Source organism: Theropithecus gelada, chromosome 13 (genome assembly GCF_003255815.1).
Source record: "Theropithecus gelada isolate Dixy chromosome 13, Tgel_1.0, whole genome shotgun sequence".
In the NCBI taxonomy this organism is placed as follows: Eukaryota; Metazoa; Chordata; class Mammalia; order Primates; family Cercopithecidae; genus Theropithecus; species Theropithecus gelada.
Genome location: NC_037681.1, coordinates 5187415 through 5255665, shown reverse-complemented (window position 1 = coordinate 5255665; position 68251 = coordinate 5187415). Strand labels below are relative to the sequence as shown.

General features: G+C 47.4%; 1 protein-coding gene across 2 annotated transcripts; it reads left to right on the top strand.

Annotated features, from left to right (window-relative positions):
- Positions 1 to 13430: 13430 nt before the first annotated feature.
- Positions 13431 to 61815, top strand: FBLN7 (fibulin 7). Of its 2 annotated transcripts, XM_025405645.1 has the most exons (8): positions 13431 to 13778; positions 33629 to 33788; positions 38744 to 38914; positions 49392 to 49517; positions 55525 to 55662; positions 56590 to 56727; positions 58791 to 58929; positions 60729 to 61813. In XM_025405645.1, exons 1-8 carry the CDS (start codon positions 13704 to 13706, stop codon positions 61099 to 61101), a joined length of 1320 nt encoding a protein of 439 aa, XP_025261430.1. In that variant the 5' UTR covers positions 13431 to 13703; the 3' UTR covers positions 61102 to 61813. The 2 variants fall into 2 exon arrangements, with proteins under 2 accessions (XP_025261430.1, XP_025261431.1); XM_025405646.1 differs by lacking the exon at positions 55525 to 55662 and having other exon boundaries at positions 60729 to 61815.
- The last annotated feature ends 6436 nt before the right edge of the window (positions 61816 to 68251 follow it).

The following is a 68251-nucleotide window of genomic DNA, read 5'->3' as shown; positions in this document are numbered from 1 at the left end:
TTTTTTTTTTTTTTTTTTTTTTAAATTTATTTATTATTATTATACTGTAAGTTGTAGGGTACATGTGCATAACGTGCAGGTTTGTTACATATGTATACTTGTGCCTTGTTGGTGTGCTGCACCCATCAACTCGTCATTTACATCAGGTATAACTCCCAATGCAATCCCTCCCCCCGCCCCCCTCCCCATGATAGGCCCCGGTGTGTGATGTTCCCCTTCCCGAGTCCAAGTGATCTCATTGTTCAGTTCCCACCTATGAGTGAGAACATGCGGTGTTTGGTTTTCTGTTCTTGTGATAGTTTGCTAAGAATGATGGATTCCAGCTGCATCCATGTCCCTACAAAGGACACAAACTCATCCTTTTTTATGGCTGCATAGTATTCCATGGTGTATATATGCCACATTTTCTTAATCCAATCTGTCACTGATGGACATTTGGGTTGATTCCAAGTCTTTGCTATTGTGAATAGTGCTGCAATAAACATACGTGTGCATGTGTCTTTATAGCAGCATAATTTATAATCCTTTGGGTATATACCCAGTAATGGGATGGCTGGGTCATATGGTACATCTAGTTCTAGATCCTTGAGGAATCGCCATACTGTTTTCCATAATGGTTGAACTAGTTTACAATCCCACCAACAGTGTAAAAGTGTTCCTATTTCTCCACATCCTCTCCAGCACCTGTTGTTTCCTGACTTTTTAATAATCGCCATTCTAACTGGTGTGAGATGGTATCTCATTGTGGTTTTGATTTGCATTTCTCTGATGGCCAGTGATGATGAGCATTTTTTCATGTGTTTGTTGGCTGTATGAATGTCTTCTTTTGAGAAATGTCTATTCATATCCTTTGCCCACTTTTTGATGGGGTTGTTTGTTTTTTTCTTGTAAATTTGTTGGAGTTCTTTGTAGGTTCTGGATATTAGCCCTTTGTCAGATGAGTAGATTGCAAAAATTTTCTCCCAATCTGTAGGTTGCCTGTTCACTCTGATGGTAGTTTCTTTTGCTGTGCAGAAGCTCTTTAGTTTAATGAGATCCCATTTGTCAATTTTGGCTTTTGCTGCCGTTGCTTTTGGTGTTTTAGACATGAAGTCTTTGCCCATGCCTATGTCCTGAATGGTACTACCTAGGTTTTCCTCTAGGATTTTTATGGTATTAGGTCTAACATTTAAGTCTCTAATCCATCTTGAATTAATTTTCGTATAAGGAGTAAGGAAAGGATCCAGTTTCAGCTTTCTACTTATGGCTAGCCAATTTTCCCAGCACCATTTATTAAATAGGGAATCCTTTCCCCATTTCTTGTTTCTCTCAGGTTTGTCAAAGATCAGATGGCTGTAGATGTGTGGTATTATTTCTGAGGACTCTGTTCTGTTCCATTGGTCTATATCTCTGTTTTGGTACCAGTACCATGCTGTTTTGGTTACTGTAGCCTTGTAGTATAGTTTGAAGTCAGGTAGCGTGATGCCTCCAGCTTTGTTCTTTTGACTTAGGATTGTCTTGGAGATGCGGGCTCTTTTTTGGTTCCATATGAACTTTAAAGCAGTTTTTTCCAATTCTGTGAAGAAACTCATTGGTAGCTTGATGGGGATGGCATTGAATCTATAAATTACCTTGGGCAGTATGGCCATTTTCACGATATTGATTCTTCCTATCCATGAGCATGGTATGTTCTTCCATTTGTTTGTGTCCTCTTTAATTTCACTGAGCAGTGGTTTGTAGTTCTCCTTGAAGAGGTCCTTTACATCCCTTGTAAGTTGGATTCCTAGGTATTTTATTCTCTTTGAAGCAATTGTGAATGGAAGTTCATTCATGATTTGGCTCTCTGTTTGTCTGTTACTGGTGTATAAGAATGCTTGTGATTTTTGCACATTAATTTTGTATCCTGAGACTTTGCTGAAGTTGCTTATCAGCTTAAGGAGATTTTGGGCTGAGACAATGGGGTTTTCTAAATATACAATCATGTCATCTGCAAAGAGGGACAATTTGACTTCTTCTTTTCCTAACTGAATACCCTTGATTTCTTTCTCTTGCCTGATTGCCCTAGCCAGAACTTCCAACACTATGTTGAATAGGAGTGGTGAGAGAGGGCATCCCTGTCTTGTGCCAGTTTTCAAAGGGAATTTTTCCAGTTTTTGCCCATTCAGTATGATATTGGCTGTGGGTTTGTCATAAATAGCTCTTATTATTTTGAGGTACGTTCCATCAATACCAAATTTATTGAGCGTTTTTAGCATGAAGGGCTGTTGAATTTTGTCAAAAGCCTTTTCTGCATCTATTGAAATAATCATGTGGTTCTTGTCTTTGGTTCTGTTTATATGCTGGATTATGTTTATTGATTTGCGAATGTTGAACCAGCCTTGCATCCCAGGGATGAAGCCCACTTGATCATGGTGGATAAGCTTTTTGATGTGTTGCTGAATCCGGTTTGCCAGTATTTTATTGAGGATTTTTGCATCGATGTTCATCAGGGATATTGGTCTAAAATTCTCTTTTTTTGTTGTATCTCTGCCAGGCTTTGGTATCAGGATGATGTTGGCCTCATAAAATGAGTTAGGGAGGATTCCCTCTTTTTCTATTGATTGGAATAGTTTCAGAAGGAATGGTACCAACTCCTCCTTGTACCTCTGGTAGAATTCAGCTGTGAATCCATCTGGTCCTGGACATTTTTTGGTTGGTAGGCTATTAATTGTTGCCTCAATTTCAGAGCCTGCTATTGGTCTATTCAGGGATTCAACTTCTTCCTGGTTTAGTCTTGGAAGAGTGTAAGTGTCCAGGAAATTATCCATTTCTTCTAGATTTTCCAGTTTATTTGCGTAGAGGTGTTTATAGTATTCTCTGATGGTAGTTTGTATTTCTGTGGGGTCGGTGGTGATATCCCCTTTTTCATTTTTAATTGCGTCGATTTGATTCTTCTCTCTTTTCTTCTTTATTAGTCTTGCTAGTGGTCTGTCAATTTTGTTGATCTTTTCAAAAAACCAACTCCTGGATTCATTGATTTTTTGGAGGGTTTTTTGTGTCTCTATCTCCTTCAGTTCTGCTCTGATCTTAGTTATTTCTAGCCTTCTGCTAGCTTTCGAATGTGTTTGCTCTTGCTTCTCTAGTTCTTTTAATTGCGATGTTAGAGTGTCAATTTTAGATCTTTCCTGCTTTCTCTTGTGGGCATTTAGTGCTATAAATTTCCCTCTACACACTGCTTTAAATGTGTCCCAGAGATTCTGGTATGTTGTATCTTTGTTCTCATTGGTTTCAAAGAACATCTTTATTTCTGCCTTCATTTCGTTATGTACCCAGTAGTCATTCAGGAGCAGGTTGTTCAGTTTCCATGTAGTTGAGCGGTTTTGATTGAGTTTCTTAGTCCTGAGTTCTAGTTTGATTGCACTGTGGTCTGAGAGACAGTTTGTTATAATTTCTGTTCTTGTACATTTGCTGAGGAGTGCTTTACTTCCAATTACGTGGTCAATTTTGGAATAAGTACGATGTGGTGCTGAGAAGAATGTATATTCTGTTGATTTGGGGTGGAGAGTTCTATAGATGTCTATTAGATCTGCTTGCTGCAGAGATGAGTTCAATTCCTGGATATCCTTGTTAACTTTCTGTCTCGTTGATCTGTCTAATGTTGACAATGGAGTGTTGAGGTCTCCCATTATTATTGTATGGGAGTCTAAGTCTCTTTGTAAGTCTCTAAGGACTTGCTTTATGAATCTGGGTGCTCCTGTATTGGGTGCATATATATTTAGGATAGTTAGCTCTTCCTGTTGAATTGATCCCTTTACCATTATGTAATGGCCTTCTTTGTCTCTTTTGATCTTTGATGGTTTAAAGTCTGTTTTATCAGAGACTAGTATTGCAACCCCCGCTTTTTTTTGTTCTCCATTTGCTTGGTAAATCTTCCTCCATCCCTTTATTTTGAGCCTATGTGTGTCTCTGCGTGTGAGATGGGTCTCCTGAATACAGCAGACTGATGGGTCTTGACTCTTTATCCAGTTTGCCAGTCTGTGTCTCTTAATTGGAGCATTTAGTCCATTTACATTTAAGGTTAAGATTGTTATGTGTGAACTTGATCCTGCCATTATGATATTAACTGGTTATTTTGCTCATTAGTTGATGCAGTTTCTTCCTAGCCTCGATGGTCTTTACATTTTGGCATGTTTTTGAGATGGCTGGTACCGGTTGTTCCTTTCCATGTTGAGTGCTTCCTTCAGGGTCTCTTGTAAGGCAGGCCTAGTGGTGACAAAATCTCTAAGCATTTGCTTATCTGTAAAGGATTTTATTTCTCCTTCACTTATGAAACTTAGTTTGGCTGGATATGAAATTCTGGGTTTAAAATTCTTTTCTTTAAGAATGTTGAATATTGGCCCCCACTCTCTTCTGGCTTGGAGAGTTTCTGCCGAGAGATCTGCTGTGAGTCTGATGGGCTTCCCTTTGTGGGTAACCCGACCTTTCTCTCTGGCTGCCCTTAAGATTTTTTCCTTCATTTCAACTTTGGTGAATCTGGCAATTATGTGTCTTGGAGTTGCTCTTCTCGAGGAGTATCTTTGTGGCGTTCTCTGTATTTCCTGGATTTGAATGTTGGCCTGCCCTACTAGGTTGGGGAAGTTCTCCTGGATGATATCCTGAAGAGTGTTTTCCAACTTGGTTCCATTTTCCCCCTCACTTTCAGGCACCCCAATCAGACGTAGATTTGGTCTTTTTACATAATCCCATACTTCTTGCAGGCTTTGTTCATTTCTTTTTCTTCTTTTTTCTTTTGGTTTCTCTTCTCGCTTCATTTCATTCATTTGATCCTCAATTGCTGATACTCTTTCTTCCAGTTGATCGAGTCGGTTACTGAAGCTTGTGCATTTGTCACGTATTTCTCGTGTCATGGTTTTCATCTCTTTCATTTCGTTTATGACCTTCTCTGCATTAATTAGTCTAGCCGTCAATTCTTCCACTTTTTTTTCAAGATTTTTAGTTTCTTTGCGCTGGGTACGTAATTCCTCCTTTAGCTCTGAGAAATTTGATGGACTGAAGCCTTCTTCTCTCATCTCGTCAAAGTCATTCTCCGCCCAGCTTTGATCCGTTGCTGGCGATGAGCTGCGCTCCTTTGCCGGGGGAGATGCGCTCTTGTTTTTTGAATTTCCAGCTTTTCTGCCCTGCTTTTTCCCCATCTTTGTGGTTTTATCTGCCTCTGGTCTTTGATGATGGTGATGTACTGATGGGGTTTTGGTGTAGGTGTCCTTCCTGTTTGATAGTTTTCCTTCTAACAGTCAGGACCCTCAGCTGTAGGTCTGTTGGAGATTGCTTGAGGTCCACTCCAGACCCTGTTTGCCTGGGTATCAGCAGCAGAGGCTGCAGAAGATAGAATATTTCTGAACAGCAAGTGTACCTGTCTGATTCTTGCTTTGGAAGCTTCCTCTCAGGGGTGTACTCCACCCTGTGAGGTGTGGGGTGTCAGACTGCCCCTAGTGGGGGATGTCTCCCAGTTAGGCTACTCAGGGGTCAGGGACCCGCTTGAGCAGGGAGTCTGTCCCTTCTCAGATCTCAACCTCCGTGTTGGGAGATCCACTGCTCTCTTCAAAGCTGTCAGACAGAGTCGTTTGCGTCTGCAGAGGTGTCTGCTGCTTTGTTATTGTTTTCTGTGCCCTGCCCCCAGAGGTGGAGTCTACAGAGACAGGCAGGTTTCCTTGAGCTGCTGTGAGCTCCACCCAGTTCGAGCTTCCCAGCAGCTTTGTTTACCTACTTAAGCCTCAGCAATGGCGGGCGCCCCTCCCCCAGCCTCGCTGTTGCCTTGCCGGTAGATCACAGACTGCTGTAATAGCAATGAGGGAGGCTCCGTGGGTGTGGGACCCTCCCGGCCAGGTGTGGGATATGATCTCCTGGTGTGCCTGTTTGCTCAAAGCGCAGTATTGGGGTGGGAGTTACCCGATTCTCCAGGTGTTGTGTGTCTCAGTTCCCCTGGGTAGGAAAAGGGATTCCCTTCCCCCTTGCGCTTCTCAGGTGAGGCAATGCCTCGCCCTGCTTCAGCTCTCGCTGGTCGGGCTGCAGCAGCTGACCAGTACCGATCGTCCGGCACTCCCCAGTGAGATGAACCCAGTACCTCAGTTGAAAATGCCGAAATCACCGGTCTTCTGTGTCGCTGGCGCTGGGAGTTGAAGACTGGAGCTGCTCCTATTCGGCCATCTTGCTCCGCCCCCCTACTTTAATCTCTTAATCCTGTCATCTTCATAAGCTGAGGAGGATGAATGTTACCTTAGGACCCTGTGATGATTGTGTCAACTGCACAAATTGTTTGTAGAGCATGTGTGTTTGAACAATAAGAAATCTGGGCATCCTGTTTTTTTTTTTTTTTTTTTTTTTTTTATACTTTAAGTTCTAGGGTATATATGCACAACGTGCAGGTTTGTTACATATGTATACTTGTGCCATGTTGATGTGCTGCACCCATCAACTCATCATTTACATCAGGTATAACTCCCAATGCCATCCCTTCCCCCTCGCCCCCTCCCCATAATAGGCTGCAGTGTGTGATGTTCCCCTTCCAGAGTCCAAGTGATCTCATTGTTCAATTCCCACCTATGAGTGAGAACATGCAGTGTTTGGTTTTCTGTTCTTGCAATAGTTTGCTGAGAATGATGGTTTCCAGCTGCATCCATGTCCCTACAAAGGACATGAACTCATCCTTTTTTATGGCTGCATAGTATTCCATGGTGTATATGTGCCACATTTTCTTAATCCAGTCTGTCACTGATGGACATTTGGGTTGATTCCAAGTCTTTGCTATTGTGAATAGTGCCGCAATAAACATACGTGTGCATGTGTCTTTATAGCAGCATGATTTATAATCCTTTGGGTATATACCCAGTAATGTGATGGCTGGGTCATATGGTATTTCTAGTTCTAGTTCCTTGAAGAATCGCCATACTGTTTTCCACAATGGTTGAACCAGTTTACAATCCCACCAACAGTGTAAAAGTGTTCCTATTTCTCCACATCCTCTCCAGCACCTGTTGTTTCCTGACTTTTTAATGATTGCCATTCTAACTGGTGTGAGATGGTATCTCATTGTGGTTTTGATTTGCATTTCTCTGATGGCCAGTGATGACGAGCATTTTTTCATGTGCCTGTTGGCTGTATGCATGTCTTCTTTTGAGAAATGTCTATTCATATCCTTTGCCCACTTTTTGATGGGGTTGTTTTTTTCTCATAAATTTGTTTGAGTTCTTTGTAGGTTCTGGATATTAGCCCTTTTTCAGATAAGTAGATTGCCATAATTTTCTCCCATTCTGTAGGTTGCCTGTTCACTCTGATGGTAGTTTCTTTTGCTGTGCAGAAGTTCTGTAGTTTAATTAGACCCCATTTGTCAATGTTGGCTTTTGTTGCCATTGCTTTTGGTGTTTTAGACATGAAGTCCTTGCCCATGCCTATGTCCTGAATGGTATTACCTAGGTTTTCTTCTAGGGTTTTTATGGTTTTAGGTCTAACATTTAAGTCTCTAATCCATCTTGAATTAATTTTCATATAAGGAGTAAGGAAAGGATACAGTTTCAGCTTTCTACTTATGGCTAGCCAATTTTCCCAGCACCATTTATTAAATAGGGAATCCTTTCCCCATTTCTTGTTTTTGTCAGGTTTGTCAAAGATCAGATGGCTGTAGATGTGTGGTATTATTTCTGAGGGCTCTGTTCTGTTCCATTGTTCTATATCTCTGTTTTGGTACTAGTACCATGCTGTTTTGATTACTGTAGCCTTGTAGTATAGTTTGAAGTCAGGTAAGCATGATGCCTCCAGCTTTGTTCTTTTGGCTTAGGATTGTCTTGGCAATGCGGGGTCTTTTTTGGTTCCATATGAACTTTAAAGCAGTTTTTTCCAATTCTGTGAAGAAAGTCATTGGTAGCTTAATGGGGATGGCATTGAATCTATAAATTACCTTGGGCAGTATGGCCATTTTCACAATATTGATTCTTCCTATCCATGAGCATGGTATGTTCTTCCATTTGTTTGTGTCCTCTTTTATTTCACTGAGCAGTGGTTTTTAGTTCTCCTTGAAGAGGTCCTTTACATCCCTTGTAAGTTGGATTCCAAGGTATTTTATTCTCTTTGAAGCAATTGTGAAAATCTGGGCATCTTAAAAAACGAACAGGATAACAGCGATGTTCAGGGAACGAGAAGTAACTTTGAACTGGCTGCTGGTGAGCCAGACAGAACAGAGCCATATTTCTCCTCTTTCAAAAGCAAATGGGAGAAATATTACTGAATTCTTTTTCTCAGCAAGGAACATCCCTGAGAAAGAGAATGTGCCCTGAGGGTGGGTCTATGAACAGCCCCCTCAAGGTGTGCCATCTTTTATGGTCGAAGCTGAAGGGATGAAATAAGCCCTGGTCTCCTGTAGCGCTCCCAGGCTTATTAGGACAAGCAAATTCCCGCCTAATAAATTTTGGTCAAACAGGTTGTCTGCTCTGAAACCCTGTCTCCTGATAAGATGTTATCAGTGACAATGTGTGCCCAAAAGTTCATTAGCAATTTTAATTTCGCTTCATCCAGTGGTCCTGTGATCTTGCCCTGCCTCCATTTGCCTTGTGATGTTTTATTACCTTGTGCAGTATGTGATCTCTGTGACCCACACCCTATTCGTGCACTCCCTCCCCTTTTGAAAATTGCTAATAAAACCTTGCTGGTTTTATGGCTCGGGGAACATTACGGATCCTGCCGACATGTGATGTCTCCCCCGGACACCCAGCTTTAAATTTCTGTCTCTTGTGCTCTTTCTCGTTATTTCTCAACCCAGCCGAGACACTTAGGAAAGAGAAAAGAACAAATGGGATTAAAAATGGGAACCATTTCACTGGGTTGTCATGAGAACAAATGAGAGCATTTGTGACCGGTTTACAGTAGGTGTTCAACACATGTTTGTTTCCTTCTTATGTTTTCCCTGTATGAAGGACCGTCATTATAAGCAATGTCCCTTTAACTGAGCACTTACTTTATGCTCAGCATTGTGTTAGGCACTTTATTATTTTGAAATCTCATAATCTCTTTGATAAATACTTGTATTCTCATATATAAATCAGGAAACTGAGGCCTGTAAAGATTGAGAGAGTTACAAGTTCAAACTGGCAGCAAGAAGGGGGTAAGATTTGGCCCAGGCATGTCTGATTTCAAAGGCTGTGTGTGCCTGACTGCATCCACCACTCTGCTGCTTCCAAAGGCATGTGGAATGGCATTCGTGGATGTTCAATGTTTTGCTTCTTTTGGCAGATGTTAACTGGTGTTTGGTCTTTAATCATAGCACAGTGAAATCTGCTTTTCCACAGGCTTTCATCTTATAAAATTGGAAACGGTTTTCTGGGGGAAACGGTTTCTACTAGCAGTCCTGATATCATACATAAGTAGACAGTCTCTTCAGCGTTCAGCACAAGACTGCACAGTTCTGCTGACTAAAGCTCTAGATATAATGTGGTAATGTAGTGCCTGGCACAGGGCCATGCCCAGAGTTGGCACTTGATAGATATTTTTGTAATGAATGAATTGGATGAAGTCACTGCACCCCTGCTAGACCATTCTCCCTACACTGTTTCTACCCTATTGTCCTGTCACGCTAACATGCTGGGCTTTGTTCCTGGGACCTCTGTAGGTGCTTCGTGGGGGTTGATGACATTTAGAACCACAGAGAAATGTGGGGTAAAGGATGAAAAGGGAGAGAAACAGCTGCAAATGAGCTGACAGTAAGACTCAGCCATAGCTGAATCAGTAAGTCCATGAACCCAAAATGGTGTGCAACATGGTATGGGGCACCATGGGGGACCCAGAGGAGCCCCCAGGACAGCTCTGGAAGGATGATTTCAGACTGAATCTTGCTTCTGCTGGGTTTTTTTTTTTTTTTTTTTTTTTTTGAGACGGAATCTCACTTTGTTGCCCAGGCCAGAGTGCAGTGGCACAATCTTAGTTCACTGCAACCTCCTCCTCCTATGTTCAAGTGATTCTCTTGCCTCAGCCTGCCAGGTAGCTGGGATTACAGGTGCCTGCTACCACAGCCGGCTAATTTTTGTACTTTTAGTAGAGACAGCATTTCACCATCTTGGCCAGGCTGGTCTCGAACCCCTGACCTCAAGTGATCCACCTGCCTCGGCCTCCCAAAGTGCTGTAATTATAGGCATGAACCACCTCACCTGGCCTCTGCTGGGGTCTTAAACACAGATTTCTACAACAAATCTTCCCATTTTGTGTTGCATGCCCATGTTGCACAGAGAACATGAATGTATCAGAGCATGGATCCCAGGGGACGGCAACTGATCTTACCAAAAGACTTTTAAAAAATACTTTCTGTAGACGTGTTGACCCCCACCAAACCAATCCCCCAACACTCAAGAATATTCTCTTGAAAACTAAATAGAGGGGAAATAGAGGAATTAAATAGCTGATAAGGGCCAGGCATGGTGGCTCACACCTGTAATCCCAGCACTTTGTGAGGCCGAGGCAGGTGTATCATGAGGTCAGGAGTTCAAGACCAGCCTGACCAAGATGGTGAAACCCTGTCTCTACTAAAAATACAGAAATCATCTGGGCGTGTTGGCAGGTGCCTGTAATCCCAGCTACTCGGGAGGCTGAGGCAGGAGAATTGCTTGCCCCTGTGAGGCAGCAGAGGTTACAGTGAGCTGAGATCGCACCACTGCACTCCAGCCTAGGCGATAGAGTGAGACTCTCTCTCAAAAAAAAAAAAAAAAAAAAAAAAAGGGCTGATAAGCCCATTGTATTAAGTGAGGGTTGCGGGCTTAAAGGTAGAGCACCCAGCTGAATTTCATGGGTTATCTGCTTGCAGATAGCCTTGGTAGGTTCTGGACTTGATAGGCTCTGCCTTGATTACTGCAGATACAGGGCAGCTGAGGACAAAGACAGAGACAGGACAGTGCTGCTGGGGCAGTCAGATCTTAGAAGGTTCATTCAGAACCAGATGCCAGAACACTAGAGGGAAGGCAGCCATAGGGCGAGGTTAACAAACAGAAAGTATTACATAGGAAACAAAAATCCTGTTGAAACTTAGAAATATTTGAAATATAAAAACAAAAGCAAAAGCCCAAGAAAACAAAACACATGAAAAAACAAACAGAAAAACCCCCCTATTTCTGTAAATAAAATTCCTGAAATGCTGTGATCATATATTTAATATAAGTAACACAGTAGCCCTAAAATGAAAGGTGGGATAAAGTCAAAGGTAGTCTGTCCTAGAAACAGCACCGCTCTAGGAGGGGGGATCTTGAGACTAGAGTTTGCATTCCTTGGGCAAGTCAGTCAACCGTGCCCCAATTCAGCTTCTTCATCAGTGAAATCAAGAATCTCTTCCAGCTTTATGACTCCATAGAAAGGGCAGGAGAGGAGAAGAGAAGGCTTGCTTGCATCTGCCCAATGTCTGGTTCGCAGCGCACAGCCAGAGCAAGGCTGAGAGCCAGAAGAGCTGGCCTTCCAGAGAAGGTCATGTAAACACAAGGTGGGACAGGACGCAAAATATTAATAAATGCAGCCACACTGACCAGGAGGAAACTTTTCAAGCATAGGGCAGAAAACAGAGAGACAGAGAGGGAGCAGGGTACTGGCTTTTGGTATAGACAGCAAACACATGAGAGATCGAGGTAGAAAACCACAATCTCCACAGGCTGCCCTGGATCAGGTCATGCTGTCCCATCCTCTCCACCTGGACAGGGAGAAGCAGGGGTATGACCATGTCTCTCTTCAGGATGTTCAACCAGGAATGCAAAATAAGATTATGTGGATCCCTTACCGGCTGCAGTGGCTCACACCTATAATCCCAGCACTTTGGGAGGCTGAGGCGGGTAGGTCATTTGAGGTCAGGAGTTCAAGACAAGCCTGGCCAACATGGTGGAAACCTGTCTCTACTAAAGATACAAAAATTAGCCAGGCATGGTGGTGCATGCCTGTAGCCCCAGCTACTTGGGAGGCTGAGGCAGGAGAATCACTTGAACCAGGGAGGCAAGGCTGCAGTGAGCTGAGATCAGGCCACTGCACTCCAGCCTGGGCAACAGAGCAAGACTCTGTCTTAAGGGGAAAAAAAAGGTTAGATGGGTCCCGTTCCACCTCCTTTGCATGGGGAAGTTGGGGGAGCAGTACTGTAGGATTTCCTGCCTAACCAGTGACCAGGAGGCCAGCCTGAACCATGTCCCCTGCTTTTTGGGGCGCTGGCTAGGTTCTGAATGTTAGTGTCTCCCCTAAATTTGTATGTTGGAAACCGCATTCCCAAGATGATGGTATTAGGAGGTGGGACATTTAGGAAGTGACGAGATCATGAGTGCAGAGTGCTCACAAATAGGATTAGTGCCCTCAGAAAAGGGGCCCCAGAGAGCTGCCTTGCCCCTGTGAGGACACGGGAACCAGAACTCCGGCCCTTGCCAAACACTTAATCTGTTGGCACATTGATCTTGGACCTCCCAGCCTCCAGAACTGTGAGAAGAACCTTCTATTGTTTATAAGCCACTCAGTTGATGGTATTTTGCTATAGCAGTTTGAAGGGACTAAGCCAGGATTCCAACTTTCCTTTCTGGCCGCCACTGGGAAACAGCTCCTGCTCTGCGGTCGCAGTCTTCCGGGCTCTCCATTCCTTGAGCTCTGAGTGGGCTCAACGAAGTGAAATGTGGAAGAGGAAAAAGGGGTCTGGGGCTTGACCAGACTTGTGTGTCCCAGGACATCTGCAGCGACTGCCTTCAGAAAACCTTCCAGAAAGAATGTGAATCATGCCTTCCGGGAGCTCAGGTCTGAAGCATCTGGTTGTACCACGGCCCTGATGGCAGGGGACTTCAGACTGCTCTGCCGGCCTGGCACTTCCTGATTCGACTTTAGCAAGGCATGCCATGTTCTAGAACCTGACCTCCCATTTAAACTGAGTTTCTCCTTCCCTTGAGCAAGGAGGACAGTGAATCAGAAGGGCTGTAGATCCACTCACTGTATCACTGTGTGTCTATCTACTCACTGGGCGTGCCTGTTCTCACACCCCCGTTGCATTATTTAAAGGGACACTAGTTTATTTGGATGGAGAACTCAGCCCACCCCGTGTCAAGCTTATGAAGCCCATCTCCTGGTCCCCTTCTAGGACTGTCGGGAGGAGGGTGTCGCGTGGGCTCTGAAGTAGAACAGATCTGGGTTTGGGTTTCTGTTCGGCCACTTGTCCCTGGTGACTGAGCCTCAGTCTACTTGGTTGGGAAATGGGACAGTCAGGAGCGAACCTGCCCAGGGTGGGCTTCCAGTCACCCGCACATGTGCGGGGCACGGGCCGCCCATCCCTGCCAGGCCCTGAGGATGCCCGCGCTCGTCCTCGGCGTCGCGCCCGGCCTCCTCGGGGAGCCGCGCGGGTTGGGCGCGCTCCCAGGCGCATTCCTGGCCGGGCAGCCCCTCCTCCCTCGGCCTTAGCCAAGGGGCTGGCGCCTCCCCGCCTCGCCCGGACTGTCTCGTGCGGGCAGCTGCGGACGCTCGTGGCGCGCTGCTCCAGGGCCCGGTGCACGGCGCACCTGGACCTGAGCAAGGGCCGGGCGGCGCCGATCCCCGCGGGACGCATTGCGCTCGGGGGCCTCCTGCCTCCCTCCCTGCCCCAGCCGCCCCGGGGCCGCGCGGCGCCCCGCACCCTGCAGGGGCGGCTGCCGCATCGCTGGGACAAACTCGGCAGGGGAGGCAGACAAAGTTATTTCCCCCTCCCAAGCAGCAAGATTCCGATTGGCAAGATGGTGCCCAGCTCTCCGCGCGCGCTCTTCCTTCTGCTCCTGATCCTCGCCTGCCCCGAGCCGCGGGCTTCCCAGGTCAGTGTCCCCCCCGCCTCTCTCCCCTGTCCCGCGCGCAGGAGAGGCAGCACTAAGGCTGGAGGACCTGGGCTTGCCACTTTCCACTCGGTTGCCTGCGTTGAGAGCTTGGAGCGATGCCTGGGCTGGGGTTCAGTTTTCAGAGAGAGGTGCAGGGTCCCCCATCTGTCATCTCAGATGCATCGCGGGCCGGGCGCCTGGGAGGACCCGGGCTAGGGTGCGAAAGCGTCGGTCCATTGGGTGAGAGGCTCCGCGTGAGAACCGCCGGGAGGAAGAAGATTTCTCAGGGATTTATGAGACATTGGTCTTTCCTGGGTTTCCATGAGAGCTCTGGATCACCCAATTAGCTTAGAAAATGTCCCCGCCCTCCAAACTCCGACGTTTAAATTTCCAACCGAAATATTAGAACACTCACAGGACCTTCTTAGCAGTTTGTGGCATTTCCGAGGCAAAGGTGGCCCGGGAGGTTTCTGAAGCAGTCCCTTCCTGAGCCGGCAAGGCCTTGGATGTGGGACTACATTTTCTTAAACACATATACAACAGGCGGCTTGCTGTTTAATTTTTCTCTTCTTGCCATTGGCATTTGTTCGAATCCCACCGGATTTATTTATTTAATACTTGACCAGATTCGCTTTTATATTAACCACTAGCAACCGATTTTTAAAATTAAGGCGAGAACTTGAATTGCCGAGTCCAGAACCCGCATCCAGCAGAGTAGCCCTGGCCAGCCAGGGTGAGGGGCCCGGCATGGACTGCCAATCCCCTACCCGCACAATGCCAACAGCAGTGGGTAGCGGAGAGCCTGCGCACACTTCCCGAGTGCCTGATGCATCTCAGGCCCCCTGCAGGGTATCTTCCAGTCACTTCATTCCCGGAGCAACCCTGTGAGGTGGGGACTGCTACCCCCATTTTGCAGATAAATGAAACTGAGGCCCAGGGAGGATGGGACGTATTCAAGGTCACACAACCAGAAATGAGCGGAATAAACCCAGTCTCTCTTGTGGGACTCCAAGATTTCTTCCTTGCCTGCAGACACTTGTCCATACTCCCTGGCCCGAGACTGACTTCCCAGGCCAGGCGAGCATGCCCACGGCCACCTAAAAGCCCCTGGGGTGCAGGAAGGGATTCCAGGCAGCAGAATTTGGCTCAGACGAGACTGGTGATGTTAGTGCAGAAGGTGATGAGGCGGCATCACAGGGAGATACTCAGTGACCGGGCAGCAGAGACCCGGTTTGGGGCCACGCTAGACTCACCCAACAGAGCAATGGGGTCTCCTACCAAGTTTGCAGGTTACAGAACAAAATAAAACCCCACTCAGACCTTGAGCCCAACGCCGGAAGCACAGGTGGTTACATCCCTAAGCCGGCTCCCCAGCCTAGGCTGCAAGGAGGCAGCGTGGACAGGATGTGTGATGAGATGCTTGAGAACTAGGCCCTGCCATTGTGTGACCTTTGCTGCTTAGGGAATGAGGCAAACACCTGTCTCGTCTCCCGAGGTTACCCAGAAACCAGGTGAGACCAAAGCACTTGTCACACGTTTGCAGCTGCTGCAGAGGCAAAGTGAGCTCACTCGGACTCTGTACCTGGAGTTTCTGGGTCCAATCCATGTGCTGCTACATCCAGGCTTTCTCAGGTTTCTTATCCTCTAAACCTTACTGTCTTTAGCTGCAAAACACCTGTCTTAGGTGCTTTGTGAGGGGAAAGGGAACAAAAGAGATTGCCCACAGATGTTCATTTAAAAATTCTAGTGAGACTCTCTTTCACCCACAGTCCTATGTGGCCAGGGGTCTCCCCTTCTCCACCCTCACCCCTGTCCGGGCAAGCTTAAAGGGTGAATTACAAAGGAGGCCCCAGGGCCTGGTGCATGCTGGAACAAGCATTACCTGAGTCCTTCCATGCTTTGGGTCTCTGCTCAAACAAGCAATCCTCTGCAGAGACCTTCCAGACCTCTCTCTACTCTAAACAAGTCTTCTCTGCCCCTGGATTTTCTGTCTGGGCCCCCTGAAGGGCTCTGGCATAGTACCGATCGCCATTTGTAATGATATCTTTTGATAGGTTTCAAGTTTATGGTCTGCATTCCCACTATAGGGCCCCAGGGACAGGGAAACACCTGGCCTAAAAGTAGCGTGAGCCCTGGGACTCCTGAACCCACCAGTAAGAGCCGCTGGCTGGTGGAGACTCAGCAAGTTTGGAGAATGAACTGTGCCCACAGGATCATATCTTGCCATGGAGGAGATGGGAGGAGTCAGGTGGGAGGCACTGAGGATAGGCTTCCTCGACCGAGGCCCATTGACACAGCAACTCCAAGGAGCTCTAGATGGAGGCTGCAGTGCTCCTCATGGGGGCAGGCCACAACCCTGTTTGGGGTTCCTGTTTGCTGGCAAATGTGCTTACTTTGTGTATTAGGAGACAGCTCAAGGGTAATATGATGAGCGTGTGTGTGTGTGTGTGTGTGTGTGTCAGTGGATGTATGTGTCTCTGTGTGTAGTTGTGTGCACACACCTTTTTGCGTTGGTACCTGTGGTTGTGTGTGCATGTGTCTGTGAGTGACTGTATGTGTGATGGTAAGTGTATGTGTGTGTGCCTATCTGTACTGTGTGTGTGATTGGGTATGCACATGTCTTTGTGTATTGGTGCCGGTGATTATGTCTGTGTGACTGTGTGTGTGTTACAGGGGAGGGGAGGCTGTGTGCTGCAGGGTCCAGAGCAGCGCTCCTGTGAGGATGGGGTCTCATCTCTCTCCCGCTCTCCTCTGTGGCTATCCACTGTGTCCCTCTTGTCAGCACATCTGTCCCAAGTCACTTTGCAGGGTTTTGTCACTGGCTGATGAAGAGCAGGTGGTCATGGGGAAGGAAGGGAGGTGGAGAAGTGTGGGGTGTGCAGAGAATGACAGCCCTTTTCTGGACACACTGCCCACCCTGTGGCCTTCCCACTGAAAGAGAAACACCTCGTTGGGGAGACCAGAACAAATATCCAACCATCATCTCACCTCACCTTCAGCCCACAGTAGCTCTGGGCGGGCAAGGGGTGCAGGCTGCCAGCCACCTCCTCGTCTGTGTGGGGAGCTGCTATGGTGTTTCCGCAGGCTTCCCTCCCCGATCCTCTCCCTGTGATCAGATGTCACAGGTCTCCAAATTCCACCATGAGAGGTTCATTCTTTTAGTTGCCTCCGCCCATTTGATACATTGCTTTTTATAATTAAGTAAAAATAAATGTTGTTCATGTATAATTTCATGATTTTAACCATGGAACTATATTCTATGTATGGCAACCACCACCACAATCAGGATACAGAATAGTTCTACCGCCCCCAAAACTACATCATGCTGCTCTTTGAAGTCGCACCCTCTACCCACCCCAGCCCTGGCAGCCCTTATCTATTCTTTATCATTACAAGTTTGCCTTCTCCATCATGTCATACAATTTTTTTATTTTATTTTGTTTTAGAGACAGGGTTTTGCCATCTTACCTAGGCTGGTCTCGAGCTCCTGGGCTCAAGCAATGCTCCCATCTCAGCCTTGTAAAGTGCTGGGATTATAGGTGTGAGTCACCGCACCCGGCCTCCACAATGTCATATAAATGGAAAACAGTATATGGCCTTTTGAGTTTAGTTTCTTTAATCTCATTTGCCCTGAGAATATGCGTTGGGCAGTGCTTGTGGCTGCAGCATTTACCCCGAGATAACTTTGTCACAAAATATCTCGCTTTTATTATTTTCACATTGCTCTAGTATATCAACTTTGGAAAAAACAGACATCATTCTATTTATAGAATTCTGTTCTTAGTAGTGGTATTTCCATTTACAAAAGGTAGTAATTCTTGATCGCTGAAAATGTCAAATCCTAGAAAACATAGCACTCCTACGCGTGATATTAACATTGCTTTGGAACAGTTGTTGGCCAAAGATTCAATTGATGCATCCGATTTTTCCAAAATAGAGGATTCTGATGATTCAGACAATGCTGATGTTAGTCCTACTTAGAAATAACTACAAGAACAGTTTTTATATTTAATGTTCACATTGAAAACCATTCAGATTTGCTTCAGCCTCGAAGAGCATGTTTCTGTAAAATTAAATGGGCACTGGCAGTAAGGGGCACTTTTTTTTTTCTAAATGAGAAAACAGTTAGCTTCGTATAATGCATCTAAGAATCACCCAAGCCATAGACTCCTTTTAGTTTTAGTTTTTGTTTTTGTTTTCGTTTTTCATTTTTTTGTTTTTTGTTTTAGTTTTGTTTTTCTGAGACGGAGTCTTGCTCTGTCACCCAGGCTGGAGTGCAGTGGCGTGATCTTGGCTCACTGCCACTTCTGCCTACTGGGTTCAAGTGATTCCCCTGCCTTAGCCTCCCAAGTAACTGAGATTACAGGTGCTCGCCACCACGCCCGGCTAATTTTTGTATTTTTTTTACTAGAGACAGGGTTTCACCGTGTTGGTCAGGCTGGTCTCAAACTCCTGACCTCAGGTGATCCACCCGCCTCGGCTTCCCCAACTGCTGGGATTACAGGTATGAGCCACTGCGCCTGGCCAGGCTCCTTTTTATTGCTGAGTGGGGCTTTGTGGTGTGAGTGTACTCTTGTTTGTTTATCAGGTCACCCACTGAACAACACCCACCCGTGCTGTCATTCCAGTTTTGGGCAATTGTGAATACTTTAGCTGGTATAAGCATTCACATATGCTTTTCATGTGAATGTATTTTCATTTCTTACGAGTAAATACCTGGGAGGGGGATTGCTGGGTCATATGGTAAATGTGTGTTTAACTTTGTAAGAAACTGCCCAACTACATTCCGTATTAGTTTTATCACTTTACATTTATGAAAGAGCTCACTACACTGCATCCTTACCAGCACTTAGAGTTCTCAGATTGATTTGTTTTTCTCCAAGTCATTCTAGTAACTATGTAATAGTACCTCATTGTGGTTTTAATTTCCATTGCCCTAATGACTAATGATGTTGAACATCTCTTCATGTGCTTATTTGCCAAATAGTCTATTGGGCAAAACGTCTGTTCAAGCCTTCTGCCCATTTAAAAATAGGATTGTTTTTTCTTTTTCTTTCTTTTTATTTTTTGAGACGAGGTCTTGCTATGTTGCCCAGGCCAGCAGCATAGCTCAAGTGACCCTCCTGCCTCAGCCTCTGGAGTATTTGGGATTACAGGCGAACCCTGATTGTTTTAAATAAATTTTGAGCACTCTTTATGTATTCTAAATACAAGGCTTTTTTGGATATGTGAGTTATAAATATTTTCTCTCAGTTTGTAGCTTGTCTTAACAGTGCCTTTTGCAGAGCAAATTTTTAAATTTTAATGAAGTTTAGTTTATCAATTTTTTATTTTAATGGATTGTGTTTTGGGTGTCAAGTCTAAGCACTCTTGGCCTAACCTCAGGTCATGAAAATTTGCTTCTAAAATTTTTAGTTTTGCATTTTTATTATAATCCGTGTTGAGTTACTTTTTTCTTTCTTTTTTCTTTTCTGAGATGGAGTCTCGCTCTGTCCCCCAGGCTGGAGTGCAGTGGCCGGATCTCAGCTCACTGCAAGCTCCGCCTCCCGGGTTCACGCCATTCTCCTGCCTCAGCCTCCAGAGTAGCTGGGACTACAGGCGCCCGCCACCTCGCCCGGCTAGTTTTTTGTATTTTTTAGTAGAGACGGGGTTTCACCGTGTTAGCCAGGATGGTCTCGATCTCCTGATCTCGTGATCCGCCTGTCTCGGCCTCCCAAAGTGCTGGGATTACAGGCTTGAGCCACCGCGCCCGGCCGGGTTACTTTTTAAAAATAAGGCGTGAGATTCATGTTGAGGGCCACTTTTTCGTGTGGATATCCAATTGTTCCAACACCATTTGTTGTTGAAAGACTACTGATTCGCAAACTTGCCTTAGCAACTTTGTCAAAAATCAGTTCATCATACATGTATGGGGCAATTTCTGTCAATAACACATTTATCTTGATTACTGTAGCTTTACAGTAAGTCTTAAAATTGAGTAAAGTGAGTCCTCCAACTTTATTATCCCTTTTCAAAATTCCTTTGGCTATTCTAGTTTCTTTGCCTTTCCATTACAATTTCAGAGTCAGTTGTCTACATCTATAAGAAATTCTACTGGGCCGGGCACAGTGGCTCACGCCTGTAATCCCAGCGCTTTGGGAGGGGAAGGTGGCAGACCACCTGAGGTCAGGAGTTCGAGACCAGTCTGGCAAACATGGTAAAACCCCGTCTCTACCAAAAATACATAATTAACAAGGTGTGGTGGCACATGCCTGTAGTCCCAGCTACTCGGGGGGCTGAGGCAGGAGAATTGCTTGAACCTGGGAGGCAGAGGTTGCAGTGAGCCATGAGCTGAGATGGCGCCATGGCACTCCAGCCTGGGCAACAAGAGCGAAACTCTGTCTCAAAAACAACAACAACAACTACTACTGGAATTTTTATTGGAATTGCATTAAATCTATAGATCAATTAGAGGAGAAATGGCATCTTAAATGTATTTAGTCTTCCAAACTGTGAACACAATATATCTTTCTACTTATTTAGATATTCTTTGATTTCTTTCATCAGTACATAGTTTTTTAGTTTTCAACACAAACATGCTGTGTTAGACTTATACCTAATTATTTCATTTTTGAAGCTATTTTAAATAGTTTTTTAAAAAATTCATTTCCAAGTGGATATCCCCAGTATGGAGAAATCCAATGGGCTTTTCTGCGTTGACCTTGTATCTTGTGACCTTGTGGAACTCAATCATTATTTATAGGGAATTAAAAAAAGATACATTTCCTGGGGTTTTTTACATGGACAATCACGTCATCTATGTTATTGGAGCAGTTTTATTTCTTCCTTTTTAATGTATGTGTCATTTATTTATGTATTTAGCCTTTTTACATGGACTAAAATTTCAAGTACAATTTTTAACAGGAGAGCGAACATTCTTGCCTTGTTCTAGAACTTAGGAAGAAAGGATTCCTTTTTTCAACATTAAGTATGGTTCTGGCTGTAGGTTTTTTGTAGGTATCGCTTGTCTGGCTAAGGTTTCCTTCTCGTCCTAGTTTGATCCAATACTTATTATGAATGGACATTGAATTTTTTCACGTGCTTTTTTTTTTCTACTTCACTTGATATGGTCCTGTGGTTTTTCTTTAGTCTGTTAATAAGGTGGATTTTCTGTCTTCTGGAAGACATGGTGTAGAATTGGTGCCAGTTATTCTGGCACCAATGTCTAGTAGAATTTACCAATGAAACCATGTGGGCCTGGAGGCTTCTGGAAAGTTTTAACTATGAATTCAATTTCTTAGATACAGAGCAATTTAGGTTAGCAATTTTTCTTCCCTGGGGTGAGTTTTGGTGGTTTGTATCTTTCAAGAAATTGGTCCATAGCACCTCTCTCTTGAGGCACCTACTTCTAAATACCCTAGGGACCACTCTGCATTTCTACACAATTGATTTCCTTTAATGACACATGGGTGCTTTGTTCCATAATCCACTACAGAGCCAAATAGTTCCCTATGATTAATTTCCTTTCTTGTGTAACTTTTTAATTTTCCTAGAGTTTATTCCCTTTTGCCTCAGTCTGCCGTCTACACAAGCACAATTGTTTCCAGGATCTCTTTCCCAGTCAGTGTTCTGCCAGGGCTCCTTGTCCCTGGAGCCCAGACTCCCCAGGCCTCTCTGCATTCGGCTCCTGCCTTGCTGCTGCCCTCCCTGGGCTCGTGGCCCTGCGGCTACACAGGGGCTTTGGGAGAGAGTCTCTCTGCTATCCTTAGCTGGAGTCTACATTTTTGAGATCACATGTCTTCCTCTTTCTTTGGCTTACTCCCTTATTTTTTTGAACACATCCTTAGGAAAATGATTTTTAACTCATTATTGCTGGGCTTGTCAAATCACTTGCCTACAGTAGATATCACGGTTTTTCTACATGGAAACTTTAAAGCAGCCAACAGTAGCATCATGATCCTAGGTTGTAGGTGGGGGGGTCTTCTGTGGCCAAGAAAGTGGCGGCTGAATCCTACAGTTGGGAGCAAGGCCAGAGGAGGAAGTGAGAGGAGGAAAGCTGACCCGCGCTGTCTCCGACTCACTGCCCGCCAGCTCTCCTCCCCGCTGACTTCCCAGAGAAAACCAAGACCTCGCTCTGGAACAGGACTTAAGACTTATTTCTTGGTCTGAGAAAAAAAAATGAACTGAATGGTGGAAAAACGAAAACAAAAGCTTGCTCCTTCCCGGCCTAGGGTGGCCTGGGAAGTCGCCCCATCAGTGTCAATTTAGCTGCCGATTCGGATCGATTGCCTGGGACTGCCTAGAGTCCAGGTTGAGATGGCTCATCGGTCACTCTAGAGCTTGGCATGAAAGGACACCATGATTGACAGGAGTATCTGCCCTCGTCCTAGCACCAGGAGTGTTCACTAACCCTGAAACAGAAATTTTAATACTAATACATGAGGATGAGCTGTAACAGCAGGGGCTTATGAATCATTCAGATCTATTGATCTGAAATAAATACCTCTGTCTAAAATGAGGTATTTCATAAAACAGATATTTGGTGCCTACAATGGCCCAGGCACTGGGAACAAAACCGACAGTGATCCTGCTTTGATTTTAAGAGAGCAGCTCTGGATCTGAAGTTGGCAGGCCAGGGGAGCAATTTGAGTTGAGCTCAGCTGGTCTGCTGTGCTAGTCAGGGCCAGACTCAGCTCATCTGGACTGGCCTTGCTCGTTTGTCTGTGGTCAGCTGCCAAGTTAGCTGGGGCTGGTTGGTCTAGGGCAGCCCATCTGGTGCATGCAGGCTCTGCTCCATGAGGCCTCTCATCCTCCAGGAGGCTAGCTGGGGCTTTTCTCATGGTGGTTGTGGTGGTGGTGATGGTGGTCATAGAGCACCAAGACTGAGCAGAAGCTCACAGACTTCTTGAGATCCGGCCTTGGAACTGGAGCATGACTTCCACTGCATCCTGTTGGTCAAAGCAAGCGACAAGTCCAGCCCAGATATGAAAAGTGGGAAAACAGACTTCCTTTTCGATTTCAAGTACAACTTTTGAAATCAAGAGAAGAGAGCAGTCTTTTTGCATTTGGTGTTGGCACAGGGAGGAAGATCTGGGGTGATTTTTGCAAATCCTCCATCATAGTGACCCAGAGACTTACTCCCACAGGCACCTGTGTTTAGACAAATGGGTGGAATCAGGGCATGGTGGTGATGGGGAGCAAGAAGATCCCCTGGCATCTTCTGCTTTCTCTAGCAGCCTCCACTTCTCCCCGGCACATTCAAGAATGCGATCTATGTCCTGTCAAGGGCAGCCCTGATTGCAGAGGAGAATGGAAGCCCCCTTGCTCCCTTGGGGTCATTTCTGGCCCTGGGGGCATTGGGCAGTGAGTGTAAAGGGCCCGGTCCACACCATGGCCCACTGGGAAAGCAAACATGGCCAGCCAGTTCAGTGGTTTCTTGGGCTAGCCTGGAGTCTTTCAATCAGGAACGGATGTCCTCCCAGGTCTGCTCACCCTGGGGAATCCTATTTGGCACTAGACTTGATTCCAGGTAGGTCAAGCCAGATGCCTTTGAAGCTGCTTGCCTTCCTTTTGGGTACCAGCCCTTCCTCCATATGCTGGCTCAGACCTGCCTCTCAGCCAGCTGTGCCAGGAGTAGTGTCCATTGTTTGGGCACAGCTGTTGACAAAGGCCTAACTGTGCTGGCCACGCTCCCCTGATCCATAGGGGAAAAGGTTTGTGCAGACCTGGGGCTCCAGGGAAGACTCCTGGGGTGGGTTGAACTTTCTTTATCCTTTCAAACTCCCTGTCAGGACTTCCCATGCTCTTCACTAACTGCCTGAAACCTAAAATAAGGACATGACACACATTTTCGTTAAAGAAAAAATAAGCACCCATAATTTGACTGGACCCAAACCCATCCATTTGTACAAGTCTCAAGTACAATTTGTAACTCAAGTAAGTAAAATGTGTATCTCAAGGAAGTAACCATCTCCCCTCCTGTACGTAGGAAAACGTGTTCCTCTCTGGGCACCAGAATCTCTCAAAGGAGGCAGCTTCGATGGGAAGTGAGACCCAAGGAACTCAGCATGGGGCTGGGTTCCTAAGTACTAAGATCGAGACATGACAGTTTTTCGCATCAAAGACCAGAGGCATGGGGGATGTTGGTGGTGACTGGGAGGGAACTGGAAAGTCCCCAGCCACCCTTGGCGCTGCTTTTGCCATCTGGTTGGCTACTGTCTGAGACAATTCCCCCCCTGCTGGAGATCAGTTGCCTCTGGACCTTAGATGGAAGGGGAGGGTGCTGTGAGCCCTGAAGCAGCCCTTCCCTATGCTTATCCCATCTCTGAAGGAGGGGCTGGGGTCAGAGAGCAAGACCAGCAACTGGTTGCATTGCCCAGAAAGCCTTACTCGCCCTCAGGGAGCTGAGAGCATCAGATGAATCCTGGGCTGATTTGAACACCGAGAGAGGACCACTGAGCTCCAAGAGAGGGGTCTCTGCAGTACTAGAAGAAAAAAAAATGCGTCCAGAGAAGAAGAATCAGACTGCAGTGTAAAAACATACAAACATGTCAGTATCACCTGAATGGGTCAGGATCACTTCAGTGCTCCTGCATTTGAGGCCTTTTCTCTGATTGCATGACCAAAAGAATCTAACTAGTAAGATAATGTGCTCATCCCACAACTATGTCCTGAGAGGCTAGCACAGGAAAGATGCTGTTCTGGGAGACAGCAGGGCCTGAGGCAGCGTAGCAGGTGGTGAAGATTCCCAGGCCTGGCTCGGTCTTGGCTCAGATCCTTCCTGGTTGACTGATGTGGGGCAAGTTCCTGCCCCTTGTGAATCGGTTTCTTCCTCTGAACAGTGGAGATAATAGACATTCCCATCTCATGGGATCATAGTTGAAGAAAATGAATCATATTCAAAGACCAGGTCCATCACAAATGCTCAATACGTGACAGGAGAGAGAAAGATGCAGCTGGCACAGTCCCCACTGCCACTTAGCTCACCAAGCAGGAAGAGAAAAACCAGACAAATTGGAAAAGTATCAGAGGACCAGCAATTGCCTAAGCAGGGTGCTGCATTGGAGGGTGGCCACGAGGCTACTCCAGGTTAAGCAAGCAGGCAGGGGCTGTCTTAGGAGAGGACTTCTAAGTTGAAATGGAAAGACAACTCTAGAGGATTCAACTCTAGGGGACTCAACTCTAGAGGACCTGGGGGCAGATTCCCTGGGCAGAGGACCCAGCCAGTGCTAAGGCCCCGAGGTGGGTATAGCTCGGGGACGTTTGCGGTGAGAGGGCCTGGATCCCGCCGGCAGCGTGGGCAAACGGGAAGGGAAGGATCAAATGACGGTGGTGTGCCTGGGCACATTGTCAGGGTCCTGGGCCTTGGAGTCTTTATTCTTGAAGTAACTAACCTGGATGGTGGTGAAGGCTAAATAAAAAGTAGGGTGTGTTTTCCCATTTTCCTACTCTCTCTAGGGGAAAATCCCAAGGGTTTCTGAGTGGGCTGGCAATGGTGCAACAGTAATTATCCTCTCCTGTACCACAGCAGTCCTGTCCCACCTCCCCTCCCTGCATCCTCACTTGCCTTCGTAAAATCTGTATTTCGCAAAGACAGAGGTCAGAGGCGGGACCGCATCACGCCCCTGCCTACACCCCACAACTACTCTCCTCGCCCCTGAGAATAAAGGGAAGCTCCTCACCATGCAGCTGACAGAATGTATCAGTTTTTCATTGCTGCCTTCTTTGATTCCTTCTTATCTGCTAAACTTCTATATTCTCCCTTCTATATTCATATTGTGTTAAATCCCAAAAGGAAATAGACAAAATGTGCCGCCATTTTTGCTGGTAGGAGGCTGTCAGGTTGTGAGATGTGAGGAGAAGGCTCATGTACCAGGCTTGCGTGCCTAGGAGGGGATTACAGCTTCTGGACGCCATGTGTGTGGACCCCACGCTCCTCGCTTGGCTTGGGCACTGGGGGCCTCAGAGACTTGCTGAAGATAATACCGAGGCTGTGAAAGGCACAACCCAGTCCACAGGTGCAGGCAGCATCTGGACAAAGGTTAGCTGGGTAGCAAGCAGGTGAAATGGGGAAAATGGGTTTGGGTGGTGAGATGAGCAAGAGATTGTCTTTGGCTCATACTTATGCCATTTCTTCACTCCTCATTCACTCACTCACTCATTTCTTCATTCAGATGAGCATCTAGTGTACACTCAGATCCTATTCTCAGTGTCAACGATTCCAAGTTGTCTACAGTTTGCTTTCTGTCCTCAAGAATGCCAAGGGGCCAGGGCAGCGGTGACTGGGAGGGTGACCAAAGGTGGGCACCAAGGCTTTCGAGGGGCTGCTGTGAAGTGAGAGGATGAACGAGGCAGGACTCACGAAGGTTCTCTGTGCACCCCTCTCTAAGGTGAGTCCAGCCATCTTGTCACACCAGGGGCTGGAGAAGGCACGCTGGGTTTTAAATCCCGGATAGGCCACCGTGGCTCAGAGACTTATGCGGCTTCCGCCCCTGTCAAGTGGGTGTTGTAATGGTGCCACGTCCTGGGCTATCACGGGTTCCTGTGTGAAGTGTGGTCACAGTGCCGGCTCTTGGCACCCGCTGTTGTTGTCATCGCTCCCGTGGCTGTTTTAAAAACCAGACTGGAATGGGGCATGGAGCGTAAATGTAGAATTACAGGCAGCCAGCAGGGTTCAAACTCAAAGTACCCTGAGCAACCTGGGGTACAGAGCCCCAAAGGGAGGCTCCAGCTGGAGGGCTGGGGTGGTTAATTTTATGTGTCCATTTAGTTAAGACATGGTTTTCAGATATTTGCTCAAACACCAGTCCAGATGTTGCTGGGAAGTGATTGTTTAGATACGACTAGCATTTAAATCAGCAGCCTTTGAGAAAAGCAGATTCGCCTCCTAATGTGGGTGGCCCTCATGCACAAGACTGAGGTCCCCCCAGGAGGGAGTTCTGCCTCCACACTGCCTTCTGCCTTTGACCTTGAGCTGTAGCATCACCTGCAACTGGCCCTGGGTCTCCAGCCTGCTCCTGCCCTGCGGAGGTTGGACTTGCCAGCCCCCACAACTGTGTGACGGTTCCTTAAAATTCCTTAAAATTGGACTTGCCAGCCCCCACAATTGCGTGACAATCCCTTAAAATCTCTCTTTCTCTTTCCATATATTAATAAGTATGTTATATATTACAATATTACATATGTATACGTGTGTGTGTGTGTGTATATATAATATATATCTCTTTCTTATTGCTTCTGTTTCTGTAAAGAGTTCTGACTAATCCAAAGGCCTCGGGCAACTCCCCAAGTGAAATTCTCTCACTTCCCCCAGAAGCGCCCACTTTCTTTCCTCGTATATGTGGGTGCTGAGCAGAGGTCTCTGGCACAAAGAGTAGTCGAGGATTTATAACCCGCCTCTGGCTCGGTTGAAAAATAAAAATAAGTTCTGGAGAAAGCACATTCACGAATTCGACATGACTCAGACGCGGAAGGCTCCGAGCCTTGGCCAGCAGGCACACATTTGGCAAGTTGCTCGGTCCTTTCAGAGACCTAAGGCATCAAAACATCTGTGTTCCCATTAGCAAAATGCTGACATGACGCATAGCTGTGGCTTGGGAGAAACCAGCATGGGAGACGGCCCCTCCAAGTCTAGGGGTCATCCGTGGCCATTGGAGGTCTCGGAGCTCTATTGTCACCAAAGAGGCTCTCAAAAGGTGTCACAGTACCAAGACTGTCACTGTGAGGAAGACCATAGAGCCAGGTTACAGGAGAACAGAAGCCCCAAGGACCAGTCCCCATATTCCCATACACACCCCTGAAGCTTCTCCGTGCCCTCTGGTGCCTTCAGAGCAGGTTCCGGGTGAACCCAAACAGTGTGGGGGTCTGGGTGGGATGGGAGGGGTCAGGCCTGCCAGCAGGGGACTGGGTAAGCTGGGGGACACACACCCATTTTTGGCTGTGTCCACCCCTGGACCAGGAGGTGGGGTCTGGGGGTATGAAATGTCTCTGGAGGCCCAGCAGTCCTGGAAGTGCTGGTTGGTTGTCAGAAGAAGGAAGTCTCAGGATCTCAGGAATCTTCCATGGACCTGCCGGAGTAAACGTTGTGAGAGAAGGGGCTGGAAGGGAGATGGACAAGAATTCCTACAGAAGGGCAGGGGTGGATGGAGCGTTCCATGGGCCTTCTTGCTCCCAAGAGCCTTAAAACCAGCTCTTCCCGTCGCCCAGCTCTCAGCACTGGCCTGCGTCTTCCAGAACCATCCATGCCGCCTCTACTCCAGCTTGGAAAAACCTGGATGGGGTGACATCTGTTGTTCCTTCTCTAACTGGTTCTCTGCAAACATTGCCATTGGTCTCAAGTTAGATGAAGTACTCACCCCTTTAAAGGGTTTCATAACAGAAACGGTAAACCTTGATATTTTTCTCCTTTTCAAAGATGGAAGAGTTTCACTGAATGTCTCCTCTTGGTTCCATTTCCAAGAAGTTATTAACTCAAAGAAATGGAAACTATTTGTCAGTATTTATTGTCGGTGGCATAAGCTGGGCCATGACCGGTTTTGAAGGGATGAAAATTTACACCATTTGAGGGGATCGCTCTAAGAAAAAGATTTAAAACAGGGGCCCCTCAAGAGCCCGGGAAGAGGCCTGGGAAAGTGAGAGCCCAGACATGGCAGCTTCCTCAGCTTCAAGGGGATGGCCTCTGGAACATGCTCTGTCCTTCCTGGGGTGCAGGGACCTCCCCTTGCCACCCTGTCTGGATCTGACCTTCACCCAATCCCATCTTGGTGAGCGGGAGGTCAGTTCTGGAGGGCTGTGCAGAGCCTCGGGCTGCTTTTCACAGTTGGGACCTGGAACCCTGAGATGAGAAAGCCCCGCCCAAAATCCAGGCCTTCACTGAACAGCAGGTGGACAGCCCCTGAGCGTCCGGCCGGCTTCCTGTCCGTCCCACAGCCCCTCACAGCACCCTTGGCCTGTCCTTGGCAAAGGCCACGTGTGCATGGAAGGAAATGACCTGCTTCCATGCATGGCTCAGAGCAGGGGAGGATGGTGAGTTTGGGAGGGGAATGGCAGACAACTGTGGCTGTGGACAAGGAGGCCCCTGCCCAGACTGAAAAGAGCGCATTGAGGAACAGAAGTAGAATTGAGACGCAGAGACAGATGGGTTGCTCTGCTTGTTAACGTGAAAATGATGCCACAGCCAGTGTTGAGGGGAAAGAGCTGACAGAACCTGCATCCTGTGGGGCTGCGTGATGACGTCTGTGCGAGGGAGCACCTGTGTCTAACCCGAGACTTGAAACCTAACGAAAAGTTAACAGCGGTTGTCTCTGGTTGTGGGACTTGATCTTTGTTTGAATGCATTTTTCTGCGTTTTGAATTGTTTTGCAGATATTATGCTTTCTTTTTATGATCAAGCAAAATGATAACGCTTTCTCAGCTTGGAAAAATGAGGCACTGGGGTCTCAGGCCCCTCACGTGACCTCATTTGTCCCCATATGCGGGTCTCTCATGGGTGCTTGTCTTGGTATGTAAGGATTCCAGCTTCATCATCTAGCTTTGCAAAGGAGCTCGGTGATGCCTGTGCCTGTGCCAAATCAGGTGACAGATGAGCATGGCATCCAGGATCTTTCCTGTTAGGAGCAGCTGCAGCTCAGACCCTCAAACCTCATGTCAAAGGCACGGATACTCTCTGCTTCTCGGGCTCCCTGGCCCCAATGCCAGCATGCTGGCTTGCCGAGAGCAGCGAGGAGCTTCCTTATACCACACTCTGTTTCATTAGCCTCACTCCAGAGAGGCTGGGATGAGCCAGAACCTCCTGACATTCCCTCGGCAAGTCAGCCTGCAGCCTTTTGGTCTCCCTCCCCGCCTGGGATGCAGATGCGGCCTTGGTTTGCTTGGTCTTGAAGAGGTTTAAGGTTTTTCAGTGGCAGCTGGCAAGCTGGGCACATCTCACCTCCAGTGAGCACCGGGGAGAAAGCAGCTGGCGCCTGTTGCCCACGGAGCAGGAAGTGTCACTGGAAGCAGAGGGCAGTTGTGCCTGGAGCCAGCAGCACTGGGGTTAGAAATACTTGGCTGCCCAGTGGCCCAGTGGAAAACAAGCCCCTGTCCCTCCACACACACTCGCCTGCTTCCTTTACTTCCTGGAGCCCCAGGCCATCACCCCAGGTTCCTGGCAGTATGCTTGCCCTTCCCAGCACAGCCTTTGGCACAGATTTCTCCCGGCTTCAAAACTGAGCCCTCCATGTACCCGGGGCAGCTGCGGCTCCGAGAGTCCTCTTTCAGCTGTCAGGGCCTGGTCAGCTCATCCCGGCTGGATGTGGGCAAGGGCGTCTCCGCCTTCCCTTCACGCTTCCTGCCCCCACTGCACAGGCGCCCAACCCGAACTTTGCCCAGGAGTTAGAAATCTACTGTAGGGCATTTGGGCTCAGTCCTGTCCATCCCTAGTGCAAATTCATCATTAAGATCATTTACCACACAGGAGCCTGTGAGAGCAAAGGAGGCAGTCCACTGGGGTGGCTGGCAGGGCTAGGTGGGAGTCAGAGTTCCCCGCCTGGCTCTACTGCTACTAAGCCCCATGATTTGGGGCAAGGTGTTTGCCTTTCAGCCTCCATATCTTTCTCTATGAAATGGAGACCAGCCCCATTTCTCTGCAGGGTTGCTGCCAGCCAGTAGCTGAGCTGTTCTTTGGACAGCGAAGAAGCTCTTTGTAGACTGTACGCAAATGTAATTGACATGTAAGCCATGAAGTCATCTATAAAAGCAGAGCCCCCCCCCCCCTTTTTAAGGAAGGGGACGTGGGTGTGGGAAATCAGGTTTGGGTGGGAGGGCTGCACGGTGCTGGGCAGGTAAGGGATTGCAGGAGGTCGCTCCCGAGTGCCCCAGGACCTCCGTGGGCGGGACCACAATGGGGGAGAGGAAGGAAAACAAACCAAACTTCTCTTCGGAGCAATTGCGTTTGGGGCTGTGCCTCCTCAGGCCCTGGGTATGGTGGGGGCCCAGGAGCCCCCGGGATTAACGAGTTCCAGGGCCAACTGGGGATTCAACTTTGTCAAAAGCATCCATTCAGTCTGGCCAGTGAGTCATCTGTTTGGTGAAATCTCCACGGCGCAGAGGCCTGGCAGCCTCCCTGGGAGAGCGGCAGTGGCTCCGTTCCCATCGAGATGGTGGTGGCGGTTGTGGTTGTGGTGCTTCGCTGGTGAGGCTGCTAGCCACCTTGGCTGTGGGGGCCACACGCCTCCCTGCCGCTTTACTGCCCCACTGTCTTTTAGACAGTCTTTCTTTCCTTTTTTCTTTTTTTTTTTTTTTTTGAGATGGAGTCTTGCTCTGTCGCCCAGGCTGGAGTGCAGTGGCCAGATCTCAGCTCACTGCAAGCTCCGCCTCCCGAGTTTACGCCATTCTCCTGCCTCAGCCTCCGGAGTAGCTGGGACTACAGGTGCCCACCACCTCACCTGGCTAGTTTTTTGTATTTTTTAGTAGAGACAGGGTTTCACCGTGTTAGCGAGGATGGTCTCGATCTCCTGACCTCATGATCCGCCCGTCTCGGCCTCCCAAAGTGCTGGGATTACAGGCTTGAGCCACCGCGCCGGCTCCTTTTTTTAAAATTATAAAACCGATACTCAGTAGAAAAAAAATTAAGTATAAAAAATAAAATTAAGGCTGGGCGTGATGGCTCACGCCTGTAATCCTAGCACTTTGGGAGGCTGAGGCAGGCAGATCACCTGAGGTCAGGAGTTTGAGACCAGCCTAGACAACATGGCGAAACCCCATCTCCACTAAAAATACAAAAATTAGCGGGGCATGGCGGCGGGCACCTGTAATCTCAGCTACTAGGGAAGCTGAGGCATGAGAATCGCTTGAACCCCGGAGGTGGAGGTTGTAGTGAGTTGAGATTGTGCCACTGCCCTCCAGCCTGGTGACAGAGTGAGACTCCATCTCAAAAACAAACAAACAAACAAAACAAATTAAATAAAACATAATCCATAAGCCTATCCCTAAAGATAACCTTCATCATTGTCTTGATGTGTCTCATGTCTCCTTTGCAGGCAGCAGAGTCCAGGCTGTGCTGTTACAACACACAGCCCCCATTGAATGTGAATGGCCTCAGTAGAGACTTCCTTGCTCCACAAGGCCGAGGTCCCATCTCTCCCCAATTGATTCACCCCTCCTTTACTACTTTTCATGTCCTGGCTCTTTTTCTTAATTAGGCAATTACTTTTTTTTGAGGCAGCGTCTCACTCTGTCACCAAAGCTGAGTGCAGTGGGGCAATCATGACTCACTGCAGCCTCAACCTCCCAGGCTCAAGTGATCTTCCCGCCTACAGGCATGCACCACCATGCCCAATTAATTTTTTATTTTTTGTAGAGACAGGCTCTCAGTCTGTTGCCCAGGGTGGTCTTGAACTCCTGGATGTAAGTGATCCCAAAGTGCCAGGATTACAGGTGTGAGCCACTGCACCCAACCTGTCCTGGTTCTTAAAGGCAATTGAGATTGGAAATATTTAGTTTGGTTTTGTTGTTGTTTTCGAGATAGGGTCTCACTGTTATCCAGGCTGGAGTGCAGTGACGTGATTACAGCTCACTGCAACCTCCCTCCCAGGCTCAGGCAATCCTCCCACCTCAGCCTTCCAAGTAGCTGGCACTACAGGCCTATACCACCGGGCTTGGCTAGTTTTTTTGTTTTTAATTATTTTATTTTATGTATTATTTTGAGACAGAGTCTTGCTCTGTTGCCCAGGCTGGAGTGTAATGGTGCAATCTCGGCTCACTGCAACCTCTGCCTCCCAGGTTCAAGCGATTCTCCTGCCTCAGCCTCCCAAGTACCTGGGATTACAGACACCTGCCACCATGCCCAGCTAATTTTTAAAATATTTTTACTTGAGTCTGGGTTTCACCATGTTGGCCAGGCTGGTTTCGAACTTCTGACCTCACATGATCCGCTCGGCTCAGCCTCCCAAAGTGCTAGGATTACAGGCGTGAACCACCAGCACGTGGCTGAATTTTTAAATTTTTTGTAAAGATGAGGTCTCACTATATTGCACAGGTAGGTCTCGAACTTCTGGCCTCAAGCAATCCACCCACCTTGACCACCCAAAGTGCTGGGATTACAGGCATGAGCCACTGCACCCAGCCAGGAAACCTTGAGAATTTTAGCATTAAGTAGAATGCTGGCACCTCAGGAGAGTGGCCATCTGCCATCCAGAAGAAGACCTCACTAGAAACTAACACTGCCGATGCATTGATCTTGGAATTTTAGCCTCCAGAACGAAACAAGCAAACAAAACGTATGATACTGGGTGCTGCTTTAAGTTAGGTAGCCTTTATCATGATAAGCATGATCCTCCATTTTCTGCCTTTCTATGACTTAAAAAAACATCAGAACTCAACATTGACTTTTATTGAATGTCTCTTTAACTTTAGCCAGTTGTTTTTCCTATTTTCCCTGTTATATGTCTTTAAAGAATAGGAACCACTGGGCATTCCTGTTTTGCCTGTTTTACATGTATTATTGGCCCTTTGCTTTTAGAAATGTCTAAGAGTGACAGAAAGAAAATGTTTGCCAAGGCCCAGGGGTTTCAGAGCATTAACTTAGAGTGAAGAATGAGAGTCTCTCAGAGTGGCAGAGTAGTGATTATAAGGCTCTTCGGGTTCAAATAACTGTTCATCCACCCGGTCATTTAGTCATCCGTCCTGCCTGCATTTTGTTTTTGTCAAGGGGTGAACTGGGGCTACCATACATGCGCTTGGGGCTGTCCAGCGGCAGGTCACTTTCACGTTGCCTTTAGTGAGCCTCAAACGCGGTTTGGACCCTGTGGCTTTGGTGATTTCGGAAGCTCAGACGAGCATGTGAGACCGAGTCAGTCTCAATGGGTGGTGGTGGTGATGTCTTCTCTCCGCAGAACTGTCTCAGCAAACAGCAGCTCCTCTCGGCCATCCGCCAGCTGCAGCAGCTGCTGAAAGGCCAGGAGACACGCTTCACCGAGGGCATCCGCCACATGAAGAGCCGGCTGGCCGCGCTGCAGAACTCTGTGAGCAGGGTGGCCCCAGATGCCCCTCCAGGTGGGTGTCCACGTCAGCACTGCTGGGGTGGCAGGGCAGCACTCAAGCGCTCGGCTGGAGATGCTGCCAGCCGCAGGCCCCTGCGCGACGCCTCACCCTTCCCGCCTCACCTTCCATCTTCCATCTGTGGCCCCCACTTTGTTTTTTTCTGAGACGGAGTCTTGCTCTGTCGACCAGGCTTGAATGCAGCGGCGCGATCTCTGCTCACTGTAAGCTCCGCCTCCCGGGTTCACGCCATTCTCTTGCCTCAGCCTCCCGAGTAGCTGGGACTACAGGCGCCTGCCACCATGCCCGGCTAATTTTTTTGTATTTTTAGTAGAGACAGGGTTTCACTGTGTTAGCCAGAATGGTCTTGATCTCTTGACCTCGTGATCCGCCTGCCTCAGCCTCCCAAAGTGCTGGGATTACAGGCGTGAGCCACTGCGCCTGGTCAATCTGTGGCCCATTTTTAACCCTGGTGGGTGGCAGTGGGGGTAGGGTGAGTACATTAGAAAGGCAGCTGCCCTGTTTCTTCTCCCTCAGCCTGCATGTCACCCCTTCTCCTCTTAAGCCTTTTCATTCTGGCCTTAACAACTATCATGTCGTTGTACTGACCCAACTGGTGCGAGGCGCCACTTTTAGATCAAGGCACTGCTTTTTCCTTCCCCATCCACAAGTTGGATCCAGTTTTGGTTTTGTTTTCGTTTTTGATTTTACTTTTATATACTTTTTTAGAGCAGTTTTTAAGTTCATAGCAGAGTTGAGTGGAAAGCACCGAGTTCCTCCCCACCCTCTGTGCGTGCACACACATGCATCCCCAGCCGCACAGTGCGATACACTGGTGCCAGTCCATGAACAAGCTTGGCTCCAGTGCTTCAGGCATGAAAGTGCACCCTCCAGGGAGTCCCCGTCAGTACCAGGGCGGTTGGGAGGGAAGGGCCGCTGAGGACAAGCTCCACTTGTCTGGTGAGGCTACAGCGGGCACCCCAGATTCCCTCCCATGAGGGCAGGACTCTGACAGACACAGGGGCACTTTTTCCTGCTTGTACCTTAACAGCTGTCACACCGCCAAGGCCCAGAGATGGGCGGCTGGTTTTCCTCCGGTCTCTTAGGGTGCTGGGGGGCAGGGGGCAGCCATCATGTTCGTTTGAAGTCAGGAGCTTGTGGAATATCTGACATCATTTACTCACTGCAGACACATTTATCAAGGGCTGTCTTTGTTGAGTGAGTTGAAGTTTCCCGGGGAAGGCGTTGGATTTCCTACCTTCTCGGAGATGATGGTGGCAAATCCAGCTCTCAACGGTACAGAGTCCGTTCCTGTTTTCCTTGGCGCCACAGCTGCAGAAATAACCACCAGCCAAGCCTCACACTTTCCAAGGCACTGTGAGGCCCAAGCCCTCACGGGGGCTCCACACACCCCAACTCCACGGGGCAGATAGGGTATCTTTCCTTCCTGCTCCAGATGGGGAAACTGAGGCCAAGCAAGACAAGTAAGCTAGCGGTCAGAGGTCCCTGATCTAGTGATTTTTTTTTTTTTTTTTCTTGCTCAAGGCTTGACTCCACAAAGCCTTCCTTGTTTTCATGGGGTCAGAGCTGCCTGCGGTCCCTGGGAGTTTCAGTGGAGCCCACAGGGAATGTCATACAATTCCCCTGACCATGTGAGAGGCCCCTGCCCACTAGACAAATGGAAAGGCAGCTATTATTATATTATTCATCCTCCTTCCCAAGATTCAGGGTCTTTCATCTCTGAAATGTACAACATTTTTTAAAGTGGCAAATTCTCTTTTTAAAAAATTGCCATCATGTATGGTATCTCTAAGTGTGTGGGGGACACCGTGATAGGTACTTTATGTGTGCAGAGGCTGATCCTGCAGAGCACAGGCAGCTGTCACGATCCCTTTTCAGGGTGGGGTGGGGGTTGGGCCTGCACCTGGAGGAAAGCCAGACACCTGCCCAGATCAAATGGCACATAGTGGGAAAATTACTTTATTGCTTTTCGAAAGAGAGACAAGGTCTCGCTCCGGAGTCGCCCAGGCTGGAGAGCAGTGGAGTGATCCTAGTTCACTGCAGCCTCCCAGGCTCAAGTCATCCTCTCACCTCAGCCTCCTAAGTAGCTAGGACTACAGGTGCACACCACTGCACCTGATTTTTAAAATTTTTGTAAAGATGGGGTCTCACTATGTTGCTCAAGCTGGTCTTGAACTCCCTGGCTCAAGTGATCCTCCAGCCTCAGCTTCCCAAAGTGCTGGGATTACAGGCAGGTGCTCTGTGCCAGGCCTCTTTTGCCTTTGTTTGTTTGTTTGTTTGTTTGTAAGGGAATTTGCTGCGAGTCAGGAAGAATAATTTCTAGTTCTGGAGAATTCCTGTTCTTCCGTTCTGGCTTCCATATGAAGCATCTCCCTCCTATTTTCCTAGTTTTTCTTTCCTGGGTGCATCGTCACAACCCATCCGCTTCAGGGCGCTTTCAGAGCAGCCTCAGCGGATTCATGTTCCCACGTTGCTGAGACTGCTTACCTGTGGATCCCACCCCTTACATGCTAACTTAACCTCGGGAGGCGCAGGGAGCTTCACTATGGCTCTGCACGCTCAGTAGGATGTGCTTCTCGTGAACAGAATAAACCAAAGGACACGTTCTCCTCCTGTCACTGGAGAAGGGCCTTCGGCTCCTGTTCGGGATGTGACTACAAATTGATTTTTAATTAATTTGTATCCATTCATCCACGCCATTCACATTTATTGAGCATCTACTAAGTGCCAGATACTGTTCAATCTATTCAGGTATGATATATTTGTGAGTTGCAGGTAGTTTTCCTTTGTTGAGGTTTTTAAAGATTTTTCATCCCCAAAGAGACCCTACTGTTTTCCCCCAATGCATTTTAAAACCCTTTAACACAATAAAGTACTAGCTTTTTTTTTTTTTAATAAAACTATAAAGTAATTTATTTCAGAGGCTGAGGCAGCATCCTGGGAGCAGCCAAGTCCTGGGACATGAGCTCCCACTCTCTTCCTTCTCACAAGGTTATTACCACTGGGGACCAACTTGGAGCTTTACTCAAGGAAAGCGATGCAGCAATGGGCAGATAGTCCCCAGTCACCAAAGGCCACTGAGCACCCTCGGAGGGTCCTGCACCTCCCTCCTCCCCAGCTCAGGCTGCCATGGCTGCTCCTTGAAGGATCCCAGGTTGTGTCCGGCCCAGGTGGGATTTCAGGCAGAGCTACAGCATCCTGCCAGCTGCCCTCCCAGACAGGGAGGCCCATTATGCTCCTTAGTGGCCTTAGGTCCAGGACACCCCTGATCAGTGCATCCTCATGGGGGATGCTCAGTGACTCTGTCACTTGCTTTGACCTGCACAGCTGAAGCAACAGTTCTGTTTTTGTCTGTTTAAAATACGAACATGGCAAATGACACTTGGAATTTACCTTAAATGCATTTTAGAAGTGGCTCTGAATTTCCATCTGAACTGAATCCAAATCTAAGCCATCCTCATATTGGGCATTCGCTCTTCACCCATGCATGATGCTCTGTTGCAAAAAGAAGAGGAACAGGCTAGCTTCACCCCGTCTCTCTCCAGCCACGTCAGTCCTCCGGGAAATCTTCACAGAGCAGCCAGGATTCAAACCATGTCCTTCACGCCCAGCTGCTACCCTGGCCTTAGCTTCCCTCCCCTTCCTCTTGTTTGGGCACTTCATGGTCAAACCGCAGCAGGTGCTGGGAGTCAGGCTGCTTCGTGCCTGGGCTCAAACCTCCAGTGGCCCGATCTCACACAGAGAACAAGTTGCATGGCCTTTCTGTTTTCTTTCCAATGCCCCGTGTAACTCTGAGCCGTCTTGTTCCTGTTGCCTGACTCATGTCTAACTACTTTCCACCTCGTCCACTCTACTCCAGCCCTGTTGGCTCCTTGACATTCCTCAGACCTGCCAGGCACACCTCCACCTCAGGATGTTTGACCAGCTGTCGTCCCTCCACCCTCCCCAGACATCTGCCTGGCTGTGCCTTCACCTTCAACTCGTTCTGGTGAGGCCTGCCCTGACCACTGTATTGAAAATGATGTCCTGTCTCTGGCATCTCCAACACCATTCCCTGCTTTCATTTTCTACATGGCCCCACACTCCGCCATTGCTTATTATCTCCCCTGCTAGAAGGTGGGCTTCCTGAGGGTTGGGTTTTGTCTATTTTGTTCATGGATATAGCCCAAGTGCCTACTATAGTGCCTGGCATATAGTAAAGATGCAATACATAAGGCTCCATTCATTCATTTGTTCAAGAATGACTTATTGAGCATTCACTATGTGCCAGGCAATGGGCTGGTGCTGGGGATACACAGGAACATAGGCCAGATGCATTCTGATGGAGAGGACTGACAACACATCTAGAAAGAAACAAGTCAATAAGAAAATGTGGATGGTTACAAATACTGAGAAGAGAGCAGAGTGAGCGCCTGGGGAAGAGTGTCTGGGGAGGTCTGGGTTAGGCACGGTGGCCAGGGAACACGCGGGGAGGTGGTGGCATATGAGTGAAGACCTGGAGAGTGAGAAGGAGCCAGTTGTGGAAGCTCTGAGGAAAGAACATTCCAGGCAGAGAGAAGAGCAAAATCCCAGGCCTGGAGCTGGGGCTGAGCCCGGCCTGTTCAGGAGACCTAAAGAAACCCAGTGGGCTTGGAGCTCCAGAAAATCAGAGTGAGTAGGTGGCAGTGATGAGGCGGATCCTTGCAGGGCTTCCAGGCCTTGCACACAGCACTTAGTGTCTCTGAGCCCCAGTCTCGTCACCTTTTGCTAAGCAGCCATCGTACCACCCATCCCCAAGAGAGCTTTGAGGACTTGATGAGACGCAGCATGCAGAATGACCAGCACGGTGCACAGCCTGCAGCAGGCATGCAACAGAGGGCACTTCAAGATGGGAAGTCCTGTAACTCAGTAATGTCTAAGGGCTGTGGTCCAGGACAAGGAGCGTGTAATCCTTCCATCTCTCCTTACAGTTTCCTGCCCGGCTCTGAACGCCCCCGCAGATGGCAGAAAGTTTGGAAGCAAGTACTTAGTGGATCACGAAGTCCATTTTGCCTGCAACCCTGGGTTCCGGCTGGTCGGACCCAGCAGCGTGGTGTGTCTTCCCAATGGCACCTGGACAGGGGAGCAGCCCCGCTGTAGAGGTACCGTCTCTCCTTCCCATCCCACTGCGCTGGACCCATCACAGCATAGCAAGGGTTTGCTTCATAGAAAGGGCCATTGCTTGGAATATTTTCTGCTTGGTTCTTTAATCATTCCTCAACCACAGAACAGCAGCCAATGTGCCCGATCACTCACCTCCATGCCGGGTTGGCGCTGGTATCTATCTGTAGGAGCTCACTGTATCTTCATAATAATTTAGTCTTGTTTGGCATATGGCGAAACTGAGGCACACAGAGGTTAAAGAACTTGCCCAAGGTTACACAGCTGGGGGTGGGGGGCACTATTAAGATGCTTCACACTTGGACACTCTGACCCCAGAGTCTGCGCTCCTTCACACCACTCTCTGCTTTGGACACCAGTGACTGGTTCTTATCAATGTGAGGGCAAGAAGCTGCCCATGGGTTGGGGAAGGGACCAGAAGAAGGCACTGCAGGACAATGCTCCTGTGGCTGCTCCGTTCTGGGCCTGCAGTCTGTCTGTGAGGCTGCTGGTATCCTCTGGAGCTGAGGACACCTGAGTGTCCTTTCTGTCTGCATTGGGACTTGGTATCAACAGGCTCCAGGAGAGTCCACTGTGAGGGGGAGGCATGAAAAAGCTTCTCTCTGTGCTAGGTTTAAAAACAGCACTTTTTTGATATAGAGGAAAATCAGCCTTGGCACAAAAAATCTGTTGGCTTTTCAAAAACCCATGGTCAAAAAAATCTTGGCCACCAGTCACCAGTCATTTTCAGAGCAAGGTTCGTGGGACATCTGCCGAGGCAGAATGTCCATGGTTCTAGCCAAAGAGTTGAAGGAGCAACACGGACATTATATAAACAAGAAGATTGCGAAGAGCAGAGTAGAGAGAGGACTTTTTGTTTTTGTTTTTGTTTTTGTTTGCTCTGTTGCTCAGGCTGGAGTGCAGTGGCGTAATCTCAGCTCACTGCAACCTCCTCCTCCCAGGTTCCAGCGATTCTCCTGCCTCAGCCTTCTGAGTAGCTGGGACTGCAGGTGCCCACCACCACGTTCAGCTAACTTTTGTATTTTTCGTAGAAAAGGGATTTCACCATGTTGGCCAGGCTGGTCTCGAACTCCTGGCCTCAAGTGATCCGCCTGCCTCGGCCTCCCAAAGTGCTGGGATTACAGGTGTGATCCACCGCACTTGGCTAAGAGAGGACTTTGGATGCTTAAATTACTTGAAAATATAGAAGGACTCCAGAAAGCATGCCATCCCTAAAGATGAGGAAGGATTGCCATGAGCAGCTCAGGGCAACCAGAACCACATTTACAATTTAGGCTTCTCTTTCCTGACCTCTGGAAAGAGTGATGATGGTTCGAAGGTTGATGACCAGCTCTCAGACCCACCTAGGAACCAGCCAGGAAATACAAGTCATGTAACATGCAAACAAAACAGCGGAAATGCCAATATCTGGTATTTACTTACTTGACTCTGAAAGATCTCAAGCCAGGTTAAGTACCTCCTGGGTGATAAGCCATGGAAGGGGAGGTGGGTACACACAGATATTTCATTTTTATTTCTTTGGGTGTCAGTATTTTTAACTTACAGATTGAGTTGCACATCCCGGTTGGTTTCCTTTTCGGTCTCCTCAGCACTTTCAGGACCCATCTGCATTGCCACGTGCAGTCTGCTCCAGTGCCTCTGATAGCTGCCTTGTCCTCTCTGGGGTGCACCCCCACATCTGATCTGTCCACCCCCTGCCATGGACACCTGATTGCAGTCAACTCCTGGCCACCACAAACAATGCCGACAAGGCCTTCTTATCCCCCGATACTGTCTCTGGGTTGTGTATCTGTGACTGGAGGGGCCTACTGGCTTCAGGCTCGCTTTGAACTGAGCACTGCCTGCCCCCGGCAGAAGGGCTGCACCTGCCCACGCGCCCCCAAGCGGTGCTGCAAGTGAAAGCACATCTTACTTATGTGTGTGCTGTTTTTTCTTGCTTGCTCAGGTATTATCCAAATATTCTGTCCTCAATGGCGACATACCACAATGCACATCATGTGATTAAAACCAAAAGATGAGTTCGTCAGAGAAGATAGCAGAAACGCCTTTTTAGGCAGATACATACAAAACACTGGAGGCCCAGGAACATAGTCTTAAGAAGTGACTCAAGCAAAGGAACACGTAGTTACTTGACAAAGGTGGAGACCCAGAGCCCTCCCCACAGTCCATCTCCATCCTAGCGACTGGCCAAGAATACCTTCCTAGAGGCTCCTGGGGGTGTCCGCCAGCTTCCTTCTTGACCTTGGGTGTTTAGTTATGCCTCTGCATCTCCATCACTGCAGCAGGACCCCCTCAATGGAAAAGAGGGTTCTGCCGCGTCATGACTTGTGCCGTGATCTCAAACATTCAAGTGCTCCTGAGTCACCCAGGAAGCTCATAAAAGACAGATTCTGAGGTCTCAAAAGACCTACCAAGTCAGGACCTTTATAGATGAGACCCAAGACATCTGCATTTTTCATATGTTCCCTAAGTAATACTGCTGTTAACAGTACCACTTGATTTGTTCTTGCAAATGCCAGAAGCACAAAATATATTGAAAATGTTGAAGTGCTGATGCATTTTGGGCCCAAATCAGTCAGGATGACTGCCAGCCACAGGCAGAACAGTAGACTGTGCGTGTGTCATCTCTGTCCGGGGAAGACACCTGTTATGCTCACTGCTACTTGCCGTGATGTTTTGGGAAGGCCAACCCAACTCTTACAAAGATCAGAGCCCCCAGCCCTGCTGGGCAGACTTCCCTTTCTTGAGATGTAGAGGGCAGACTTTGCCGGGACGACCACGGTGCAGGGCAGACGGTCCCACTTGCCAGGCGGCCAGCAAGCCTACTGACCTTTCCCATGGTCCTGAGTCTTGCCCTTGGATGTACCAGCCCATTCCAGATGCACCTTGTGCTTGTCTCTTATCTCCCCATAGCCTCCTGCATAGCCATTTTTCCTTCTTCCCTGACCTCCACACCAAAGAGCTGCATGGTGCAGTCCAACTTGGGGATGTCTACTCAGGCAGCATGTTCTTTCGAAAACTTGGGAAGGACTGACCAGGGAACAAGGTGATGGCCAGTCCAGGATGAGATCTTAGATGGAGATTTTTCTTCTCCTGAAGCATAGATGGGGCCTGGGCATTGACCCCATGGTGGTGATCGGACAGAAATACTCATGTGTTGCAATCAAGCTGCTCCAGCAGCTACTGGCCACGGCCCCTCCTAAGTGAGTAGACGGTGCCTGCGCCGACACTTCTGTTCTCAGCAGGAATTGATGTGATTCATGGATGTTGTCTCCAGCAAGAGCCTCAAAGCGGTGCCAGCCAAACCCACCAGGAGGGAGAAATAGTGCTCCTGACTGCTGTTTGATGACCAATTGTGACAGTATTAAGGGTGTGGACGGGACACAGGCTGGAACTCAACAGTCTAGTGACCAAACCTAGAAACTTACCAGCAACCACTGAGCACACCCACTGGATGTTCCAAACCACTGGTCGTGTGGTCGCCGTGTGTTATGACCACAGTGGGGGCATAATCTTCTTAATTACAGAGAATTCGTTTCAAGGCCCAAAATATCGGTGCCAGTGACAAATTTGGCAGTGCTGTCATAATTGTCCCTCTCTCCAGCCTTCGTCAGCTGCTTGGAAAGACAATGATGAACCCAACTTGGCAGGGAAGGAAATTACACACAATCACGCCATTAAAAAACAGCAGGCAGGCCAGGAGCGGTGGCTCACACCTGTAATCCCAGCACTCTGTGAGGCCGAGGCGGCAGATCACCTGAGGTCAGGAGTTCAAGACCAGCCTGGCCAACATGGCGAAACCCCATCTCTACTAAAAAATACAAAAATTAGCTAGGCATGGTGGTGGGCACCTGTAATCCCAGCTACTTGGGAGGCTGAGGCAGGAGAATTGCTTGAACCCGGGAGGCAGAAGTTGCAGTGAGCCGAAATCACACCACTGCACTCCACCTTGGGCGACACAGCAAGACTCCGTCTCGGGAGAAAAAAAAAACAGCAGGCAGAGGTGGACTCCAGAACTCCAAAGTGGAAAACAGCCACTTGGCTTTCTCCATTTCTCCATTATTTTCATTGTTTCCTCCTTCTTTCTCTGAAGGCCATGTTTTTAAGATGTAAAGCTTTCTGAATTGGAAACCATAGCTGAAGATCTTGTGCCTTTGACAATGTGGGTAACCAAAGAAACAAATTTAAGAGATATAAATACCGTTGTCACTTATCATCATGCTGGTGAAAAGGAATCTTTGTCAGTCATCCCCATCCTTTATTTTTAACCTTCATTATTTTATTCAGCCAATTTTTACTGAGAACCAGCCATGCACAAAGCACTGTGCCAGATGCCAGGGACCCAATGCCGAATCCCACAGACACCATCCCGGCCTCTGGGGTGCACAGGCTAAGAGGAGGCAAAGCAAAGCAGGTAGCCACACACCAAGGGAAGCGAGCTGACGTTTGTGGTGAGGGCCACATATGACCTAACAAGGGACAGAGTCAACAGCATGGGGCAAGGAGCAGTTGAGGTCCTCTGAGCAGGGGACAATGACACTGAGATGAAAGGAGGAATGGGATCTAGCCAGGCAAAGAGCAGGTAGTTGGGCAGCACAGGGCAGACACTGTTTTAAGAAAAGGAAGGAGGGACCAGGCACGGTGGCTCACACCTGTAATCCCAGCACTTTGGGAGGCTGAAGAGGGTGGATCACGTGAGGTCAGGGGTTCAAGACCAGCCTGGCCAACATGGTGAAACCCATCTCTACTAAAAATACAAAAAGTTATCTGGGCGTGGTGGCGGGCACCTGTAATCTCAGCTACTCAGGAGGCTGAAGCAGGAGAATCGCTTGAACCTGGGAGGCGGAGATTGCGGTGAGCTGAGATTGCGCCATTGCACTCCAGCCTGGGTGACAAGAGCAAAACTCCATCTCAAAAAAACAAAAAACAAATAAAAAAAACAGTAAAGAAAAGAAAAGGTGACTGGATCAGCTGAGGTCAGGAGTTTGAGACCAGCCTGGCCAACTTGGCAAAACCTCGTCTGTACTAAAAATACAAAAATTAGCCGGGTGTGGTGGCATGTGCCTGTAATCCCAGCTACTCTGGAGGCTGAGCCGGGAGAATCACTTGAACCGGGGGGGCAGAGAATGCAGTGAGTCAAGATCATACCACTGCACTCCAGCCTGGGTGAGAGAGTGAGACCCTGTCTCAAAAGTAAAAAAAAAAAAAAAAAAGAAAGAAAAGAAAAGAAAAGAAAAGGAAAGAGCATGAGCAAAGACCCCCAGGGAAGGGAAGAATTTGGCACATTTGAGGAAATGAAAAACCAAATTATAGAACCTTGTTGCTGGAGATTATATGAGCTGAGAGTGAGCCAGGCGAGGTGGAGAGACGTGCAGGCCAGCACTGTAGTCATGGGCGGTGCAGGTGATGGGATTTTAGTTCTAAGCCAAATAAACAGGGTTAAGACAAGTGTCGCTGCTGCACAGAGAATGCATTGGAGATGACAAGAATGGAAGCTGGGAAAACACATAGGTGGCTATTGTAGAAGTCCAGGGGAGAGATTGTGGCAGTGGAGATTCTAGGTATTTTTAGAGACAGAACTGATGGAATTTGCTGCTGTGGGCCAGGAGGAGAAATCAAGGTTCCCAGACTCAGGCTTGCATGACGGCATGCAGGGTATCATTTACAGAGATAATGAAGACTGAGTGATGGATGTGGTTTATTTTTAAGCAACTCGTGTGTGGGTCATTGATCAGAATTCCATTTTGGACATATTAAGTTAAAATGGCTGTGTGACAGACACCCTAGTGGATATCCATTCATTCCACGCTAGATGGGTAGACATCATCTGGAGCTCAAGGCAGCAGAAGGGTTGGAGATACCCAGTTGGGAGTTATTAGCATAAGATAGTACTGAAATCCCATGGGCAGTGGTAGGAGGACCTGCAAGGAGAGGGTGGAGACAGAAATGTGACTCAGGCAGAGATCTGCAGGGCACCGAGAAGCCAAATGGAGAAGGAGGAGGGCGAAAGGAAACACGAAGGGCCTGGAGAGGCAGACTTCGGGGAGGCTGTGGAAAGCAGGGCCAGTGGCACTGGATGGAGTGTTTGGAAGGGCATTTTGCAGTGAGAAGGGAGCAGAGCTTCAGTCCATCTCTTCTTCTGTATCATGAGGCCTTTCCCCTGAGACCTTTAAAAAAAGGATTTGGGTAGAAAGAGCTGCCTTTTAAATATATAGTAGCCACTCAATAAATAGTTACCGAGTAACTGATTGGCTGATTTACTAAATGATTAAATGAATGAAAAAAGATGAATTTCCTTCTAGTCTTTTGTCTAAGCACATACATCCAAGTCGCACATATTTAGTATCATCTGTGTATAGATATTAACGTGAGCAATTCTCCATTACCTCTTCATATTAACGTGAGCAACTCTCCATTACCTCTTCTTTCTAAACCTAACTCTTTATGATTAGGAAACTTCCTCGTAAGGGCTATTTTAGGCCTTATTGAATGGCCTCTCTATTGTTTCCAGGTTTTCTTTTTTTTTTTTTCTGAGACGGAGGCTCGCTCTGTCGCCCAGGCTGGAGTGCAGTGGCCGGATCTCAGCTCACTGCAAGCTCCGCCTCCCGGGTTTACACCATTCTCCTGCCTCAGCCTCCCAAGTAGCTGGGACTACATTAGCTGGGACTACAGGTGCCTGCCACCTCGTCCGGCTAGTTTTTTGCATTTTTTAGTAGAGACGGGGTTTCACCGTGTTAGCCAGGATGGTCTTGATCTCCTGACCTCATGATCCGCCTGTCTCAGCCTCCCAAAGTGCTGGGATTACAGGCTTGAGCCACCGCGCCCGGCCATTTCCAGGTTTTCATAATTACAAATAATGCCAAGTTAAGCATCTTAAAATATTTTTACACTATGGAAAGCTTCAAACACACCAAACTACAGAGAATAGTAGAATGAACTTATGTACCTAAAATCCAGTGATTAACACAGCAAATTCCTTAATATCATCAATATCTAATTAGAGTAAAAATTCCCCCAACTGTCTCACACTTTTTAACACTTTCTTTGAATCAGGGTCCAAATCAGTTTTATAACTTAGAATTGGTTGATAACATCTCTTCTGCCTCAGCGAGTGTCACTGACATCCTCATTCTGATGTCTGTCTAGTTAGAGCAATTTCCTGAGTTTTCCCACTTTCAAAAAGTGTGCAGCTTTTTTACTGGTTGTTAGTTTCATTGGATATAAAACACCTATCTCACATTTTTCTATTCTTGTGTATCTTAAATATGTCACTCTGTGTCGTCTGTTTTAAACTGACGCTGTTGTGCTATTATATTGGTCTTTTTGCCTGAACGCCCCCAAAATATTTATTTTTTTCTTTAAAATTCAGTCATTTGATTAGGATCTGTCTCAGTGCCAGTCTTTCTGGGTCAGTTTTCTCAGGTATAGAATTCACTTTTTCTTTTTCTTTTTCACTTTTTTTTGAGGCGGAGTCTCACTCTGTCACCCAGGCTGGAGTGCAGTGGCACCATCTTGGCTCATGCAACCTCTGCCTCCTGGGTTCAAGCGATTCTCCTGCCTCAGCCTCCCATCTAGCTGGGACTACAGGTGCCCACCACCATGCCTGGCTAATTTTTTGTATTTTTAGTAGAGATGAGGTTTTGCCATGCTGGCCAGGCTGGTCTTGAACTCCTGAGCTCAAGTGATCCACCCGCCTCAACCTCCCAAAATGCTGGGATTACAGGTGTGAGCCACTGCACCTGGCCCTAAGTTCATCTTTTCAATAGGAAGTTTCCGTTGCTGGGACAGCCTGCCCCCATAGGAACCTCCAAAATTTTCCAGGGCAAAGTCTTAATATTAAGGAGACTTTAAGGGGAGGAGAGTCCAAACTGGGCGCAACAAGGAAAATAGGTGCAAATGAAAGAGATGGTCGTCCAGACAAAAGTGTGAAGGAGGCAAAGCCGAGAGAGTATGAGGCCCTGTGTTTGCTCACATTGGAAAAACAACAGAAGTGAGAATTTCAGAGTCATGAAGTTAGCAAAACGATATGCGAAAACTTATTTCACTTAATTATGAGTAATGGAAAGGATTCTTGACAAATCCCATCGAAGCTATTATAAGAAAAAAGAGTAAAATTTCTATAGGCAATAAAGAAATGCCGGAAAGGCATGCCCATAAAACAGATAAAAACTATAACCTAGAGTATCACAGGCAAAAGAAATGTTTAAAGGATAAAAGCAAGGAAAGAACAGTTTAGATAAAAATGACAAAACACTAAAAAATGAGGTGACTGGAAAAATGGAAGACTGGAAATGAGTTGACAGAACCCAGGAAGGAATTAGAAATAAAAGAAAAAAGTCAGGAAGGAATTAGAAATAAAAGCAAAAAGTTCGGTCACGCATATAAGATCCTTAGCTAGGCTTCATGAAAACAGTAAGTGCTCACGAAACAGCAGATGAAAGCAGGATTATCATCTGGGCTGTGGCTTGCCAGCCCCTGCCGTGCACTTGACTGAATGCCACAGCCTGGGACACACATGGGCGTGATGACAACTGTACTTCAATCAGGACACAGAGGGGGTGCCAGGCTGGACATCAGGCCATTGGATGCCTCTGACTGCATATCAAGATAAGAGATAAAGACAGTCTGAATGCAGCCTGTCTAGAAATGAATATGCTGGGCGGATCCAGAGAGGCAGACAGAGTGCACGGTCCTGGGACACCTGTGCGTTTCTCTGCTGCGCCGATGATCCCCAACCCCCATCCACACGGTTCAGGTACAGGTCAGGCTCAGTGCCTTCTTCTGGCGGGCAGCAAAGGAGAGACCACAGCACTGGCCCTACTGGGGCCAAGCTACAAGATACTGGTGTTCACATTTTCTGGCTCTCTGCCCACAACTTCACGGCCTCGTGATCTGCCGACTTCCAGACTATGTTGGTGGGCAATGATGGAGCTGGACAATGGAAAGAAACAGCAACCCCGAGCTCTAAGCAACCCCAAGCATTTGTGTACAGTCATTTCAGACACATTCCTGGAAACCGGTCATCTGCAAACAGGCTGTACGAGGGACAGTGCAACCAGGCTGAGGTTACTGAGAAGCTGAAATGGCTCCTTCTGTAGAGATGAGCGGCATTCGGGCAGTCTGTCTTTTTGCAACAAATAGAAACTGTGTGAGAGTCTAATGACATCCCAAACTCCAGGAGGCTTAAGGAAAGCCTAAGTCCTTCCCATTCCACCCAAAACAAGTCTGTCGTTCTCATTAGGAGCCAAGCACCTGTTTCTTCCTCTTGATAGACACGCAGGAAAGGCTGCGTTTATGCCAACAAGGAAGTGTTTTCCGTTGTCTTTCTGAAGATGATATGATCAAGTCAGTGAACTGACAAGCCTCTCTCTGATGGAAATGGCCTCTTTCTGTGCACTAAAACTGGGCTTAGGGAATTCATAACAAGCACATGTGGCCTGTGGGGTTTTGTTTGTTTGGTTGGTTGGTCTGTCTTGTGTTTTTGAGACGGAGTCTCTTTCTGTCACCCAGGCTGGAGTGCAGTGGCGCAAACTCGGTTCACTGCAACCTCTGCTTCCCGGGTTCAAGCGATTCTCCTGCCTCAGCCTCCCAAGTAGCTGGGATTACAGGCACCCACCACCATGCCCAGCTAACATGTGGCCTCTGGGTTTTAAAAGAATCATTTTTTTTTCTAATTAAAAAATGTATACGTGATTATTTATGGGAAAAGGAAAGAATATAAAAAATTATAAAAAAGCAAAGAAAAATCGCCTGTAAGCCTACCACTCAGAGAAGAAAAGTCTTTTGAGCTTTTTAAAATAACAGTCTCTCTCTCCAAAGACCTTTTCCACAGAAATGTTGTGTAGATGAGCAAGGAACATCTCCCTTTACCAATGTTAAAGAAATGTCAAAAAAACTCTTACCTGGTCAAGCACAGTAGGGCTTCTGGGTGGGAATTTGGAGAATTCGTTTTCCCCAACCCTGGACATTCCAGTGGGCCAGCCCTCCCCTTTATAACTGCATTGAATTTTGTTCCTGTTTAAAAGTGTTTCTCCCAGGTGCTGGCTGATGGAGCAAAGGGTTCGTGGGTTGCAGGGCCTGACTCAAAGGCAATGCAGATGCCACCTCTGTCTGGCTACAGCTGTCTACACTGCACCTTTGCAAATTAGAAAATGGTGCCTGTGGGCGGAGTACGGCCAGGTCATAGGCCAGCTCCTGCATGCAGAGCCCCCGGTGGGCAATGTGTGCCTGGGTGCAGGGCCTGCTGAATGGAGATGCAACAAGGCTGCATATCAGCCCCATCGGCCCCTTGGCAGCTCTTGCAGGTGCAGAGGGTGGAAAGAGTGGGTGGGGTCAGGTAGAAAGTGGGAGTTATCCTACAATGTAAAGGAAGTTACCCCTTCATCGGTTTTTTTTATTTGTATTTGTTTTAGACCTAGAACTCACATCCTTGTATTTGAAAATTATTTATCTTCCTAGATATCAGTGAATGCTCCAGCCAGCCTTGTCAAAATGGTGGTACGTGTGTAGAAGGAGTCAACCAGTACAGATGCATTTGTCCTCCAGGAAGGACTGGGAACCGCTGTCAGCATCAGGCCCAGACTGGTACGTAGCCACCGTGCGGTTCGGTGAGGACATCCTGCTGTGGGGAGAGGAGGACCCTAGGCGTAGGTCACCGAATGCGGACATGTAGGGAGCTCGGTCCCCCTCTCAAAGATGGAGCTTTTCCTCTCTGTTTCACATCCATCGATCCCTCTGGTTTTCTAAGGTGGTCACTTGACAGAGCTTAGCTCTTTGATGCAACCAGAGTTCTGATCCTTCTTATAGTAGAAAACACGAGTGCAAGAACGGACTCCCAACCTAAAAATCCCCTAGATTGGGAACGTGGCCCAAGAAGTTTCACTGCTGCCACCTTTGCTTGGTCAGCGTTTTCTTCTGCCAGCAGAACCACTTTATCTTTCCATGACATCCTGCAAAATTAGCAGCTATTGATGCAGGTCCAAGTATTTTGAGAGCTGGATAACTATACATTTGACTGGTTTTGAGATTATTATTCACATCTTGAGTCTCAACCTATCTCGACCCAGAAGGTCTACAAAGTCACGTGGTGCTAGGTTTTGCATATGGCAAGAAAATCCAATGATAAGGAATCTGTGGAGGATGGACAGGGGTTCCCGCACCATGCTGCAACCAAGATCTCATTCAGCCCCAAAGATGTCCTATTCCTTCGCCAGAAAATCTGGTGTGTGATGTCTGTTTGTCTTTATTTCTGTATGAAATATCTGTGGGGGGAAGGGACATTGGGGCCAGTGCAGTGTCCAGTGGACAAGAGCTTTATCAATACTTGTGATCCTGGCACTGGACCCAGCTCAAGGTCAGGTTTAAATAGTGTGCCAAGAGATTTGTTGCTTCATGTGCCTTGATTCAGTTCAGCTGAGTCAGCTGGCTGGGCGCTTTCTCAGAATGAGGCTGTTCCCCCAAGCTCAGTGGCCCCTTATAGCTCCTGTCCCTGGGACTGCTTTCTATGGAAACTGAGGTCAGAGACAGGGCCTTCTTGGATACCTCACGGCCCCTCCCCTTGTTTACAAACAAGAGGGAAAAAGAAATAGGTTCCCTTTCACCCTAAATATGCCAGTCCTGGTCACTGAATGTTCGAAACCCCACTCTTTAAGGTTTCCTCCCACTGTGGGATTTTTTTTTTTTTTTTTTTTTTTTTTGAGATGGAGTCTTACTCTGTTGCCCAGGCTAGAGTGCAGTAGTAGCACCATCTCAGCTCACTGCAACCTCCGCCTCCTGGGTTCAAGCGATTCTCTTGCCTCAGCCTTCCGAGTAGCTGGGATTACAGGTGTCTGCCACTACTCCTGGCTAATTTTTGTATTTTCAGTAGAGATGGTGTTTCACCATGTTGGCCAGGCTGGTCTCGAACTCTTGACTTCAAGTGATCTGCCTGCCTTGCCCTTCCAAAGTGCTGGGATTACAGGTGTGAGCCACCATGCCCGCCCAAGCGTCTTTAGACAATTGTTGCTCGGGTCCAGGGGGGCCTGTTATAAAGTGTTCCCATGACCAGAACCTTCCCCAGGAATGGGAAGGAGGGGAAGCAAGCAGGCATATCCAAAGCCAGCTCCTATCCTCATAGTCTCCATGAACAGCCATCACACACCTAGGCTCTTGCTCACCTTGTCCCCTAGCCTGACACCTTCCTTCCCATCAGCTGGCCCATGCCTTTCAGCATCCCTCCAGTTCCTTTTTTAAAAATCCATTCATCCTATTTTTTATTATGATAAAATATATATAACATAAAATTTACCAGTTTAATCATTTTTAACTGTACAGCTCAGTGGCATTAATCACATTCACATTGTCATGCAACCATCACCACTATCCAGCTCCGGAATTATTTTTGTCTTGTAAAACTGAGCTTCTGTACCCGTGATGGGACAACTCCCCATTGCCCTCCCCATAGCCCCTGGTAATCACCATTCATTCTTCTTTCTGTCTCTGTGAGTCTGACTGCTCGAGGGACCTCACCTAAGTAGAATCATGCAGGATTTGTCCACTTGTGTTTGATTCCCACCAATCCTTGAAAACTTTCAGAAAAATAACATTTTTTCCTGATTAGAAATATAATTTGGCCAAGCACGATGACTCATTCCTGTAATCCCAGCACTTTGGGAGGCTGAGGTGGGTGGATCATTTGAGGTTAGGAGTTTGAGACCAGCCTGGCCAACGTGGTGAAACCCCGTCTCTACTAAAAAAAAAAAAAAAAAAAAAAGCAGGGTGTGGTGACACGCGCCTGTAATCCCAGCTACTCAAAGGCCGAGGCAGGAGACAGAGGTTGCAGTGAGCTGAGATTGTGCCGCTGCACTCCAGGTTGGGTGACACAGCCAGACTGAAGGAAGGAAGGAAGGAAGGAAGAAGGAAGGAAGGAAGGAAGGAAGGAAGGAAGGAAGGAAGGAAGGAAGGAAGGAAGGAAAGAAGAAGGAAGGAAGGAAGGAAGGAAGGAAGGAAGGAAGGAAGGAAGGAAGGAAGGAAGGAAGAAGGAAGGAAGGAAGAAGGAAGGAGGAAGGGAGGGAGGGAAGGAAGGAAGGAAGGAGAAATTTATGTTCTTGGTAAAAATAAAAAATGTGAACACTTTAGAAAAGTAGAAGAAATACAAAAAAAAAAAAAAAAAGAAAAAAAGAAAAGAAAAGAAAACAAACAAAACCAGGAACAAAAAATAGTGGTCCATGAACAGACCAATAACGAGTTCTGAAATTGAATTGGTCATAAATAGTCTACCAACCAAAAAAAGCCCAGGACCTGATGGATTCACAGCCAAATTCTACCAGACGTACAAAGAAGAGCTGGTACTGTTCCCACAGAAACTATTCCAAAAAATTGAGGAGGAGGGACTTCTCCCCAACTCATTCTATGAGGTCAGAGTTATCTCTATACCAAAACCTAGCAGAGACACAACAAAAAAAGAAAACTGCAGGCCAATATCCTTGATGAACATTGATACAAAACTCCTCAACAAAATACTTGCAAACCAAATCCAGCAGCACATCAAAAAGCTAATCCACCATGATCAAGTAGGCTTCCTCCCCAGTATACAAGGTTGATTCAACATATAAATATCAATAAATGTGATTCATCACATAAACAGAACTAAAAGCAAAACCACATGATTATCTCAATAGATGCAAAAAGGCTTTTGATGAAATTCAACATCCCTTCATGTTAAAAAAACTCTCAACAAACTACATATTGAAGGAACAGACCTCAAAATAGTAAGAGTCATCTATGACAAACTCACAGCCAACATCATACTGAATGGGCAAAAGCTGGAAGCATTCCCCTTGAAAATTGGCACAAGACAGGGATGCCCTCTCTCACCACTTCTATTCAGCGTAGTATTGGAAGAGTATTGGAAGTCCTGGCCAGAGCAATCAGGCAAGAGAAAGAAATAAAGGCATCCAAATAGGAAGAGAGGAAGTCAAACTATCTCTGTTTGCAGATGACATGATTCTATATCTAGAAAATCCCATAGTCCCGGCCCAAAAGTTCCTTCAGCTGATAAAAACTTCAGCAAAGTTTCAGGATACAAAATCAATGTAGAAAAATCACTAGCATTCCTGTACACCAACAACAACCAAACTGAGAGCCAAATCAGAAAGACAATCCTATTCACAATTGCCACACACACAAAACTAAAATACCTAGGAATACAGCTAACTAGGGAGGTGAAAGATCTCTACAATGAGAATTACAAAACATGGCTCAAAAATATCAGAGAAGACACAGACAAATGAAAAAACATTCCATGCTTATGAATACAAATAATCAATATCATTAAAATGGCTATACTGCCCAAAACCATTTATAGATTCAATGCTATTCCTATCAAACTACCAAAGACATTCTTCACAGAACTAGAAAAAATTATTTTAACATGTATATGGAACCCAAAAAGATCCTGAATACCCAAGGCAATCCTAAGCAAAAAGAACAAAGCTAAAGGAATCACATTACCCAACTTCAAACTATACCGCAAGGCTACAGTGACCAAAACAGCATGGTACTGGTACAAAAACAGGCACATAGACCAATGGAACAGAATAGAGAGCACAGAAATAAGGCCACACATCTATGACCATCTGATCTTTGACAAAGCTGACAAAAACAAGAATGGGGAAAAGACTCCTATTCAATAAATGGTGCTGGGATAACTAGCTAGCCATATACAGAAGGCTGAAGCTGAACTACTTCTTACACCATAGACAAAAATCAACTCAAAATGGATTAAAGAGTTAAATGTAAAACCCAAAACTACCAAAACCCTGGAAGACAACATAGGCAATACCGTCCTAACAGAGGAATAGGAAAAGATTTCATGACAAAGATACCAAAAGCAATTGCAACAAAAGCAAAAATTGACAAATGGAATCTAATTAAACTTAAGAGCTTCTGCACAGCAAAAGAAACTATCAAAGGAGTAAACAGACAACCCACAGAATGGGAGAAAATATTTGCAAACTCTGCATCTGACAAAGGTCTAATATCCAGCATCTATAAGGAACTTAAATTTACAAGAGAAAACAACCCCATTAAAAAGTGGGCAACGTACATGAACAGACACCTCTCAAAAGAAAACCTACATCCAGCCAACAAGCATATGAAAAAAAGCTCCATATCGCTGATGATTAAAGAAATGCAAATCAAAACTATCTGGTGTGAGATACCATCTCTCACCAGTCAGAATGGCTATTATTAAAAAGTCAAAAAGTAACAGATCCCGGAGAGGTTGTGGAGAAAAGGAAACCCTTATACACTGTTGGTGGGAGTGTAAATTAGTTCAACCATTGTGGAAAGCAGTATGGTGATTCCTCAAAGAGCTAAAAGCAAAACTACCACTTGACCCAGCAATCCTGTTACTGGGTATATACCTAGAACAACATTAAACATTCTACCATAAAGACACATGCACTCAAATATTCATTGCAGCAGATAGCAAAGACATGGAACCAACCTAAATGCTCCTTAATAACAGACTGGATAAAGAAAATGTGGTACATGGAGCCAGGCGCAGTGGCTCACGCCTATAATTCCAGCACTTTGGGAGGCCAAGGAGGGTGGATCACAAGGTCAGGAGATCGAGACGATCCCGGCTAACATGGTGAAACCCTGTCTCTACTAAAAAACATATAAAAAAATTAGCCGGGCATGGTGTCTGGCGCCTGTAATCCCAGCTACTCCCGCGGCTGAGGCAGGAGAATGGCATGAACCCTGGAGGCGGAGCTGGCAGTGAGCTGAGATCCCGCCACTGCACTCCAGCCTGGGCAACACAGCGAGACTCCATCTCAAAAAAAAAAAAAAAAAGAGAAAGAAAGAAAATGTGGTACATATACACCATGGAATATTATGCAGCCACAAAAAAGAACGAGATCATGTCTTTTGTGGAAACATGGATGGAGCTGGAGGCTACCATCCTTAGCAAACCAACGTAGGAACAGAAAACCAAACACTGCATGTTCTCACTTAATAAGTGGGAGCTAAATGATAAGAACTTATGAACACAAAGAAGGAAACAACAGACACGGCAGTCTACTTGAGGGGTAGGGGAGGAGGGAGAGGAGCAGAAAAGGTAACTATTGGGTCCTGGGCTTAACACCTGGGTAATGTATACCACAATCCCCTGTGACACGTATTTATCTATGTAACCTTCACATGTGGAAGGTATTCAAACCTAAAATTAAAAATAATAAAATAAAGAAAAAATACACACAGAAACAAAAAATAGTGGCCCACGGTTTTAAATTCTAGTGATCACTGTTAGAATGTTGGGGTGTTCAAGTATTTTTAAGTGAAAACGTGGACTTGCCCTAGCTGTAGCCTGCATTTTCATGCACCATTCTATTCGAGTGCGCTTCCTGTCCTGCGTTCCCTTTGGGTGGGCCCTGGACGGGTCGTCTGGGTTTGTGGTTAATTACTTGTCTTTCCTTTCCCTACTCCAGAGTAAGCTCTTTGAGAAGGGGCCGTACCTCCGTCTTGGTTCTGCCCCCGGCCCCTACCCAAGGTTGGGCCCACGGCAGGTGCGCCAGGGCCCGGCACTAAGCGTGTCTTCTTCCCGCAGCCGCCCCCGAGGGCAGCGTGGCCGGCGACTCTGCCTTCAGCCGCGCGCCGCGCTGTGCGCAGGTGGAGCGGGCTCAGCACTGCAGCTGCGAGGCCGGATTCCACCTGAGCGGCGCCGCCGGCGACAGCGTCTGCGAGGGTAGGCGCGGGCTCCGCCAGGACACTGGGGACAGCAGCGGGAGGACATGGGGTGGGGAAGGGGCTCTCCCCCACCGTCCTCCTGCCGGCACGGGTGGCTTCCTGGGCGCGTTCTCAGAAGGCCTGGCCACTTTGCATTATAGGTAAGTACTGACCTAACGATTGTTAGAAAGCTGCTAATTCATAGAAATCAGAGCTCGCCCCACCTCAGAACCTGGTGCAGCCTATGCCCAAGCCACACGCGCTTGGTTCAGGAGAGGCTTGAGACCCTCCATCCCCTCCGCCCTGGCTGGAATCACATCTACGGGTGGCAAGGAGGAACTTAAGTCGTTGTGTTGGTAGAGAGGGCCCGGAGCTGGGTAGGGGTGTGGGACTCATTCCTTGGTCCTCTCTGGGCTTAGCTTTCCTGACGGCTCAGTTTTGCTGGGCTCTGCTGATTACCAGAGTTCTCTCCCCAAACAACGCAAAGCAGGAGTTCAAATCTGAGATCTGGTCAGTTGGTGCTAATAGCCTCATTTTACAGCGGCAGAAAGGAGGCCCTTTTACTCCATTCCCAAAGATAAAGAGAGTTAACACGGGGCTGTTAACCCATCCCTGCTTTCAGGGAATAGGCTTGATTTGCCAGCCTCTGCAGAGTCTCCCCAGGTGTCTTCAGCCTAAGACAGAGATGCCCTTCTAGGGCCTAGCACGTCAACTCGCTCTCACTCCTCCTTTTAGCCCTCTGGGCCCTCGGCTTAGGAGAAAGGGAAGTACACCTGCTCCTCTTGCGAGTGCTCTGCTGGGGGTAGGGCATGGCGGCTGCCGGAGGCCCAGCCACTTAACTGCAGCTGCCATTGCTTCCAGGAATTGAGGCATGACTGTTCTGGGTCACAGCAGGCAACACCTGCTGCATGGCTCGTGGAGTCACAGTGAGCACTTCTGTCTGCAGATGTGAACGAGTGTGAGCTCTACGGGCAGGAGGGGCGCCCCCGGCTCTGCATGCACACCTGCGTGAACACCCCGGGTTCTTACCGTTGCACCTGCCCCAGCGGATACCTAACCCTGGCCGACGGGAAGAGCTGTGAGGGTGAGTGAGGCTACAGAGTGCTGCCTGCACCCAGCCACCTGCTGCTGTGGTGAACCCTCAGGACCTCACAATCGGGAGTGAGGTGGTTAGGAGAGTCACAGTTTCAGATACATTCGATTTTTAAAAAGCCACCAACCAAAGGGCTTCTCAAAGGTCAGGCCACATCATCATCGACATAAATAGGAAAATGAATTCCTTAACCATCCTGGCAAGTAGTCTTTTCCAACTTTATTCCAGTAACTGGGTTTTTTTTTTTTTTTTTTTTTCAAGGTCTGGTCACTTCCACCCACTCAACAATGCCTTCAGCTAGGGCTGGACCTAAAGGCAGAGTGGCCAGGTGGTCACCTATGTCATGTAATCTGGAGGAACCCATGAGACTCCATGACCCTGTGTGGCCACCTGTAAGTCCACCTCTGAAAGAGGCAGCACCTTACAGGCACTTATGTCTACAGCACCAGCCTTATTTGATGGTAGCTGAGGACAAGGGAGGCGGAGCACCCAGGGAGGGACAAGAGTCAGGGGCATCACTACCCCTGTCTTGAGGGGTATAGGAAGTGAGGGGGCTTACCAGAGCCTGATAGATTGTGGCCATCAAGGACACAGCCACCATCAGAACCACATCCAGGCAGGTCAGGACTCCCTCAGGCTGGGTCACTATCATTTGCCAACCCCAGCTGAAAACCAGTCCGCCTCTCAGGTGCAGAGAGTGGGTTGGGGGGCAGGGGTGCAGATGGAAAATAACTGGCTCCGGTTTCACCCCAGTGCTGAACCCTGTCCATCAGCAGTGGCTTCCTGGAGGACCGGGTTGAGGTTTCTGAGGCTGATTCCTGGCAGAGTGGGAAAGAACATCATCTGAAGTTGACAAGGAACGTCTGCAGCAGGGGTGGGAGGCACCTAAGAGGGCAAGAAGGATGTGTGCAGAGTGGGTTGGTTGTAGAACAGAGAGGCTGAGAACCCTGGCAGCAGTCACCATCGTCACTACAGGACAAGTCCCAGGGACCCTGGGTGCCTAACAGGAAGCCTCCTGTGTTTCCCCACCCCCACTTAGGGAACATACAGATGCCAATTGATGTAAACATGCTGAATCTCCACATGAGCTGAGTCAGAGCACACATCTCAGGCCTGAAGCCCAAGCGGCATCATTCTGACCCTTGACCCTCAAACCGCCGTGCTGCAGTGGGCCTTTCGCGGGGAGGACTGGCTCTGCTCCTGCAGGCACACCTCACACTAGGAGGGTGAACAGGCCCGCCTCCTCAGCTGGACTCCCTCCATGGAAACAGGACACAGAGGGGAGCCCCACTGGCTCCAGGCAGCAGCTCTGACCCACCAAGGGAGAATGGGAGAAGACAGGGCAGACGGCTCCTCCATGGGCTGACGTGGGAATGTGAGGGGAGGGGTGGCTCCCCGGTGACAACCCCTTGGGGCCCTGCTGCAGGGCTCTGAGGAGCGGGTGACCTGGGGCTGGAGCAGGAGAGGGCATCCAGATAGCCACCCACACTACCTCCCTCCGTCCCACAGTGCTCACGAAGGGCCACCTAGGGTTGCTCGGGGTTGGGAAGGATGGCCTCCAGCGGGGAGACTCTCTGGATGTCTGCAAAGGGAGCAGAGAACGCGTACAAATCATGATATGGAGGTGTCCGCATTCGGCATGGGGAGGGAGACTTTTTGGAAGATTATAACGTAAAAAAAATTAAAAAAATATATATGTATATATATAGATGAAAAATAGCAGCCATGGAGGGTAATGGGGCATTTGGGCTGAGAAGCAGGCAGGTCTGAGAGAAGTGTTGTGACCAGTAACACTCACCTGGTGCTTTCCACCACCCCTGCCACCTGTCATGCCCCAGGGAAGGAGGACAGGATCCCCGGGAGGGGCGCTCCCTGGCATTTCCTCAGGGCCTTGATTCCACACAGTCCAGGAAGGCAAGCTTTGTGCTTTAAGAATAAGTGCCAGGAGCAGGGAGCACCACGTTACAGGGGCCTGCAGGGCATCTCAGGTGGTTCTGTCTGCAATGGAGGGAAGGTCAGGGAGACGCTCACCCCTTGTATGTCCCATATCTCAGATGTAGATGAATGTGTGGGCCTGCAGCCGGTGTGCCCCCAGGGGACCACGTGCATCAACACCGGTGGAAGCTTCCAGTGTGTCAGCCCTGAGTGCCCCGAGGGCAGCGGCAATGTGAGCTACGTGAAGACGTCTCCATTGTGAGTATCTCCAGGGCGCGCACACCCTCACCCAGGCCTCCGAGTGTGGCTGGGCTGGATGCCTCCTAGAGGTTCTTGGGAGAAGGTACAGTTACGCCATAGAAAGATGAGAGGCCGGAGGCTGGGAGGCTGGCTTCTCTGAATTGCCGTTTCCCCTCAGTGGTTGCATTTAATGCGTTGCTGCTCTGGAGATATAAGAACCCCATTCCCTATGGGACTAATGTACTAAGTGCTCTCCTACTGCATAGAGGATGATGGGGTTGCTGCCACCCCAGAATGGCAAAGCCAGGGCAGGCCACTGGAGGGAAGAAGCTGTTGGTGACATTACCCTGATAAACCCATAGCAGCCCAGGAGACAGGTATAGATCACGTGGATTTGGGAGATGACAGCATTCACATAGCCGGGAACTGTAGACTCCCTTGAGTTACCCTGCATATCCCATGCAGCCTGCATTATACCGCTCTGCTTTTCCAATAGTACTGGACGATTCTACATCTAGTAACTGCAACTCTTAAACAGCAAAGTAGAGCTTTTTTTTTTTTTTTTTAAGTTGAGAGATGGACCTTTAAGGGGAATAACTACAACTATCACAAAGCACATACATTTTCCTCTCAAAAAGAGATCACAAGAGCCCTAGCATTGTCTTTAAAATGAAGTAACAGCCATGGAAGGTAACTTAATTATTTGAATTGCTGTTGAGTTAAAGCAGATTAGAAGCAGCAAGAAAGTTAGTGGCACTGAAGCATGGCAGTTTGTAGAGAGAGAGAAGACATCAGAACCTTCCTCATGCAGTCACTTGGTGAAGGGATGGGGAACCCGTCTGTTATGGCCTCCGGGGCATTCGACCAACAGCTGGATGTGATATTTGACCTGCATAATCATGATGCTACAGAATCACCAAATATACTGGATTGCGTTTGTCTTTTATGTTTAACAAGATAGAGAAATAGCAAAAGCATTTCCACAAGAGCCTGTTTCCAAATGATTAAGGAAAACAGGGCTTCCTGCTTTAAGAATACATGTGATGGCCAGGCGCGGTGGCTTATGCCTGTAATTCCAGCACTTTGGGAGGCCGAGGCAGGTAGATCACTTGAGGTCAGGAGTTCGAGACCAGCCTGGCCAGCATGGTGAAACCCCGTCTCTACTAAAAATACAAAAATTAGCTGGGCGTGGTGGCGGGCATCTGTAATCCCAGCTACCCAGGAGGCTGAGAATCACTTGAACCTGGGAGGCAGAAGTTGCAGAGAGCCGAGATCATGCCACTGCCCTCCAGCCTGGGCGACAGAGTGAGACTCTGTCTAAAATAAAGAAATAAATAAAATACATGCTGCTGTGTTTAGGAAGTTCACCATATACCATGTGGGAAGCACCGCATTACACCATGTTGCTGACTAACTGCTGAGGTCCTACCATTACTGAGGGAGGTCGCAGCCCATGGAGAAAGGGCACCTGGTTTGAATATCAGCATTGCCATCGTTATTTAATATTCCCAGGCTTTATTTTTCTGTAAAAATGGTAGTAATAGCATAAACAAATATATATGCACACACATACACACGTACACAGGTGGGCAGGGAGCACCAATGAGCAGGAACAGAAGCAGCAGCCCTGCCTTTGCCATGCCTGACACCAGCTACGTTCACCGCCTGCAGCTCCATAGCTCCTGGGTAAAGGACGCGTCGCTGGGAAAGGTCATCTAGGTGACCTCTGCAAGAGGGCAGGTGGGCAGCCGGGTCAGAGCAGCCCCTCATGAGACTCCCCAAGGCTGACTGGCCCCCATTTTGCCTCTCTGCTCCAGCCAGTGTGAGCGGAACCCCTGCCCTATGGACAGCAGGCCCTGCCGCCATCTGCCCAAGACCATCTCCTTCCATTACCTCTCCCTGCCTTCCAACCTGAAGACGCCCATCACGCTCTTCCGCATGGCCACCGCCTCTGCCCCCGGCCGAGCTGGGCCCAACAGCCTGCGCTTTGGGATCGTGGGTGGCAACAGCCGCGGCCACTTTGTGATGCAGCGCTCAGACCGGCAGACTGGGGAGCTCATCCTCGTGCAGACCCTGGCGGGGCCTCAGACGCTGGAGGTGGACGTCGACATGTCGGAATACCTGGACCGCTCCTTCCAGGCCAACCACGTGTCCAAGGTCACCATTTTTGTATCCCCCTATGACTTCTGAGGGTACACAGGAGCACCGGGGTGTGGAGATCTGACCTCATTTCTCTTCCCCCGAAGGCTCAGCTTCGGGCCCTGACTGCGTGGACCCTCCCGCCTGCTCCCGCCCTCTCGCCAGTGCACCCAGGCTTCTTCGCCGGCATTGCACGGTGTCCCATGGAATAGCACGGAAGAGCAGCCACAAAACTCAACCTGCTGCCATCACATTTTTTTTTTTTTTTTTCCTGCTTTGAGGCCCTTCCCTTAGATTATGCACTAACTTTCTTAAACCTTGTTCATTCAGGGCATGGGTGGCTTTCCAAAATGCTGTGCAAATGGCCTTGTGAGTTTGAACTGCTGGGGAGAGAAAAGCTGGCAATGTGTGTCCCATGACTCTCAGCCCTTCTGCATTTTTATAGCCAGGCTTGCTATGAATGAGGCCGTTCTAGTCGTGCGGGGGGCCTCGTCATGCCTCTGCCTATGTAGCATAAGAAGTGGAGTCTCCTCCCATGACCCACGGCACGTTGTTCTTACCTGCCTTTTCCTCTGTGACATGCCCGCCTGCCTTCTCATCAGAGAGCCACAGGAGGGCCTTAAACCCCACGCAGATCCTTCTAGACCAAGGACCCATTGTTAAAAGCATGGATTCTGCCTGAGTTACTTCCCTTTTGAGAAATCATATCTCAAATACATAACCTGGTAATATAACTGGAAAAATAAAAGCCATTGCTCCTTCCTGCCCGCCTGACTTCTCCCTGAGCATGAGACAGCCCACTTCCTTGTAGGAGGGGATGGCTGGCTCTCTTCCTGTCTGGGTTGGATACACTGGAATAAATGAGTCAGAGAACACAGAGGTGATGTTTGGGACTGTTCCACAATATAAATTTGTTTTGACCACATGGGAGATGGGTAAGGACAATACCTGGCCGTGGAGAGTTTAGGAAAATGCTTGAGTTGTCATGGATTCCGTGGCCTTTTGTTTCTGATGAATTCACTACAGGGTGACGCCCTCCAGGTGACCCAAGAGAGAAAACACTGGCCAGAGCTGAGTGGGGTGGGGTAGGGAGGGGTGTGGGGTAGGGTGGGGAAGATCATTCAAGCTAAAACTTAAGAGGTAGAGAATCTGTAAGAAAGTGTCATTATCTAATGACGTGTCAAGCTGCTGGTGAGATTTCGTCACACGTATTTTATTTAAATCTTCTTTGTATTTGCCCTGGTATGAGATGGAGCCAGAAGTGTGTCACTAGTTCGATGATCAAGCCCTACATCAAGATGGTTTCTAAGATGGTTTATTCTTGTACTATTTTTTGAACAAAGATTGAGACCCAGTCAAGAGTTGCTTTTGAAATTTTTCTTCTCCCATGCGCTCAGCTGCTATCTCTAACAACAGAAAAAGGACCTCCAAACTACAGTCACAAGACTTCGTTGAAACATTATCCACAGACTTCCGTTTCTAAATGTAGCTATGCTGGGCCAGAAGCTTGCACACCACCCAGTCCCATGTGTACAACACCAGGCGGAAGAGTCCAAGGGTCTGGCCAGGTTCCTGAATGGGAGATGTCACAGCTGTGGGCTAGGGACAGGGGTGGCTCAGGGGGACAAGCCTCTCACATCCCAGAAGGTGAGGAGTGTTTGGGGAGTCTCTGGAGCAGGTAGCCTCTAAACTAGTAATGATATGACTTTGATGTCAGATAGCCCGGTTTGAAGCAACGATTTCCATCACCAAGGTCTGTCATCATCAAACCTGCTTCCCGCTGATGAAATCATGCACCCAGCCCCGGTCCCCACAGCACCAAAGTATAATTGGCTGACTGCTTAGGATGTGGATGATGGGTGCGGACGATGATGGCTGGGCACTTCTTGTGGATGATGTGGATGATGGGTCTCTTGTGGATGATGGCTGGGCACTCCTCCCTGTAGAGTGTCTTGTTCTCTATATGCTCTCTGCCTACTCTCCTCTATGGAATCAACTTTTCTTTTGTCCTTTCAGAGCTCCACTCCACACTAAGAGTAGCTAGTAGTTAACCAGTATCCATTTGCACCCCTTTCCAGGTAATATAGTTTCATATTATTTGAGGGAGGGGCTTCAGGTCTTTTTATCAGGCAAAGTTGCAAACATATGCAAAATGTATCGGCTCATAGTTGCAGTGAGCCGAGATAGCGCTGCTGCACTCCAGCCTAGGTGACACAGCAAGACTCTGTACTCAAAAAAAAACAAACAAACCAGAAATGGCATAGTTCATAGCGTAATGAACTCCATGCCTGAATCAGTGGCTTCGACAATGAACACATGGCCAACTTGTTTCGTTTACTATCACCCCACCTCATGATGATGTTGAAGTAGATCCAATCCTATCATTTCCTCTGAAAATATTTTAGAATGTATCTCTAAAAGATAACTTTAAAAAAAAGGATAACCAAAATACCATTCACATCTAAAACATTAATTCCTTAATCCCTTTAAATATTCAGCCATTGTTGACATTTCTCTGAGTGGCTTATATTTTTTTGTTTACTTGCAGTAGGTCTATGCACTGTAATTTTTTGATACGCCTTTTAAGTCTTTTCTAAATCTGTAGCAGTGGAATTTACACTTCAGCATATTCTGGAATAATCTGAAGGTTTGTTGGAAGACAAAATATTAGGTCATTTATATTGTAGAATTTCTCATAGTATGAGTCTTTCTGAGTGCATCTCTATTTCTTACAAATCTAGAGAGTTAGATTCTAGTTAGGTGTATTTTGGCAAGACTACTTCATTGGTGGTGACAGATCCTTCTAGTAGGAGGTTAGCACCCACTGATTGCACAGATCCATCACTTCTGTAGTGGTTGCAATTAATATTCCAGTGCTATTGATTTTTTCTTTGTTTATTAGCTGACCTACTTTATAAGGAGAAACTTACTCTCATCAGTTATGGTTACCCTGAGATTTGGTTGCATGAGAAAAGTAGGATTGATTCTTGGCTTTCCTCCCTTTATTTTTCAGTTTTCAAAATGAGGTGGTTCACAGGCATCTTTCCAATATGCCCTGTGAGAGTTGTTTTCTTCTTTGAGTACATTATGAACTCATGGTTGAAACATACCTGATGTTATCATGTCTGTTATCATGTGTATTAATAGTCATTACAGTTACTGTCTTTGTTTTTGCTCCAATTGTTCTATCTTTGGTTCTTGGGAGCTGCTTCAAGGTGGCTGATTCCTTTTGACATGACCCTAGTAGTCTTTAATAGTTTCCTAATTATCTTGTATGATAAGATTTTCATCTTGTATATTTTCTGCCCCAGCCCTGAAATCAGCTGTTTTCCCTCAACAATCCCTGGTTCCTTCTAGTGGGGAATGGTAATTAGATATCAAGATCTGGGTGCTCAGAGTGCTCATTGGTAGCGGTTACATCATCGTTTCTTGGCTTTAGTGGCTAGAGCTAGGAAATATGTATTATTAGTAATTTTTTAAGATAAAACACTACATGAGTTCATGCTGATACTTCCAATTTAATTCAGGACTACTGTGGGTTTTTTGTTGTGTTAAGGGGAGCATTGGCATAGGGAGAGGGTCTCTCTGTGTCACTCAGGGTGGAGTGCAGTGGTACAATCATAGCTCACTGCAACCTCAAATTCCTGGACTCAAGCAATCCTTCCACCTCAGCCTCTGAGTAGCTGGGACTACAGGTCCATGCCATTACACCCAGCAAATTTTTATTTTTCATAGTGTTTTTATTTTATTTTATTTTTGAGACAGAGTCTAGCTCTATTGCCCAGGCTGGAGTGCAGTGGTGCAATCTTGGCTCACTGCAACCTCTACCTCCCGGGTTCAAGCGATTCTCACGCCTCAGTCTCCTGAGTAGCTGGGATTACAGGCGTGCACCACCACACCCAGCTAATTTTTGTATTTTTAGTAGAGACAGGGTTTTGCCATGTTGGCTAGGCTGGTCTCAAACTCCTGTCCTCAAGTGGTCTGCCCGCCTCAGTCTCTCAAAGTGCTGGGATTACAGGCGTAGCCACCACGCCTGGCCTTGTTTTCATTTTTAATGCAACTTCATTGATCCTCTGTCTGTTCTCCTTCTCTCCTTCTGAAAACCTCCTTCTAAACATCACCAAAATAACTACACATTTAAAAAAATTATTATAAGAACAATGCCAACCTTAACACACAAATGTGATCACTAAAAACAGTTAAAATTGTTTTTTTCTTCGATTTTTGTGTCCTCAACATTTATGCTATTAGGGACAGACAGTCAACTTGCTGTTGTAAAGTTACTTGGAATGGTTCCCCTCTCTGTGGCATGCTCCAAACTAGAATCAGGATTTACTGATTATACCTCCTTCATTTTCCTGAAATTTTCAGAGATTGCTTTTTAATTTTAACTTTGTTCTATAAGTATATAAACTATTAACATGGTTCCAAAGTCAAATCTACAAAACAAAATGTATTCAGAGTTTATCTTCTGACCGGTTCCCTTCCTCCTTCTGCTGTAACCAAATTTTCCCCTTTTATCCTTCCATTTAAGCAACATAAACAAATGATAAATGACAGCATGCTATTTGACACTTTCCTGGACCCTTCTATTTTGCTTAAAATATTGGCTATCACTCCATAGAACCATATAGTTATGTTTTCCATTATAAAATGCTCCATTATGACAGCATACCATTGTTTATTCAACCAGTCACTCTTGATTGACATTGGGTTGTTTCTCGCCCTTTGCTATTAAAAATATTGCAGCAATATGCATATGTCTTTTGGTATTTTTGCCTTTGTATCTTTAGGGCCAATTTTTCCTCTGTAAGAATTACGTTACTTTCTGCCCCCAACAGCAGTGTATGGGCATTCTTGTTCCTGAATCAAAGAAGGCCCCAGTGACACCTCCAGTTCTCCCATCTGCCCCACCCACCAAACCCTCCTTTGGAAGGACAGAGAGGCCTGAGTGGAGGGGTGTTCTACAGTTAGCCCACCTGCCTGACTTGGGTGTCTGGGTATCAGTCGGCTGCCACCAGGAAGAGACAAGAGGAAAGCTGAATAGATCACGGGCACTTGAGCAGTAGAAAGTTAGCTAGGATTCTGGATGGGTTTTAAAAATCACTTTTAAAAAAATTATTATTCCTACAACACTACCAAACCAAAAGGAAAATAAGCCAACAACCAAATACCACTGCAGAGTCACAGTAAACTTGATGTGTTTATTGGGAGTCTGAGCATGTGCCCAAGGAGAGACATGAGGAAGTCAGACTCAAATGGGTCGTTCACTTTCCACCAACCACTGCCTCAGCTTTACCAAGCTCTTACTGCAGGGATGAAAGGATAAACTTTTATGACTCTTAGCTTATACATGTGAAAATCTCTACGTGTTTATGAGCTGCATGAATATTCCTGAATTTCTGCGGTGTTCCAGGCACTGTTCTACTTGCTGAAGTTACAATGGATAAGGGTGCCAAAGACACTGACTTCATGGAGCCTACATTTTAGCAAGGAGATAGATAATACATGTGTAAATGAAAAAATGTAATGTAATGTCAAAGAGGGATGAGAGCTACAAAAACAAAAGCAGTGAAAGGGGTTTGTCAGTATATAGTAAATGTATATGTAATATATGTAATTAGAGTCATCCCTTGGTATCTGCAGAGGATGGGTTCCAGGACCCCCCATGGATACCAAAATCCATGGATGCTCAAGTCCCTGATAGAAAAATGGCATAGGGCTGGGTGCAGTGGGTCACACCTGTAATCCCAGCTCTTTGGGAGGCCAAGGCAGGTGGATCACCTGAGGTCAGGAGTTTGAGACCAACCTGGCCAACATGGTGAAACTCCATCTCTACTAAAAATACAAAAATTAGCTGGGTGTGGTGGCACACACCTGTAATCCCAGCTACTTGGGAGGCTGAGGCAGGAGAATCACTTGAACCCAGGAGGTGGAGGTTGCAGTGAGCCGAGATAGCGCTGCTGCACTCCAGCCTAGGTGACACAGCGAGACTCTGTATTCAAAAAAAAAAAAAAAAACCAGAAATGGCATAGTATTTGAAGAGAGCCTATGCACATTCTCTTGCATAATTTAAGTAATCTATAGATTACTTATAATATCTGATACAATGTAAATGCTGCGTAAATAGTTGCTGTATGTTTTAAAATGTATATTATTTTTATTCCTTTTTTCTGAATTTTTTTCTTTTTTTTTTTTTTTTGAGACGGAGTCTCGTTCTGTCGCCCAGGCTGGAGTGCTGTGGCCGGATCTCAGCTCACTGCAAGCTCCGCCTCCCGGGTTTATGCCATTCTCCTGCCTCAGCCTCCCGAGTAGCTGGGACTACAGGTGCCCGCCACCTCGCCCGGCTAGTTTTTTGTATTTTTTAGTAGAGACGGGGTTTCACCGTGTTAGCCAGGATGGTCTCGATCTCCTGACCTTGTGATCCACCCGTCTCGGCCTCCCAAAGTGCTGGGATTACAGGCTTGAGCCACCGCGCCCAGCCTCTGAATATTTTTGATATGCAGTTGGTTGATTGTGCAGAACCTGCAGGTGTGGAGGGGCGAATGTATATCATCCACGTCACTTGGGTGTTGCAAACACTGTAATCATGTGCAGTGACAGTTGGATCCCATGTAGGAGTTTGGCCTTAGGACTCAGAATCACTCCTGAGTGTTTGAATGAAGTAGTGATGTAAAGCCTTAGATGGCCATATTGGGCTCATGGGCACAAAGGAAAGACAACTTGTCTACAAACAGAACAATGACGTTGATGTGGGAAGGAAGGAAACGATAGACCATGGGGCTTGGAAGGATAGGACTTAATTTTGTGTTCTGCTTCTTATTGCTGCATAAAATATCCCAACACCTAGTGGCTTAAAACTATTATTTTATTATGAATTATCATGGATTCGGTGGGCCAGGAGTTCAGAGAGAGCACAGGGGAATCGTTTCTATTTGCTCCACAATGTCTTTGCTTCCCTCAGCTGGGAAGACTCCATGCCTGGGGGCTGGGGTTACCTAAGGGTCACTTACATGTCTGCCTGGGCTGGGGTGACCTAAAGACTAGGACTGATAACTGGAACATCTACCCTTGGGCTCTCCATGTGGCTTAGCACCTAAAACAGTGTGTAGAACACAGCAGACATTCAGGAATATTTACGCAGCTCATAAACACGTACAGAATTTCATATGTACAAGTTAAGAGTCACAAAAGTTCATCT

Excerpts from the sequence above, each read along its gene's own strand:
- FBLN7 (XM_025405645.1), top strand. The coding sequence starts at position 13,704 with ATGGTGCCCAGCTCTCCGCGCGCGCTCTTCCTTCTGCTCCTGATCCTC. Across the intron at positions 38,915-49,391 it reads GGAGCAGCCCCGCTGTAGAG|ATATCAGTGAATGCTCCAGC; the intron begins GTACCGTCTCTC and ends TTATCTTCCTAG. Across the intron at positions 56,728-58,790 it reads CGACGGGAAGAGCTGTGAGG|ATGTAGATGAATGTGTGGGC; the intron begins GTGAGTGAGGCT and ends CCCATATCTCAG.